Here is a 72,089-nt window from a genome sequence, read left to right on the forward strand (position 1 = left end):
CTGTCGACTGTTTAGTCTGGTGGTGGTGTAATGGTGTTGGGAATGGGTTTTTTTGGCACACTTTAGGCCCCATAATACCAACTTAGAATTGTTTAAATGCCACAGTCTACCCAAATATTGTTGCTGACTTTGTGTATTCCTTTTGGCCACAGTCTCCAGCAGGGTTATGCACCATGCCACAAAGCACACGTCATCTCAAGCTGGTTCTACAAATATGAAAGTGGAGCAGTTTGCACAACAGTGGCCCACATTGCCAGCAGAGAGGTGCAGGAAGCTTATCCATGGCTACAAGAAGTGGTTGATTACAGTTATTTTGACCAAAGGATCTACTACCAAATAGTAAGTGAGGTGCCAATAATTTTGTTAATGCAATTTGTTTCCCTTTATTTTCTGATTTAAATTGACAGCATTAATTACAGAATCAAACACAAAGAGTTCTCTAAAGTTAACAGAGAAAGATTGATGGAGACCAACTTTCAAATTACGTTTAAGTTATGTGTAAATTGTGAGTAACAGGAAAAAGGTGCCAATAATACTAGTAGTAAGTACTCTCTCCCTTTGCAGAATAAAGTGCTTGCTTATATGCATTGTGTTAGGGTTCAAAAAAGTCCCAAAAGAACCTTCTTGTTGTCAGTGGAGCAGCTCCGGCACTAACTCTATGTGTACCACTGTGGAACGCATCTAACTTCCGGGTACGTTCAGAATCGGCAGTAATGCACTCTAAGCTGTAGAGCAATGAGCCCTCCCACACAGGGGAACGCAGGTGTAATCACCATCGGCATTCACTGTGACTGCATTTCGGCACTGACGGCGATAAATATATCGGTACCCAGCGGGACCCTGGAGCCTTGAGAAGTTTTCTCAATCCCACAGGGACCATTCGTCTGCACTGACTGGCGATGGGCTTGTTTGTGGAAAGTGGCCTGGAGCTGCAGCCCCATTAGGCCCATTATTAAACCAATCCTACTCCCAGTATTAACCTCTTACAAGCTTTTTCAGCCATTGCCAGCTCTCAGCTGATCAGGACTTCCTGTAGAGAAAGGAAGAGGGAATGAAGCGCCAGCTCCCTCACCTATATTCTAGAACTGAATCCTACCCGATCCTTACCCATAATCCACCTGACTTCAATTTAAAAACAGTATCATTGCAATATCAACAACATACATATTTACAGTGAGTAACACATAAGACATTATCTCTGGACACCCCCGTGGGTAAACACTTCTGTGGACTAGGACACAGTATGACAGATTTAAAAGTCTTAATACTGAAAGGTCTTTTTAAAAATGACAGGGAGAGAAAAGCATGGGAATTCAAATTGATAAGAACATTCCAGTCATTAACTGAAGGACTCAATATAACACCTGGATGTAAGACCCACTACATGGACACAATTCACACCCCACAGCAGAGTAACTCCAGATATCTGAACTCCTAAGACTTTTACTCTTCCATCCGTAACGAAAACCTTCATTTTATTACTTTAGCTTATCTTAATTATGTTTTCCCAGCCTTCCTGTACAGATTTCTTGATATAATAGCTCTTAAATGTTTTGCCTTTTCCTCAGTCATTAATTTGTAAACTTGCCTGATGAAGGGGCCTCTGTGCCTTAAAGCTAGCAAATATAATCTTTTTTTTTTTTTAATAAAGGTATCACTCCTATTATACTTTTGTCTTTTTTGACACACAAGTATTTAACATCACATAGATTTTTCTGGCTAACACTGTACTGCAATAATAATAATAAAAAAAATATTTTTTTGCTACACATTTTAACACATAGTGAAAAAGTTATCTATATAGGAATGTCTATGCTGTCCCATTATCCCCATGTAATGAGACAGAGCACTTGCATTTTGGGAATTTGGGGAACACTAACAGGGCTATAAAAAGTACATGTTGTTATACTCCACATTTTGTGAGAAATGAGGGACAGACTGGTTAAGGTGATATGAAACCTGTTTCATCACACACACTCATCAGCCTACATAAACTTCACAACCACAAATCACCCTCCGTTGTCCCCTTTCTCACCCTGCTCCTTCTTATGGCTGCTGGTGACACCTCACCTAACCCTAAGCCCCATACAATCCCCACCAGCTGCTCACTCCACCCCAAACCTTTCCACCCTCCCCGTACTTCTAATCCTGCCAACATTATCCCCATATCTCCACTACCCTCTCTTCCCTTCTCCTGTGCACACCGGGAGCAAAATGTATCAATCTGCGATTTTTTCCAAAGATTTCAAATTGCTGCAAATTGCTCGAGAACACCAACGATTTTATGAGCAAAGTCGCCATATATATTAACCTGCGATTATGAAATGCCAAAATCCAATCACCAGCGATGTATGTCTATTTTATAACACCTATCCCTCCAGTGGTTTAGTCTAACTCGCTGGAGAATCAACAGAAAGAGAAACAAGTATGTACTTTAAATGGTGTCCCCATCTGTAAATATTAAAGTTGCAACATCAGGAAAAAATTATTAATGCACGATTGGTAATGAAATAGTATGCCACTATAATATAATATGATTTAAAAATTTACATGCAATCATTAGTGAAATTTGGACCTCTAATTTATTGATAAAATAATTTGGCCCCTATAAGATAATTAAAAATAATTTTTGCTCCTCTAAACAAGAAATCATGATTACCCTCTGTGATGCCTGTTACTTATCTGCTTCTGTTTCCTCCATGTTCTGCAGAATGTGAAAGAAACTGGCCTATGCCAAATGACGAAATATAATAACATGTGAAAGAGTAGACAAACTTGTCTTAATCCGCAAACTTTCAATTTTCAGAAGTTCGTGAAGATAATGAAAATGAAGCCGCACAAGAAGAAAAACGGCTGAATGAGATAGCTCATAAAATTAGACTAATGAGATGGTTTTATGTTGCGGCAATAATTTAATTCTATTTCCAAAACTTGTTTATTATTTACATAAAAACTTTGATTCACTGTGTTGATAACTGTTTCCTGAGCTATGTGTTGCTCCATTTGTAACAAAAATGAAAAACCGTTTAAAGTTAAAAGAAAAATGTGTAAATTCGTAATTGCTCCCTGAAAAAATGACACCTTTTTGATTTCATAAAGATACCAAATATGAGCAAACTAAGTCATACATAATACAATTTATGTTCCTAAAGTAGCAATATGATTTTACATCTGTACAGGAGGTAAGAAAGTACTGCATATATTTCCATTTTTCATATTTTCATTTTTACCATTAGTTTTTCGTCTCACCCCTTTCAATCATTTGATTGAATCTTTTTACATCAGGAATGTCAGGTTAACACTGAGCAATGCCTTTTACCCTCATGGTTCATATAGGAAAATTTCAAGTTTGAGTTTTTGTGGTGCTTTAAGAATATTTTTGGTAGTTTGTGACAGGAAAGATTTGATTACATTTTTACATGTAGTGAATGTAAGATTTACGAGAAATTATTTTATATATGTAACACAAGACTTTATTGTATTTATCATGTTTTATCTAAAAGGTATTACATACAAATATATTATGCTCTTATGAAACATTGTATGCATGTATTGTCACTATCTATATTGTAACTATCAAATAATCCAATTATTATAGAGATTCTGCAGTTTAGATATTAGTTGTCACATTCCTAGTTGATATTGTAGACAAAGCCTAGATTAAAATGATATATATGACCACTTAGAAATATTTATTAATCTTTATTTATATAGCATATTATGTAGCTAAATACGAAAAAATATTTAATCATTCAAATCAGTCCTCTGTCCCAGTGGAGCTGACAATCTGTACTCTGTAAAATAATAGACTGAAATAAATTATGTATTGTTCCTTTGATTGCTACAATGTTAAGTAATATATCTTTATAATGTAAGCATTAATGTACCACGTATAGTTTACATTTTATTCTTAAAATACTACTGCCACCTACTGTCTAATATTAGTATTGATTATAATTGGTTGTATGAAACTTGAGAATGCATTTTCAGACTGTAGACTAGGGAATTCACTGAAATCTCTTTAGTGGATGAGGTGACATTGTGCTCCAGTCTTCTCGATATAAAGATTATCTTGAAAATTATGCATGTTTCAACCTACAGGTGTGCTGGCTGAATTTGGATCCTCATGCTGATTCAAAGTTGTTTGTATGATAACTTATTTTATCTAAGCTAAGTAAACATAATTTTTCTATTTCATATGTTGTGTAAGTTGTAATGGGCTCGAATGTCTTGATTGTAAGTTTAATAACCTGAAAAATAGCCTGTCTTCAAAGAATCCGGTCATTTATCAAATCATATGCATTAGTGGTGTTATACTGATCTCAAACTAGATCAATCGACCTTGAAGTTTACAGTGGCAAGCTGCAGCAAATTATCTTATAATGCAATAATGTAACGCATCAGACCTCATTCATATCCTGGGCTTCATTAGCTAAACCATATTCTAAAGATCTCTGCAGGGCAGCTATGCATAAATGTGTTATACCATACTTGCCAACCTTTTCAGAGTTCTTTCCGGGAGATCGCAGGCAGGGGGGCGGTGAATTGCATCATTTTGGCCCCGCTGCCCGCTACAAAATGCTTTTTTTTTGTCGCGGGGGGTGGGGCCAAAATGACGTGATTTACTGCGTCATTTTGACAGCAAGAGGCCGTTTGCGGGATATTTGCCTGCTCTCCAGGTAGTCAGGGAGATCTACCTGAATTTCGGGAGTCTCCCGGACATTCCAGGAGAGTTGGCAAGTATGTGTTATACCAATAGTGTTGTTGCCCTTACACATGATGATGATGATGATAATGAATATTAAGTAGACCTTCATATAAAATGCTAATTAGCAGATTCAGGTATATTTTGTCATTCCCCAATTTTTTTTTTTTAATTAACTAATAAATTCCCGCAGGAAAATAAAATTAAGGTACAAATGTATACATTTTTCACATTGTGATGATTTTATGAAAATTTTGGTTACAAATTTTAAAGTGTGCTAGACTAAATTACAAATGCAGTGAATCAAAACATACAGTACATGTAATGTCCTTGCTATGGCATGACTGAGTTATGATTGCGTTAAAGTCTGCTCTCTATTTCTGTCTATCTAGTTGGATTGGATTTTAAGCTGTTTTCATTTAGTGTGTTCTTCAATCTGCAGCTTGATTTCTGCATTTGTAAAATCACTCTCTCTGATTCTAGTCTGTTGGTGAATCCTGTGAACCTGGGAAGCCTGGACTGAATTCCACTGTGTTCAGAATAATTGTTCTCCAGCATAGAAGAGTAATGTTTGTGGCACTGACATATCTATATGGTCATGCTCAGTAAATATAAGGTACTGATTATTGTGTCATTGCACATGACATTGGTGATTGTGCTTGGGTGTGCCTTTTGCTGGGAATGGGCTTTTTGGTTTTGGGCGTAGTTCTCTTTACACTGGAACATCAGGGCATAAGAGAAGACCTGAGCCATTATGGGGTTCACTCTTGCAAGTACTCATCAGTGTAGTGCATATAAAACAAATTAGGGAGAGTTTCTAGCAACCCCCTATAGAGAACTATGCAAGCCATTCCACTTCTGGAGAACTGACTTGGTTATTTAAATCACAGCTGTTTGAGTCAATGCTTTGCACATTGGGCATTCACAGCAGAAATGCAGTGGCTTATTTGCATATGTCTGCCCAGGGAGTCACTTCACACTCTCACAAATGTTTCTCATTAATTCATTTGAGCTAACTCTATGGTACTTCACGTACCGAGCAGAAAACTCATTATCTGAATATTCAGTGGGAAAAGCACTTCCGCAATATCTCAGAAGTCTGTGCTCTGGAAATGGAGTAGCTTAGTTGCCTATTTATCCTAGAGAGTTGTTTCAAATGTCCCCTAAGTTTTATTTGTTTTAGTGAGACTAGCCCTTTATGAATAATTTAGCAACCTTGTTATACTTTCAATGGGTATAGAGAGCAAAAAATTTATTGTAAGAAGCAGGTTTTTGGAGCAATATGTAATATAGTTGAAAAGAGGGGAGAAACATATTTCCTGCAATATTGGACTTATTACCACTACTATTACTCACACAATTTATTTTCTTTATAGATTTCTTTTTATATGCACTGTACCCTCATTCATTTGTGTAGGTGTACCTACAACTTAGAGCCATGAGCAGTCCTCAGTGGTCCCTTCTGCTCTCTTCAAGCCTCCCTTTATAGCACAACCTCATCTTCTCTAATTTCTGATATGACAATAAAATAATTGGACCCGCAGTGGAAAAGAGGAGTGGTGCTTGCGAAGGTGGGAGGCAGGAGTTTTTAGGCACATAGAATGGTAGAAGGTGTTACATGAAAGAATAATCAACTACTGTCTTTATCAGGCACTGTCACAGAATATGCAAAAAGTTTTCCTGTACACATTTTACATATATGTATTTCTTTGTGACCCCATTATATAAAACGTATGGGAAAGCTTTAAAATGGGAATACAGTGATTTAAGATGGGACATGAACAGTCTATATCCAGTTCTCATATGTCATGTCTCTGAGGTCTCAATGAGCGGTTACAGGTCAAACAGATGCCCGCTGAAATAAAAAAGAAACAGGTCAGTATCTTATGATCTCCACATTTACAACCAGCAATCCCAAAACTTACCAGATAACCTTTTGTAGTAGGTGAAGAGAAAAACACACAGTACCATGCAAAGAAAAAATATCCATCGTAGAATCTCCCAGGCTCTGTTGTGTCCAGGTCCACTCCTGCCATAAAAAGGACCAAAGAGAATGGTTATATTATTGGTAGTTCAGATGGGCAGCACAGTGGCCTAGTGGTTAGCACTTCTGCCTCACAGCACTGGGGTCATGAGTTCAATTCCCGACCATGGCCTTATCTGTGTGGAGTTTGTATGTTCTCCCTGTGTTTGCGTGGGTCTCCGCTGGGTGCTCCGGTTTCCTCCCACACTCCTAAAACATACTGGTAGGTTAATTGGCTGCTATCAAAATTGACCCTTGTCTCCCTCTCTGTCTGTGTGTGTGTCTATATTAGGGAATTTAGACTGTAAGCTCCAATGGGGCAGGGACTGATGTGAATAAGTTGCGGAATTAGTGGCGCTATATAAAGGATGATGATGATGATCTCTAACAAATATTTCAGAACCTGAAGGTTATTATATGTATGATATAATCCTATATGATCAAATTCCCACTGAAGTTTCCTTTACCACAATGCACGGTTTTCATGGTAGTGAGCCACCCAGCCCATTCTAACTCCCACTGATACATTACACAGCTTTGAATGAAGTCAATACACTGTGCTGTGTTGTGTATCCTTTAAAATGTAGATAGTTCAGCAAATCAATATTTACAGTTAAAATTGATCTGTCACTTTAAGTAATTGGACATTTCCCGATTTAGGAATTAAATCAGCAAAACAATATGGTTAAAGTTAACATTTTTTCATTTTGTTAAAACTTACATTTTTGATCAAGTAATGGAAAGGGTGAAGTGTTTGAAAGTGAACACATCTCCTTTGCAAATGGATATTGAATGTTTCTAGTAGTTTTGGGAGCCAAGTCATGAAATATTTTACAGCTTTCCTCCATTCAGGCTACATAACTGCAACATTTTATGGTGGGCAAGATGTAAACTTCCACCTTTTTCATTGTTAAAATGGGCATGAATTAAAATTCAGTTTTAATAGTACAAAAGACTACATACATACAGTTATTTTTGCAAAAACAATGGAACGATTAACAATGTCATTTATGTATTAAATTTTAATTTCTGATAGCATTGTACATTTGAGGATATTCCTGCCATGAAATAAGGTGTCATCATCTCAGGTAGCAGAAACTAATTGGCTGCAGGGAATCACAAGGCTGTAACTATGCCGCCCTCTAGTATACATTCCCCTGCTGTCAGTCACTGCAACACCTGCTCCACCAATGCTAACCAGAGGGAGTAGGTGGTGATTGATCAGTGAATGACTGGAGGAAGTATTTGGGCTACTCACTGACTTATCACCGTCCCTTTTCTCAGTATTGGAGGAGCTGTAGTGGTGGTATATGACAGCAGGGGAATCTATTAGATAGAGTAATATATTAGAGGGTAGTCATTCATTATTTGTTCCATCCGTATCACCAGTGCATACCTCCTGTAGTATATGTGGACTACTTTATAGTTCAGTGGAGGTAGACGTTAGGAGTGTGTTCTAAGAAATTCATTTATATCATGAACCCAAATGTCATCTTTTACATAATGCGCATGAGCTCAGAAGTAAATGGTTCAGCAGCCGCAGTTCCTAATCTATTCAAATAGTCAGCGTGTTTATGCACAGCAACATATGCTACAACTGACAACGAGGATAAAATCGCATTGCACAGAATGTCGTATCAGCTTAGAGTGAGGCCAAGAACACGTCAGTTAAATAAGCCATTATTCAAGTGTACAGTGAAGGAGGCAGTCCCCCTTCCAATTTTCATTTAAATGTCAAGATACACTCGCCCGGTGTAACCCATAGATAGCACTATAGGGGATTGGGCCACATATGTAGAAATTGTGGAACTTTATTGTGATGAAAATAATGTTAGTGGCAAAAAGAAATTGTCAGTCCTTCAGAGTTTAATGGGGGCATAAGACATGTATGTTGTTGTGCAGTATACTAATACCAGTAAAACCCACCAGAAAACTATTCATTAAAAATGTAGGAAATATTTAATAAAAGAAGTCAATTTAAAGGAAAAAATATGTTTGCGTATGTAGCAGAGTTGAGAAATGTGATTTTGCTAAGCTGAAGTCATCTTGTTGCCTTACAGCCATTTTGTTCTCTTAAAGCTTAAAGACAGATTAGATACAGCTAGTTTGTAGGAGTTATTCATTGTTTGCAAGAAACTGCCCATGACCTTGAATATAGTAGAACAGGAGATAAACCAACTCCCCCCTGGGGAGTATTCCTGTGTGAAAATGAGAGACTGTAGCAACATCTGTGTAATGGGAGCATGAGTGGTTAAAACCTTTTGGAGCGTAGTTTTCTGTAATACGTGATTTTGTGCTATATAGATATGGACTTGTAACTAATAAAGCATCATCATCATCATCAACATTTATTTATATAGCGCCAGCAAATTCCGTAGCGCTTTACAATTGGGAACAAACATTGATAAGACAATACTGGATAATACATACAGACAGAGAGGTAAGAGAACCCTGCTCGAAAGCTTACAATCTATGGGCAGAGCTAATTGTACACGCAAACCATGCAGTGTATTTAATTCTCTCCAGCTGATGAGCTCATAACTGATAAACTGACACTTACAGGTTAACAATCTGATTTAGATTCAACAGAGTTGAGTTATCTGAACACTGTCAATTTGGAATGAGTATCTCATTTGCAATAAGAGACAGGCTGTTGTGTGGTATGCACAGTGGAAGTATTCAAAATAGATTATTAATTGAACCACAGTTAACATTAGACCATGCACTGTCTATTGCAATTTTAATGGAGACAGTGGCAAGGGATGCCTAAGAATTACAACAAAAATGGCTTGAAAGTATAATACAGGAAATGTCTTTTAAACAGAGAATATCTTGTAAAACAACAAACTCACAACGCACAAAATAAAACAGGAACATAAAGTGACTGAAAATGAGTCAGGATCAACTAACAGTCAGGAAACAGAAAAAGATTTATCATGGCTTGAATTGCGCAATATAGTGGCCGCAGACTGCTAAGCAGTGTGGATTACCCCTGAATTGGCAGGAATTAAGTTAAAAATAGAACTGGACACAGGACCTACCCTTTCAGTTATTACATCAAATGAGTATTACAAGTTATTAGCTAAACTTCCATTACGAAAAACCTCTGTATTGCTGAAGACATATGAAAAATGGAAAAAAAGTGCCTCCTAGAGAAACTTACAGTTGATGTGAAATACAAAGAGACAATGCACAAATTATATCTGTATATATTACAAAATGGTGGACAGGCATTGTTTAGTCATGAATGGGTAACATAAATTTAAGTTGACTGGCACTCTATTCAAACATTAAAGGTGTCAACGTCTAAAGAATCAAATAGTGACACTATTAAGAGAACAGAACTGAAGAACCATAGGTAAAGTGGGAAGTGTTCGCATATGCAGAGACTTTAAATTTAGCACATAAATACTTACAAATGGAAGTTGAAGAGATGTCAAATAAATAAATAAATCTGTCATGCATCCTGCTGGATACTCAGATCTGCTAGGTGTTAGTGTATCAGGAACCCATCACTTCTTATCAAGTTGGCATGTGATGCTTTACCTTGATTCAATACGGCTAAAGGAAGCCATATTTTTAATAAAGGACAAGTTCATATTTACCTACCATAGAGTAGCCTGGCGTGGAAGGCACAAGGATGCCACAAGTGCATTGTCCTAGGGTTGCGAACCCTTAATCAGGTCCTTATTGGACCACAAATGAGCCCTTGATCTACCCACATAATTATTTTTATTATCGTGGATTTGTAAGGCACCACAGTGCTCCGTAACGTTGTACAGTAGGGAAAACTACGCTCATAAAACAGGGACATACAAGGTAGATAAAAGAAATTCAGGCATGAAAACAGAGGGTATGGAGGACCCTGCTCATTGAAGAGCTTACATTAAAAGTGGAAGATGGCACAGCTGAAACAAGAGGAGAAAGTGTGTCTCAGAGTGGTGTGATGGTGCATTAGTGTGACTAGGATCATCGGGGATAAGGTGAGCTCTAAAAAAGAGATGGATTTTCAGAGAGCTTCTAAAAGTTTGAATGTTGTGGGAAAGCCTGATTGGACGTGGGAGCGAATTCCAGCGTGAGTTAAAGGTGTTTACCAGAGAAAAGACAAGACGTAGGTCAGATAAATCTAAGAGGATAGGAAGAAGAATATTTTAATATGAGATTTGAGATGTATAAAGGGGTGGTGTTGTTGAGGGTTTTGTAGGTAACAGTGACTGATTCTGGAGGACCCAGGGAGCCAGTGTACAGATTTGCGGTGCAGCAGATGTGCAGTGGTGAAAGGGGATCATCAGTCTTGCTTCAGCATGTAGGATGGATTAAAATAGGGATACGTAAATTTTGGGAATGCCAAATAACAGGAGGTGGCAGAAGTCAAGACAGGAGATGATGAGAGAATGGATAAGAGTTTTGGCAGCATGTTGGTTAACAAAAAAAAGTATTCTGGCAATGTTTTTAAGGTGTCGACAGGACTGGGAGAGAGTCTGGATGTGAGAAATAAAGCAGAGGGCGTAGTCATGTGTGTCAAGGTAACGGGCTTAGGAGACTGAAGAAAATGTGGTTTATTGATAGTGAGGGAGATTTGAGGAGAGGTGGTGACTCTGGCAAGAGGGAAGATAATACGTTCTGTTTTGGACATGTTGAGCTTTAGGTAGTGTTGGGACATCCATGTGGAGATAACAGAAATACACTTGGTTACAAGAGATAGCACAGAAAGGGAGAGGTCTGGGGAAGAGAGATAGATTTGGGTGTCATCACCATAGAGGTGGTTCTGGAGTCCAAATGAGTAAATTAGTTCCCCATAAGAAAAGGTTTACACTGAAAAAAGTAAAGGGCAAAGAACAGAGACCTGTGGGACCCCAACAGATAGCGGGAGTGGAGGGGAGGATGTGCCAGAGGTAGAAACACTAAAGGAGCTGTTTGATAGGAAGGAAGAGAACCGGGAAAGAACTTGACCAATGGTGGGAAGTGTGTGTAGGAAAGAAAGTGATCAACAGTGTCAAAAACAGCAGGTAGGTCCAGGAGAATGATTATGCAGAAATGAACGCAGTAAGTAGATTAATGATCACTTTTGCAAGAGCAGTTTTAGTGGAATGTTGGGGACGGAAGTCTGGTTGCAGGGAGAAAAAATGGTGTTAGTGGAGAGAAAATGAGACGGGTGGTTGAACACTAATCACTCAAGTAGTTTGGAGGCAAACAGTAGAAGAGAAATTGGACGGTAGTTGGAGAGAAAGGTTGAATCGAGTAATGGTTTCTTTAGAATTGGTGGTTTCTTTAGAATTTAGAATTTGAAAGAGGAATTTGAAAGAGGATGCAAATGTGCCAGTGGAGAGAGACAGGTTGAAGAAGTGAGGTAGGGGTGACAATGCAGTGTGGGTGGGGGAGAGGGAGCATCGAATTTTGGAGGGAATAGGGTCAAGGGGACAGGTTGTAAGGAACGACATTTCCTCAAGTGGCACTCTGCAGTGCGAGAACACTTTTGCAGGTAGCAGGTCTGTTTGATGTGCCATGGCTGGGATTTGGATCGTCGGGAACTGTATGTGGTAGCTGGATCTGTAATGTATAGGGCTAAAGTCAGTGTTTTGTTGTAGAAAGAGGCAGCCTGATTAGAGCAGAACAATGCAGTCATAGGAAAGTTGTTGTTTTAGTCAAAATGAGAAGTGGATTGGGTTAATTGTACGTGTGCATTTGGGTGCAGAGGCAGGACATGAGGTCAGATGAGGCTAAAGGAAAGGAGGTTGTGGTCAGAGAGTGCGAAGGCTAAATTGGAGAAACTAGAGATGGAGCAGTAGCAGGAGAAGGCAAGATTAAGGTAGTGGCCATCACAGTGGGTGGGACATGAGGTCCACTGGGAGAGACCAAAGGAGAAAGTAAGTGAAAGAAGTTTAATGGCAGAAGAGACAGTGGGATTATCAATATAACTGTTGAAATTGCTTAGTATGAGAGTAGGGAGTTTAAAGGATAGAAAATGAGTGAGCGAGGCCACAATGTTTTCAAGGATTTCGGAAACTGGACCTGGGGGGTAAAATATGACAGCAACATGAGAGTAGAGAGGATAAAATAGACGAATAGTGTGAACTTCAAAGGAAGAGAATGAGACAGAGGGTTCAGAGGGTATGACTTGGAAGTTGCAGCTTGGAGAAAGTAGAATGCTTACTTCACCACCTTATCTGTTTCTGGGTCTGGGAGTGTGGCTGAGGGAGAGTCCCCCAAAGGAGAGCACTGAAGGATGTCAGAGGAGGTGAGCCAAGTTTCAATAATGGCAAGGATGTTGAGGGATTTAGAAATGGATAGATCATGAATGGATGCAAGTTTGTTATAAACAGATCTGGTGTTCCATAGTGCACAGGAGAAGGGAAGAGAGGGTAGTGGAGATATGTGGATAAGGTTGACTGGATTGAAAGTACGGGGTGGGTGGAAAAGTTTGGGATACAGTGAAAAGCGTGAGCAGATAGTGGGGATGGTAAACATTGCCTATAGGTTAGATGAGATGTCAGCAGCAGCCATGAGAAGAAGCAGGGTGAGACTGAGGATGATTTGTGGATGCAAGGTGTATTTCAGTTTATGTAGGCTGGTGAGTGTGGTGGGTGAAGGAGACAAAACAGTTAATTTGTACAGACTAGCAAAGAGGGAAGTAGTGATGGAGAAATAGGGTGATAATGAGAGAATTGGAGTCTGAAGGGAAACGGGGTGAAAGTGAATAGGAGAAAGAGGAGTATAAATTGAGTAGGTGCATGATGGGTTGCTGTCAGAGATGTGGATGAATGTGTATTAGCTAGGGTAGGTAATAGGAAAGTTTGAAGGAACAGTTAATCTAAATTGTGCAGGTCAATGGAAGAGGTGAAATATAGCTCAGTGCTACTGTGACATTTGCCAACAGTATTCAGAGATATCCTTTATATTTGTGAGTGTGACGATTAGGTAGTATATCTAATGACTGATTGTTATTTTCTGTTGAATTCATGCATGACAATGTATATTGTATGTAACCTTGTAATGTAATCTCAACGTGTGCTTTGCTAAATTACATGAGTTTGAACCTATGCAAGTGTCAATAATCTTTTGAAATTATCCAGAGTTAGATGAGCATCTCCGAGGAGTTTTTTTTGTATGCAGATGATATCTACCTGAACAGCCAAGCCGAAGGAGCAGAGGTTAGAATTCAGGTCATGTGAACATTCCAGATCTCAGGACATCCCTAGCTCACTTCGAAAGCCCTGTGACATTTGAGAGATCAATCTGTGCTTATTGACGGCTAATCTCCAAAGTTGGGGGGTGAGAGCTATGTGGAAAAGAGTTTAAAATCTTCTGCCTTAGATAATAACGTGTGCATTAGTGGCGCCATATAAATAGATGATGCTGATGATGAATTGCATTTAGTTTAAAGAATATCTCACATCCTGGGGCAAATGTATCAAGCTGAGAGTTTTTCGGCGGGTTTGAAAAGCCAATCAGATTTTAGCTATCATTTATTTAGTACATTCTACAAAATGATAGCTAGAATCTGATTGGTTGGTCTAGGCAACATCTCCACTTTTCAAACCCGCCGGAAAACTCTCAGCTTGATACATTTACTCCCCTGATGTTAATCTTTGAATAAAAGGACTTTTTGGGCTTGGTTGAGGAAGGGGACTGGTTTACCCCTGCCAGGCTGTGCCAGGCTGTATACCATCTGTACTTCTGGAGATCCCTAGTACCTTAAACTAGTGGATTTAACTGCCCTTATAAGGGCTACTTGAGCTAATAAAACTTCATTGCTTCACGACTGCTTTGACGACTACTTACCTGCTGTAATTCCTGTGACCTGCAGATTATCTGTTATCCAGCTGTTCTGAGTTTGGGACCCAGCATTCCAGTACCAATGCTTTGCCCGTTACCTGCAGCTCAGGCCAGTGTGATAGGCCAGGGGGAACCATTCACAGTAATCCTGATCTGAAGGCAAGAAAGAGGTCAGGGGTACCAGCCCAGGTGTACCAGCAAAGTTATCCAGAACGCAGTTCTGGACACCGCAAAGGAGTCCAGTGGTAGCAGCAGCATAAGCCCCTCCTACTTCGGTTAGAGAGTGTATTTGGGATAAAAAAAAGGGGACGGTGGCAAGGCAAGCCCAGCCTTTCCCCAACACAACAGACAGGGTGGCATAGGCAATCCATTCTGACACAATATATACAGTGCACCCGGTATATGACAGCACTTCACTTTTTCCACATTTTGTTATGTTACAGCCTTATTCCAATATGGAATAAACTCATTTTTCCCTCAAAATTCTACACACAATACCCCATAATGACAACGTGAAAAATGTTTTTGGGAGATTTTTGCAAATGTATTAAAAATAAAAAACTAAGAAATCACATGTACATAAGTACTCACAGCCTTTGCCATGAACCTCAAAATTGAGCTCAGGTGCATCCTGTTTCCACTAATCATTCTTGAGATGTTCCTACAGCTTAATTGGCTAGTGGCCAGACGGAAGCCACTCCTTAGTAAAGAGCACATGGCAGGCCGCCTGAAGTTTGCCAAAATGCACCTGAAGGACTCTCAGACCATGAGAAACAAAATTCTCTGGTCTGATGAGACAAAGATTGAACTCTTTGGCGTGAATCTCAGGCATCATGTTAGGAGGAAACCAGGCACCGCTCATCACCAGGCCAATACCATCCCTACAGTGAAGCATGGTTGTGGCAGCATCATGCTGTGTGGATGTTTTTCAGCGGTAGGAACTGGGAGAATAGTCAGCATAGAGGCAAATATGAATGCAGCAATGTACAGAGACATCCTGCATAAAAATGTGCTACAGAGCGCTCTTGACCTCAGACTGGGGCGGCAGTTCATCTTTTAGCAGGACAACGACCCTAAGCACACAGCCAAGATATCAAAGGAGTGGCTTCAGGACAACTCTGTGAATGTTCTTGAGTGGCCCAGCCAGAGCCCAGACTTGAATCCGATCGAACATCTCTGGAGAGATCTGAAAATGGCTGTGCACCGACGCTTCCCATCCAACCTGATGGAGCTTGAGAGGTGCTGCAAAGAGGAATGGACGAAACTGCCCAAAGATAGGCGTGCCAAGCTTGTGGCACACCTATTCAAAAAGACTTGAGGCTGTAATTGCTGCCAAAGTTGCATCAACAAAGTTTTGCGCAAAGGCTGTGAATACTTATGTACATGTGATTTCTTAGTTTTTTATTTTTAATAAATATGCAAAATTCTCCCAAAAACTTTTTCACATTGTCATTATGGGGTATTCTGTGTAGAATTTTAAGGGGAAAAAGGAATTTATTCCATTTTGGAGTAAGGCTGTAACATAACAAAATGTGGAAAAAGTGAAGCGCGGTGAATACTTTCCGGATGTACTGTATTGCAGAATATATTTTAAATAGTGATGTTCTTAAGTTATATGTGACCATTTTGTTCCAAGTCAAAGAAATGTATTTTTGACACAAAACTTGCAAAATCCCTTTCAGAGTCTGTGTGGATGAGGAGAGCGGGACAGCGTGAGGATCCAGAGTGGAGGGGCAGCATGTGGTGGAGGAGTGGAGGGCAGCATGTGATGAAGGAGAGGGCACCCTGTGAGGAAGGAGGGTTCACAACCAAACTAATTTGCCAAAAATGTAAAATCTTATTACAAAGAATACATATTCTTCATTTATATTATTCATAAAGCAATTCATGGTTGCTGTTTAATGTATTTATTTGTATTACTCTCTTTATTAAATTGTATTATATGATTTGTATTAAAAGAAAAAACATTATTAAATGAACAAATAATTTATAAAGGAGGAGGGCGCAAATTTATTTTTTGCAGGGGGGCGCCTGATATGCTAGCACCGGCCTGTACTAGTGCAAACACCCTAGCCGAGGAAAGAGGGTGTTACACTATAATATCTCATACATATGACTTAGGCCATTTATGGAATGAGAGCTACTTTCTGTAGCGATTTCTGTCAGAAAGGAACTGTATACAATACTGCAGCATGTGTGGTTCAATACTGCAGTGCAAGATGCCTGATAATAGTCCAATCTAAATTGTTTGGATGTTTATTGAACATTATTGATAAATACAAGTTGGAGATGACCGGCCTTTGTGTACAGTCATCTTCTGACCCAACCAGCAGGCCACCAGTGATGCTGAAATCTATTCAACTGCGTGGATCGAAGGGCATACAGGGTAGTTCTTGTCCATATAGGCTACCAACATGCAGGGGCGGGCTGGGCAGGGGGGCAGATGTTCCCTGGGCCGGAAGATAGAATTCTATTTTGGGCCGTCTGGTGGTCCAGTGGTAATGCGATGGAGACAGCCTTTGTGGTCTGTGCAGGGGCTGCAGAATATTGTACTACAGCTTGTAGTACAATATTCTGTGAATGGATGCCCCCGCAGTGAGTTCTACACGATGTGACAGCCCCTGCACAGACCGCAAAGGCTGTCTCTATCGCATCTCAGTAGCAGGCAGCTTCCAGCACAGGGTCATGTGACCGCAGTGGTCACATGGTAGGAAGTGTAGGCGGGGCTGATGGAACTCTATAGTCAGTGTGCAGGAGCTGCAGCATTTCTCTCTGCCCCTGGAGCCACTCGTGTAGAAAAAGGTAAGAGGAAGGGGGGAGTTAGTGATTGATTCTGCAGGGTATAGGGGGACATGTGTAGCTAAAGGTGCTGGGGCAGAGGGGGGGCATGTGTGGCTAAAGGTGCTGGGGGCAGAGGGGGGGCATGTGTGGCTAAAGGTGCTGGGGCAGAGGGGGGCCATGTGTGGCTAAAGGTGCTGGGGCAGAGCGGGGGCATTTGTGGTTAAAGGTGCTGGGGGCAGGGGGCATTTGTTGCTAAAGGTGCTGAAGCAGAGGTGGGCATGTGTGGCTGAAGGTGCTGGAGGCGGGGGGGAATGTGTGGCTAAAGGTGCTGGGGCAGAGGGGGGAATGTGTAGCTAAAGGTGCTGGGGCAGAGGGGGGAATGTGTGGCTAAAGGTGCTGGGGCAGAGGGGGGAATGTGTGGCTAAAGGTGCTGGGGGCAGAGGGAGGGAATGTGTGGCTAAAGGTACTGGGGCAGAGGGAGGGCATGTGTGGCTAAAGGTGCTGGGGGCAGAGGGGGGGGGGCATGTGTGGCTAAAGGTGCTGGGGGCAGAGGGGGGCATGTGTGGCTAAAGGTGCTGGGGGCAGAGGGGGGCATGTGTGGCTAAAGGTGCTGGGGGCAGAGAGAGGCATTTGTGGCTAAAGGTGCTGGAGGCAGGGGGGGCATGTGTGGCTAAAGGTGCTGAAGGCAGGGGGGGGCATGTGTGGCTAATGGTGCTGGGCAGAAGAGGGGGCCTAATTATAAAACGTGGGTGATATATTGATTTAACGCCAGGGATTGTAGAAGTTTTCTAAATTTCATGTACCCATTTTTTTTTTACCAAATAGGACCTCCAAGGATCCAAAGCTAAAGTAACCAGCAGCCACAAGTTGTGACAGTGACAAGACAGGTAGGAGAGAGCAGGACAGTCTGCCAACTGTCCTGAATCTGGTGAGACAGTCCCAAACTTGGGTGACTGTTTCGCTTAGGACAGTTGGAAGGTATGTCCCGCTTCACCGTGTACTGCTTGTGAAGGCAGAACTGTGTGCACCTAACAGTAGTGCACACAGTATTGCCTGTGTATTTGTATAAAATGAAAACCATGCTACATCATAGGGGGTTACCCAGTCCAATATGCCCAGGCCCCCCAGAGCCTTAATCCAGCTCTGGGCATGGGCATAAAAATGTATATATGGATTAAGCAACACTACAATAGCCTCTTTTTATATAGATAAATATATATTGTACCAAAAACCACCCTTTAAGGATGGGCCGCTGCTGTGCGCGTGCCCCCGGGCTGAAATCTGCCAGTCCTTCCCTGCCAACATGTATGATCAATTGCATATTCACCCTGCCACTCAGACCTCTAGCCAAGCAGCAGGATCAGTCTATTTGTTCCCAAAAAGTTTACAAGACATTTGGGGCTAAAAAATATTATTCTCACTTACTTGGGATTCACTGTAGCAGAAATGTTTTCCAGGTCCCTTAGATGGGTTATCCCACCAATTAGATTGATGTATTTTCTGTCTGCTAAGATAAAAGAATTGTTTCAAATTGAATTCTTTATATGCGGCGGTTTATAATTTGTATAGGGTATTCACCTGTGTTTACTGGTGGCAAGTGCGCAGATGGCCTTGTGTTCTCTAGTATAGAAGGAGTGGTGGGCACCAAAGTGTCAGGAAGCATCTCTTCTGATAGAAACAGACTATTTTAAAACACCATTAAGTGTTTAAAGATCACATAGTGTTGCAGAGGAGGCACTCAGTTTGTACATAGTAGTTTTCATGTTTTTTTTGCATATTAATATTTATGCACTTCCATATTATAAAAATGTAAAGTAAAAACAAATGTATAATTAGCTTTCATGAACCTTTTGCCTGGCCCACTGTCGTCCCTGATGCTGAGTGGTAAGAGTACTGAGCAGAACAAAAGTGGGTGCAGCAAGTGGGACATACAAGGTATGTATACATATTATAAAGCACATTCAGCTTCGTTTTTTCTTTTTTAACTATTGGCTTAATTAGGGCTGGATTATTTCCATGTATTTATCCTATACCGATGGGATGTTGTGGTCATTGGAACCACGGAGTGCTATGGCAGCAAGGGGAGTTGTGAATGGTACAACAGAGTGGCCATGAGGTACAAAAAATGTAAATGTAAATGTAAATCTGTCATATTGATAACGATAACATTGTCCACTTACTATCTTACCATTGTCTAAAGTTACGAGCAGCAAGACTTCATTCAGTATGTTTTGACCACCGGATTCACGGCATTGATAGATACCACTGTCCCAAAGCTCCAGCTGTGTCAGTCTCATTATTAGCACCCTCTTTTGTTTGTTATTGAAGACAAGGACTTTTGACTTGTAGTCTACATTGCTGTTTCCATCTGAATGAGCCACCCATTCAAACGTATCGTGATCCATTTGCTTGACCCAGGTCTTGGACCATGTCTGGTTCTGATTATATTCACAAGGCAATTCCACAGTGTCATGAACCTTATATTTGATCACATGTAATTTGGAAGGTAACCCTGCAGAAACACAAATATTTGCATAAATATGCATAGAAATGATAAAGAAATAAAAAATATACTTTCCTGATACTTAAAGGAGAACTTCTCCAAAAACATAAACATTGGTTTTTGTTGGCGCTTGTCAGTTAATACAAAGAAACACAATTTTACTTACCATCAATGGCTGTAATGGTCCTATGTCATGTTTATTTATCTTCTTAGCCCTCATGAACTTTCTATTGGTATGAAATGAAAGTTAACTTTTAAGGGGCATCAATTTCCACTTGAACTGTCTAAATCAGGCAGAGAGTTAAGAGGAGAATTGAGTGTAGTATGGAACCATTATAGCCTTTAGGGTCCTTGACGGTTCCAGTGAATCACAGATTCACAGTAAATACAATTACATTTTTATGTAGAGATGTGCCCCGCTGCCGTGCCCTGGAAGAGGGGGAAGACAGAAGAGAAGAAAATCTACTCACCGGTCCTGCGTTCCAGCGGTGAGTACTTCTCTTTCTTTTCTGCAGGTCCCAGCAGCAGAGGGCAAGTGAGCCAATTAGGGCTCACCTCCCCCTGCTGGGCAATCAGCGGCCAGATAGGTGAGCCAAACCAGGCTCACCTCTTGAATTATTGGCGCCGCGGCAAGCCAATCAGCGCTCACGGCGACACTGAGTGACATCAGCGCGCCGGAGGCCATCTTGAGAACAGCCTGTCGGCGGAGCAGAGAGAAGAGGATGTCGTGGGACGTCCGGTATCAAGAAGACAGAAGACGCCGGCAGAAGTGGCAGGGTGCCCTTGTAAGGGCAAGGAGCTACCCTGCCACTAGAAGACAGCACTGGAATTGTTGGCAGGCAGCCCTTGTAGGGGCTAGGAGGGCCCCCGCCCAGAAGACAGCTTCGCCCAACAGGAAAAGAGGCCCCGCTGGCTGGAAGGTCTGCAAGACCCGGAGAAAAAGGCGTCGGGGACAAGCTGAGTATCCTGCACAGAGCAGGTAAGTATACCCTGTGCAGTTAGGTAGGGCAAAAGGCCTGTGGGCACTGTCGGGCACAAGGCCCTGGCACAGATAGGTAGGGAATTATAAGGGCACAAGGCCCTAGTTAGTCGGGTTCTGAGCCCATAGTCAGAAGGGGCACAAGGCCCTAGTTAGTCGGGCTTAAAGCCCATAGTTAGAAAGGGCATAAGTGTTACAACTCTGTCTGTTGTATGTACCTAGCAGCAGTGCCTCATACCACCAGAGGTGCTGCTGTTCTGTTCCTGAACTCTTCTACTAGCCTGAAGGAGTTAATCTCCTTGCATTATGCCTGATTAGAACTGCACCTGTCGCACTGCTTTAAGTACCTGCCTCTAGCTGTGCTCTGTGCAGTTCATCCGTTTGTTCCTGGATGCTGCTAACCTGCTCCTAGGCTGTTTGGTATATACCTGCTGGACTGAACTTCTGTGTATGACCCCTGTATTAAAGTAATTTTATCGTTTTCAAATAAGCATTGCGATTGTATTGTGTTTCTAACGCACAAAGTGATTTATTTTAGCAGAGGTAAATAGTCAACAATTCAATACATTATTATATTATGATACAGTACAGTACAGCCAATACCAAAAGATACATACATACCGCTGCGCTTAGCTGCGCTAACCACGGGCATCCCTGGACAGTGATTCACCTTTGAATACTGTGATCAGTGAAGACTGAGGTTGTTGGGGGTGCAGCTATGATTATATATACAGTACAGTGTTACAGAGTGAACAATAGAGATGACGTAGCTTGTTTCTATAGGTCCAGACGTTGGGTGGGTCCAGGGTAAACAGGTCATAGGCTGATTCAATCTAAGGAATCCAAAGGTGGGGTCGTCTCTCCAGGGGATGTGAGCATTTCATAGCCAGCATCATACAAAGGTTTATTCCCTAATATCAATAACTAAAGTAAGCAATGTGCGATCTCTTCGCCGACTGCACCGGACAGCTGCTGATGAATAGGGTTTTAATATGATACTAGACATGCCACCTTTCCTATTATCTGAACCATATATATCACTGAAGTGCACATATAATCATATTATATAAACTAATAATAAACCAAATACTGTCTGCTCATAAATTACTGTGTAATGGATCCAATATGAATATGAATTATATAAATAACTAAATGTTGTCATGCGAGTGTGTGGGTGCGTATTTTACCGTGCGATCGCCGTATGCCACGTGTAGCGTGGCATACTGAGTGCAATCGGGCAATAAAACAATATTAACCAATATTCTTTCGTTCATCCAATTATACGACTTCGACACCTGCCTGTACCTTGGATCTTGCCTGAGACCCCGAATCGTTTGCCTGTACCCTGGACCATGCTGTTTTGCCTGTTGCCCTGACCTTTTGGACAGACTTCTGGACCTCGCTATTTTGCTTGATCTCTGCCTAGCTATTTGGATTTGTTTGTCTGATGACTGCTTGATCCCTGGACTCTGTCTGCTTTTCTGGACAGCCTTGTGCCTTCTGGACTGGGGTAAAACTTATAATACCTGTTCCTGCCATTTTTACTATACAGTCTCCTTAGGAACCTGTTCATATCAGTGGATCAGAGTAATCTTTGTTTGTGTATTTACCTAAATAAAGACACTTTGCTTTACACTTCTGTTGCTCTTCGTGAATGCACTGGGATTAATAACAATAAGTATATAGTTAGGGGGCACAATGCCATGTAGTTAAAGAGAGCACAAGCCCCATTAGACAGAGGCAGGGCACAAGGCCCTTGGAGTTAGAGTGGGCCTGAGAGCCCTGAGTTAGAATAGGGTGCAAGTCCCAGAGGTGTAGTGTGGCACAAGAGAGAGTGAGTCTCAGGCAATAGACCTGAGGTAACACTTGAGCAGAAGGCGCCTGTTATTGTTCTACATAACTGGCTGGTTAGGTAATGGTAAGTGTCTTCCATTGTCAGCCTTCCATAGACAGTAGCAAGATGTATTGAGCCTGTGTGGTGAAATATAGCGTTGTGTATACGGTGTTTGGTTGTGCTGTGTATGTTTCCTTACAGGTGGAAGACATCAGGCCCCCATGAAAGGTAGGCTTTTGTTTCCTGCCTGTAATCCTGTTATTCTCTGTGTCTGTGGGGACAAGGAGTAGTTAGAGTATACACATAGTGAGGGATAGGACACATAGTAGTCTTTGCGTCCCGTAGGTCCCTGGGGTTACAAGGAATTCCTGAGGCAGTGATTGGGCACCTCACTGGCAGTGCAGCACAGCCCTTTTGAGTTCCAGGGTACGTCCCATGGTTCCAATTGGGTGTCTCAGTCTGAACTCCAGCAGGGTTCCTGACGGTTCCAAGCGGAAGCCACTACCCCGGTGGCGCATTGCTCCAGTGAGCCCCGGTCATGCAGATGGCAACTGGTCCTTGGGATTCTGTGAGTGACCCCGTAGTGAGAAGATAGTCTTCTCGGTATGACCTGGGTGAGGGACAGGGTCAGCCCCGTAGTAGTAGGTGGACACCGGCTGGTATTCCCGGTAGAGGGAAGAGGTTTAGGGAGTACACTACACTCAGTACTTAGAGAAGTTGCATTACCCGACCATTAGCTGTTGTAGGTTCAGGGTGCCTTTTGTTAGCTAGTACTAGTTGTGTGGGTGGTACATTTAGCCTCACCTGTAGAGGGAGGACATGTTGTGTTCTGTCTTCCACAGGTGACGGAGAGAAGCAGGAGAGTAGGGACTGGAAGTTGGAGTGCCCCGGGTGAGTATCGCTCTCAATTCCTACTTCTGGTTAAGCCTTCACAGAGTAGAGTATTTCGGGCAGGATTCCTGCTCCCTTGGCAAGAACAAAACAAGGGGGTAAATGTATCAAGCTAAGAGTTTTCCGGCGGTTTTGAAAAGTGGAGATGTTGCCTATAGCAACCAATCAGATTCTAGTTATCATTTTGTAGAATGTACTAAATAAATGATAGCTAGAATCTGATTGGTTTTTCAAACCTGCCGGAAAACTATCAGCTTGATACATTTACCCCAAGGTGTTGGCAAGCGGGGTTGACTGAGTGTCTCTGCTCCTTGCCGTAGCCTCGGACAGTCCCTTTCTGTTAGACCCCTGCCTCACTTCTGTTTCTTTCTTAGAGGACTTGGAGTGATCTGATGGAGAGCGGCTGGGTGAACCCATAGTGGATGGTGGGGTGGTCATCGTTTGTAAGGTAAGACATCTGTGTGCGTCTGTCCTGTTCCCCTGCAGGCGTTACATTTATATGTCATGTTCCCAAGTGAGCTTTAATAAATATGTTATGATAATCAACCATACATATTGAATTGATTACTCAAAGATGACTGACTGAAGGGATTTAAATATCCAGGAACATTTTCCTTAATAATATTCCTCCAATGATTTCAATAATTCCAACCATACTTGTAGCTGGAATAAACAAATACCTACCTGTAATATTCATTTAAATAGACTATTGAGACCCGGATTACTGGGAGTTAAATGGTGGGGGTGAGCCTTAGGAAATGATTCATGAGTCATTGTGGTCCACCCCCTGCTGTAATAGGGTTGAATTTGTGATAACAGTTTAAGGGGCGGGGCCAAATTACCCAATTCCCCGAGCTCCGCCCCCACACAAGCACATTTCCCCGGAACTCCAGGAGGCCAACTTGACAAAGTTGGCAAGTATGCTTATAGCCAGGGTACTGCTCAGGAGAGCAAAAGATTAAATAAAAGTTACAACAAACAATAATGATTACGAAACTGCAAAACATGTCGGTATGCACAAGGTACTCATTAGAGCTTACAGTCTCAATTCCTGAACACACAAAGACAGACCCTAAGGATAATTCTCTCAGCAGCCAATTACCAATATGTTTTTGGAGTGTGGGATGAAACTGAAGTACCCGGAGGAAACCCAAGCAAATAAAGGGAGTACATACAAAAGCCACACAGATAAGGCCATGGTCTGGAATCAAACTCATGACCCCAGCGCTGTGAGGCAGAGGTACAAACCACTGAGCCAACCTGATTGTTTGGTGCATTTGATGGTGCAAACCCACACCCTAATTTTGGGATGTGTCCCTGAAAAATCAATGTATATCTACTTTTGCAGGTTGGACTGGAAATACGCTCAGTGGAAACAAATTGATAATGTCATTTCAAAATTCAACCTACTTCATCCTACTACCATTTTGGGACCATCCCTTCATTTCTTTCATTCTCCAGTCTTATGCATTTTAAAATAATCATGAGAGTGAGCGGACATCGGGGTATTTTCTCCGGAATAATGCACCCTGCACACTATTACCGTTACTACAGTATTAGTGCGCATTATTACTGTTAGTACAGTAATTTTAACGCTGATTTTTGCTTGCAGCCCTGTGAGGCGTAAGCAAAATTCTGTGTTTAAATTACAGTAGTTAAGGTAATACTGTGCGGGCCTAGAATAACGCGGCCCAATTGAATCCCCACCCATTGAATCTAATTTAAATAGTACTACAAAATAAAATCTCTTTTTTGCATGTAGGTGCAAAAGAAGATGCATTTATACCCCTAGCCTGCCCTGAGCAAGGAATACCCCAAACTGTCCAGCTCCCCCCATCATACCATGAAATATTTTGAACCCCCAGATGATGCCACCTTGGCCTGCACTATGCCCGGAGCTTGGCTCGGACGTTGCATCGTGAGCTCGCTATTGGCATACCCTTACTGTACATTGACTATGGCCAAATGCCCCTTTCCCGCCCCGTTCCTTCCCTGAAATTATATGCTGTAGTAAGTGTCTTTTGTGCTCGAAGATTAATTGAACATGGCTGCTTTCTGTTTGCACAGACTGTTTTTGCGGATCATATGAACAAAATCGCCATTTACATCCCATGTTGAATCAGGCCCAAGATGTCACAAAATTGCATTTACACTGCATGTTAACATTTTTGGGCAGTGGTGGATTAAGATGATTTTGTACTCTTCCCTTGTCAAATATTCCCCCACTTTACCCTTGTCACATATGAATACCACCCTTGTCACTTATGCCCACAGATTCTCCCCTTGTCACATTTGAGCCATCGCCTCTCTCCCATTGTCATTATGCCCTGCCCATTCTCTTATTGTCACTTATATTCCACCACTCCTCTCCCCTATTCCATATGCTCCCCTCCATCAACTACCATACTTCCATATCCCTCTGACCCCCCCATAGGTTCCTACCTATTGTGCTGTCCACTGGAGGAGGGCTAATGACTAATGCCTCTACACTGAAGCTCACTGTGGGAGCAGGAGAATTATGGCAGGTAGAGCCCCAGTCCCGGGGTCTAACAATGCTTCTACCACACAATATTTTCCTTTGCTGCTGGTAACCTATGGGCCCAGCGGTGGGCTGGAAAATTTTGGCCTGACATGGCCGGTTTAAGGTGGGGGGGGGGGGGGGGGCGGCACTCTCTCCATTATCTCACCTGTCAGTTGCTGTCAAATGCGGCTGCAGGGGTCCCCTTCGCTCCGTGTGCGCATAGAGATCGTTACGATCTCTAAATCTGTGCCAGTAGTACAGCAGCACCTGCTGGAGGAGCTGCTGTACTGTCTAAAATGGCCGAAATGGAGCTGCTGCGCATGCTCAGCAGCAGCAGCTCCTCCACATATTTATAGTGTTAAACATAAAATAAATCATATATAAATAAATATATCAAGAAGACCTCTCATAGCATAGCATATATATATATGTATATGTAATCTAATTAAAGTTTTAATATAAGTGGCAGGCTTCGATAATTACTTTAACGATGATTAATAAAATAGAGCATCCTATAACATAGTTGCTGCGTGATATATATATATATATATATATATATATATATATATATACATACATAGCTACACACATATATACACAGACATTTATAGTCAACATTGGTGTTATGTTATCAATGGTTTTTTTTATGTTAGTTTTAATGTGCAGTATCATTGCTAGTTTTAGTGTGCGTTATCAATGGTATTTTTAATTATGCAGTATCATTGCTAGTTTTAATGTGCGGTTTCAATGCTAGTTTTAATGTGTGGTGTCAAAACCCATTTTAATGTGGGGTTTTATGATTGTTTGAATGTACAGTATTTACAATGATTTTTTTTGTGCAGACAACCTAGGCGAGCCCTGTGGATGAACTATGTGTCGTAATGCAGGATGTGTCAATACTAATAGCCTTATACCCAGTGGCGTTATATTACATGCGTTTTATACAGAGGTGCCTGTACAATTTACAAGTACTTGTACTAATATTATATATATATATTTATATATATATATATATATATTTATTTATATATATATATATATATATATATATATATGTATACATATGTATTTGTTATTGTATATATATATGTGTGTGTGTGTGTGTGTGTGTGTATGGATAGATACATATAATATATAAAACATTTAATTTTTTCACTATTATGTTTGGATACATGATAAATAAATATTCCTTTTATGATAGCATTTGTCAGATTGTCTTTTTAATATTCACCACCTACTTGTAACGCTCTCTCGTCATGATGACACTGTACTCTTAATTTCAGATTTTAGGGGCCCCCCTGTTTTAAGTGGCCCGGTCTCCCCAAAGCCTTAATCAAGCTCTGGCCTGGGGGGGCAAGATATGATTCAGCAGCCTATTTTAAAGGAGAAAAAATGCAGGTGGCCCCACTGGGACCCAGCCCAACGTAGCCCACTATGGGACCAGGGTAGGGGCAGATGCCCCTGTGTGGGCCCACTTATTGCTCTGAGCACTCAGCGGTCGTCTCACTTGCTCCTATTATAATCTACCACTGATTTCGGAAATTTTAATGCATTTTCTGCACATTAGCAGCCACTTAGAGAATTGATGGGAGCACAAACCTCAATACGGCTAACATTGCAGCATAAGTTAATGTACCTAAATAAGCTTCAAAGACTGTTGTGTTTTAGACTTTCTGGTTATCATATTTGTCCCAGACCATTATGTTACTCTAAACTTACAAAAATTAAAATGAGCAAACGTCCTTTTTTTAATAGTAGGAAACATTAAAGCATCTTATGTGGAAGCTTTTGAGTATAAGGAAAAAATCATTATACACCATAAAAACTTAATTTTATCCACCCGAAAAGGGCCCTGAAATCAAACTGCCGAAGGGCAAGCAACACAAAAATCACACATTTTACTTATAATACCGCAATAAACGTAGAACAACTTGGAATTGCCTGGACTTGAGCAAACAATCCAATTTAAACAGAGGCATCATCGATTTTGGGCATATGAAAAGAAATTCACTTGCTTTTATTAACCCTTTGTGCTAAACATTGATAAAATATTGGTAGATAACAATATAAGGTTCAGGGCACAAATTATGTGTGCCTAAAGCTAGAATTTATTCTGTTTTGTGTACATTGATGCAAATAAACATGTTCCGGCCGGAACAGACACATACATAAACAATAAAATGTGCACTATGCAGAGCACAGTATGAGATGAATTGCACTAAGCAATACAATAAACAGTATGCTGGGTGGACAAAGAAGTGCCCAAATGTTAATAGGCAAACTGATCAGGGGTATGAGATATGACTAAACAGTCTGTAGAAAACTAGTATAACAAAATTGGAAAAAGAAAAAGAAAAAGAAAAAAAAGAGTCCAAACACACATGAGTTGGGGTCATAGCCCATAAAATGAAAAAGTAAGTGGCTGTTCAATGTACTGCCGATATACCTTATTAATGTGTAGGGTGAAACATCAGAAGCAGTTGCTGTACATGCGATGCAAGTTTCCAAAGCACTTACTTCTTTTCTTCCAACTGGAGTCGTGGTCCAATCGGGGGTAACGTGGATAGGGAAACTCTCCTTATACCCAAAGTCAAGAAGGACTCTAACGAGCAATTACAATCTGCTTTTATAACTAAATTCAGCTCCAACACCAAGGAACTAGAATCAATTGTCCGGAAGCATTGGCACGTACTATTGATGGATGAATCTCTCAAAGATATTCTTACAAAAAATCCGAAGATGATAGTCAAATGCTGTATCCCCATAAGTAAAAAGGAACAACAGGAAAGTTGGTTGAAAGAAAAAGGTGAAGGTTTTTATTTTTGCAATAGATGCCAAGCCTGCACACTCAACAAGCATAGGAGACTCAAACCCATCACCAGTTTTCATTCCAATGTTACAGGGGAGGTCTATAAATTTAAAAGCAAAATCACGTGCGACACAATAGGTTTCATGTATCTTCTAGAATGCCCATGCGGACTCCAGTACATTGGACGCACAGTCCGCAAACTACATATAGGATTTTCGGAGCACTTGCGCAATATTAGAAATCAGTCTATGAACCACAGTGTATCTGACCATTTTTTAAAACATCACAACCATGATCCTTTCACTCTCAAATTTCTGGGCATCAGTAAGGTCCATAAACCATGGAGAGGGGGCGATTATATTGCCCTCATTTCCAAAGAAGAGGCAAGGTGGATCTTTTACCTTAAAACCTTAACCCAAAAGGGTTGAACGTTGATTTTGATTTAGGCTATTTTCTAAATTCTTAGACTCCTCCATTATTTACCCTTTAATTATCTCTCTTTTTTTTTATCCCTGTAGACTTTGTCATGTTATTTCATGTCATGTCATTACTTTGCAGCCAGATATAAGCAGAAACATGTCAAACTGTCTCTATTACTTTTTTTTATTTTTATTTTCATTTTTTCCTTTGGGAATGTTTAGTATTAAAAGAATTCCTCCTTTCATTATTGTATTCATAATATTCTCCAATCAAAACCACATTTCCTTTTATCTATATGGATGTACTTGTTCTTGTTGCTAATCAGCTGAGCAAATATCCAATTTATCCATTATCCAATCATCTGTGTTTGACAGCCCTGGCTAAACCCTATATAATCTATCCAGGATGAACAGCTAACATTAATCCCTGAGGAAGCCGAATGGTTAATTACTACAGGTGAAACGCATAGGTTTACTATCTTTTTTGCACCATCTAACACATCTACAATCAAGTTCATGACTTGTTTTCTTCCTAGCATGCTAGAAGTTTTTAACAATTTACACGATACACTCGGCAGCAACAAGGCGGGACCAACCGGTGTTTGTATCTCTGGAGCGCGTATGCGCCACCTCCGAATTAGAACACTGTCTACACGGGACTTCTGTTGATTTCTACTATCTTCTTGGTGATAAGGAAGGTGTACCCGCGATTATAGGAGGAAGACATTACCCCCGATTGGACCACGACTCCAGATGGAAGTGTGGAGGGATGCTCCGGCGACGAGGTGACCGAGAAGGAGACGCCGGAAGAAGCTGCTCACCAGTCCAGCGTTGAGTATCCTTCTCTCTTCACAGGGTCCGGGGGCAGCGGGCGACTGAGCCAATCACGGCTCACTTCCCGCTGCTGGCCAATCAGCGGCCGGATTGGCGAGCCAATCCTGGCTCGACTCCAGCCATTCAAACTACTGGCGCCGCCGCCGCGAGCCAATCAGGGCGCCTTGTGCCCTCCTAACAACTAAGGGCCTTGTGCCCCACTAACTAAGGGCCTTGTGCCCTCCTAACAACTAGGGCCTTGTGCCCTCTAAAGACTAGGGCCTTGTGCCCTTTAAAGACTAGGGCCTTGTGCCCTTTTGAACACCTACTATGGCCGCCCCTACCTGCGCCACAGGCCTAGTGCCTGAAGGTGCCCCCGGGCCTTGTGCCCGACCTAAAAAAGTAATTGATACTCACCTGCTCCACGCAGGAAACTCCGCTTGTCCCGCCATCTTGATCAAAGTCTTCTGGCGGCAGGGTAGCTCACAGCCCTTACAAGGGCTCCCTGTCGCTTCAGCCGCTGGAGCTCTGGACGCGACGTCCTCCTTCTTCTCCTCCGCTGCCGGACTCGCCTCATGTCGGCGCCCGGCGGCTTATAAAGCCGTCAGCGCGCTGACGTCATCAGCCGTCGCAGCGAGCCCTGATTGGCTCGTGGCGGCGGCACCAGTAGTTTGAATGGCCGGAGGCGAGCCAGGATTGGCTCGCCAATCCGGCCGCTGATTGGCCAGCAGCGGGAAGTGACCCGCTGCCCCCGGACCCTGTGAAGAGAGAAGGATACTCACCGCTGGACTGGTGAGCAGCTTCTTCCGGCATCTCCTTCTTGGTCACCTCGTCGCCGGAGCATCCCTCCACAGAAGAAAAGAAGTAAGTGCTTTGGAAACTTGCATCGCATGTACAGCAACTGCATCTGATGTTTGAACCTACACATTAATAAGGTATATCGGCAGTATCGTACATTGAACAGCCACTTACTTTTCATTTTATGGGCTATGGCCCCAACTCATGTGTGTTTGGACTCTTTTTTTTCTTTTTCTTTTTCTAATTTTGTTATACTAGTTTTCCACAGACTGTTTAGTCGTATCTCATACCCCTGATCAGTTTGCCTATTAACATTTGGGCACTTCTTTGTCCACCCAGCATACTGTTTATTGTATTGCTTAGTGCAATCATCTCATACTGTGCTCTGCATTGTGCACATTTTATTGTTTATGTATGGGTCTGTTCCGGCCGGAACATGTTTATTTGCATCAATGTACACAAAACAGAATAAATTCTAGCTTTAGGCACACGTCATTTGCGCCCTGAACATTATTTTGTTATCTACCATTATTTGGGAGGGTGGGGTTTTCCCTCCATATACCACGGGTTCAATTTTGTGGCTGCATCTCCACATACAAGGAAGCGCGGCCCTTCCCACTACCATTTTTTCAGTCTATTGACAAAATATTAACAATTTATATTCATACAATAACGATAAGCATAGAAACAACTAGGACATTTTTCTCTTATAGCCTTAAAGGCCTATTATTATTATTATTATTATTATTATTATTAATAATTTATCTTTTTTTTATATGATCCATAACACATTGCATAATACATGAAAAGCAAGAGAGTACAAAGATCAGACATACTGTTTAAAGATATTACATACACACACAAACACACACATAACTTTGTAATGCAGATCAAGTTATTTATTTGAATAAAGATATGAGTTTTAAGGGCACTCTTGAAGCTTGAATATTGGGAGAGTAGAGTCCAACCTGATAGGGTGTGGGAGACTGTTCCAAAGCTGGGGAGCAACCCGGGCAGTCCTAGAGACGTAATTGGGAAGAGGTAATTTGTGTGGTGGTGCGTGGGCAGTCACTGGCAGATCCGAGGGAGTGGTAAGGAGTGTGGGTAGAGATGAGGTTGGAGTTTTAGGGAAGAAGGATTGGTTGAGATCTTTGAATGTGAGGGTAAGGAGTTTACATTTAATTCTGTAGGCCACGGGGAATAGAGCGACTGACAGACGGGGACTGCAGAAAGAGAGTGGAGGGAAAGAAAAATAAGGTGAGCAGCAGTGTTAAGGATAGACTTGACTGGGGCAAGATGGGAGTTGGGAAGACCAGAGTAGTGACCAGTAGTGAATAAGAGTTTTGGTGGCTTTCATGATAAGAGAGGGACAGATCTTGGCTATATTCCAGTAGGAATTGGAGAGGGAGTGAATGTGAAATATGAGGTGTCAAGGATGACCTGCAGCCAGTGGATTTGAGGGACAGGAAATAGGAGAATAGGGTAGTGTTATCAACAAAAAGAGAAGTGGGGGTGGGGTGAGGGAGCCAACCGTGGTGGTGGGCAAGATGATTATTTTCATTTTAGAGATACTGAATTTAAAAAAGTACTGGGACATTCAAGATGAGATGGCCGAGAGACAACAGGAGACACAAGACATAATGAAAGGGTTGAGGTCAGTGGAGAAATGATAGAGTTCTGTGTAATCAGCATACGCTTGCTACTAGAGATGGGAGGTAATGCCAGGTCACACATGGACAGAGGGTCCCTGCACTGGCTTGGCGTGCAGTATGAGTCCTCTTACCTCTGCCAGACAGTGTCACTGAAGAGCTGATCATCGTTCACTTACCCGGGTGAAATTTTCATGTTAAATTGCACAAAAGAAGGTCTTCTATCACTGGTCTGGATAATTATACCAATATGTATTATAAAACATTTGGTTCACTCTCTGACCATGATAGAACATGTATGTATGTAATATTTTATTTGATTCAACAAACAGGTCAAACTTTTAGGCAACATGTACAAATCCCAAAACTTGAATTTAGGTCAGAGATTCATACCTTTTTCCACCAGATTATGTTACTGAATTAAATATGGTACTTATGTCCTATTGCATACTTTTCAGTTGTGTGCTTATTTAAACACAACTTTCATAAAATTAGGTACGTATACAAGGTCATTTTAAAACAAGATTAGTAAGTAGCTAGTAAAACACAATAGTTTGTTACTTGGTATTACATAATGCCTTTTCAAAAAGAGGATCAAGATAATCCAACATAAATGGACATAAATCCCAAACTGTGGGACCCTGAACCACTGATCTCTCTCAATGTTTATTTACACTCACCATAGACCACCTGTAGGAGAACATTCTGTAGGACCTCATAGTCTTGTCCTGTCCATACTCTCCACTTGTACAGACCAGTATCCCACAGTTGTAAATTGATCATAGTCACATTAACAAAACCATGCAGTGCCACGTTTTGTGAGATAGTCGCTCGATGTTTGTAACTATTACGGGTGACCTGATTTGTTTCCACAATATTGTCACACTCTTTCATGGACACCTGTTGGCACCAGCTGCTTGCCAGATTCCTGTACTGATATGTATCGTAGTAACAAATGATGTTCATAGAACCCATAACTGCAGCCTGGACCTCACGTATATTAGGATATGAGGAACCTGGAGATAAGGATCAATATTATTAGAAAGTGTTGCATTGCCATATACTAAAAATATAAACTGTAAATATGTCCTTCTAGGGTCACCTAACAATGTTACAGTGATAGACTTTGCCTTTATATACAGTATGTAATAAAACTTTAAAACAAATTTACTGTATATTGTAAAACATGTTAATAACAAGTGAATAAGTCATCTGTAAAACTCACATTGTATCAATGTGTAGAAGAGAAGGTGGAGAGCCATGGGTTCCCATATTGCTTGATAGAGGACTGACTTGTACACCATCGTTTTTGTGCCTTGCCAGAAAGGACTGTACAATCTTTGTGACACTGTCTATAATTTATGAAAAATATGTCTTCATCATTCTTCCCAAACCTTGATCATAGGAAGTTTTGGAAGTAGCTGATAACCACAGAGAGGAAATAGTTTGTCATAATGGATACTCCAGTGCACAAAATAGGTCTGATATAGCACAACCGCATTGAATTCATTTACATATGCTGAAATATAAAGTATTTTACCCATTTAAGGTCTATATACCTTGATCAGTATCAATTAGGTGGCTAGCGGAGATCTTATTGAAATGTAACGTATTTTCTCAGGAGACTAATAAAAGAAATAAAATATATTTTTTCCACTGGTACAAGTTATGATTCTTTATATTCTTTATATTGGGCATGTAAAGATTACATCTTTGTTAGGACACAGGATAGTTTTGTTTCCTCCAGTCTAGATATAATCATTTTCTTGACACTTACCTGAATTTAGCCTGTTTGCAATATTCAAAGATGGACTAAAGATTATACCATCTAACAATATAAATAAAACCTCCAAAAATGAATTTCCTTAATTTACCAAGCAAGGTCGTCTACGGAATCTTATACAGTCAGTTTCTTTTCTAATAAAGTATTTCTCTGTGGAGTGTTCGGCTTCCTGGTTGTACCCTTCTTTCAGTAGGAAATAATGGGTATTCACTAGGGATGAGCGCACTCGGATTTATGAAATCCGAGCCCACCCGAACGTTGCGGATCCGAGTCGGATCCGAGACAGATCCGGGTATTGGCGCCAAATTCAAAAGTGAAACTAAGGCTCTGACTCATAATCCCGTTGTCGGATCTCGCGATACTCAGATCCTATAAATTCCCCGCTAGTTGCCGCCATCTTCACTCGGGCATTGATCAGGGTAGAGGGAGGGTGTGTTAGGTGGTCCTCTGTGCTGTTTAGTTCTGTGCTGTTTAGTTCTGTGCTGTTTAGTTCTGTGCTGTTTAGTTCTGTGCTGTTTAGTTCTGTGCTGTTTAGTGCTGTGCTGTGCAGTGCTGTGCTGTGCTGTGCTGTGCTGTGTTCTGCAGTATCAGTCCAGTGGTGCTGTGTGCTGTGCTCTGTCCTTCTGAGGTCAGTGGTGCTGCTGGGTCCTGTGCTGTGTCCTGTTCAGTCCAGTGGTGCTGTGTCCTGTGCTCTGTGCTTCTAAGGGCATAGTTATTTCCCCATTATTCCCAAGTTTTTAAAAAATAAAAAAAAAGTAAAAAAAAATAAAAAATTAGAAATTAAAAAAAATATATATAATTATAACCAAATGTGCAAAACCAATCCAGCAGTATAAGTCCATTGGTACTGCAATATTACCAAGTTCACACATTCTGCAGTATCAGTCCAGTGGTGCTGTGTCCTGTGCTCTGTCCTGCTGAGTTCCGTAGTGCTGCTGGGTCCTGTGCCGTGTCCTGTTCAGTCCAGTGGTGCTGTGTCCTGTGCTCTGTGCTTCTAAGGGCATAGTTATTTCCCCATTATTCCCAAGTTTTTAAAAAATAAAAAAAAGTAAAAAAAAATAAAAAAGTAAAAAATTAATAAATAAATATAATAATTATAACCAAATTTGCAAAACCAATCCAGCAGTATAAGTCCATTGGTACTGCAATATTACCAAGTTCACACATTCTGCAGTATCTTGTGCTACATATAATGGAGACCAAAAATTTGGAGGATAAAGTAGGGAAAGATCAAGACCCACTTCCTCCTAATGCTGAAGCTGCTGCCACTAGTCATGACATAGACGATGAAATGCCATCAACGTCGTCTTCCAAGCCCGATGCCCAATCTCGTAGTACCGGGCATGTAAAATCCAAAAAGCCCAAGTTAAGAAAAAGTAGCAAAAAGAGAAACTTTAAATCATCTGAGGAGAAACGTAAAGTTGCCAATATGCCATTTACGACACGGAGTGGCAAGGAACGGCTTAGGCCCTGGCCCGTGTTCATGACTAGTGGTTCAGCTTCACCCACGGATCTTAGCCCTCCTCCTCCTCCCCCCCCCTACAAAAAATTGAAGAGAGTTATGCTGTCAGCAACAAAACAGCAAACAACTCTGCCTTCTAAAGAGAAATTATCACAAATCCCCAAGGCGAGTCCAAGGGTGTTGGTGGTTGTCAAGCCTGACCTTCCCATCACTGTACGGGAAGAGGTGGCTCGGGAGGAGGCTATTGATGATGTAGCTGGCGCTGTGGAGGAACTTGATGATGAGGATGGTGATGTGGTTATTGTAAATGAGGCACCAGGGGGGGAAAAAGCTGATGTCCATGATGAAAAAGCCCATCGTCATGCCTGGTCAGAAGACCAAAAAATGCACCTCTTCGGTCTGGAGTTATTTTTATCCAAATCCAGACAACCAATGTATGGCCATATGTAGCTTATGTAAAGCTCAAATAAGCAGGGGTAAGGATCTTGCCCACCTAGGAACATCCTCCCTTATACGTCACCTGAATAACCTTCATAGTTCAGTGGTTAGTTCAGGAACTGGGGCTAGGACCCTCATCGGTACAGGGACACCTAAATCCCGTGGTCCAGTTGGATACACACCAGCAACACCCTCCTCGTCAACTTCCTCCACACTCTCCATCAGATTCAGTCCTGCAGCCCAAGTCAGCAGCCAGACTGAGTCCTCCTCAATACGGGATTCATCCGAGGAATCCTGCAGCGGTACGCCTACTACTGCCACTGCTGCTGTTGCTGCTGTTAGTCGGTCATCTTCCCAGAGGGGAAGTCGTAAGACCGCTAAGTCTTTCACAAAACAATTGACCGTCCAACAGTCGTTTGCCATGACCACAAAATACGATAGTAGTCACCCTATTGCAAAGCGTATAACTGCGGCTGTAACTGCAATGTTGGTGTTAGACGTGCGCCCGGTGTCCGCCATCAGTGGAGTGGGATTTAGAGGGTTGATGGAGGTATTGTTGCCCCGGCACCAAATTTACTACCGGGGCCACTCCACTGTGCAGTCCATATTTAGGTGTATCAGATATTAAACAACGGTGACAGTTGATGCCCAATTTTTTAATTATATTGTGGCCTCGGTACAAAATTGTGTACCGGGGCCACCACACTACGCAGTCCAGATACTTGTTTGGTGGAATTCAGACCAGTTGAGGGTTTTATTATTATATTGTGTGGACCACTCTATCTATACCACACTACAACTCTATACCACTCTATTTCATACTTTAATTCTATTTCATACTTTAATTCTATTTCATACTTTAATTCTATTTCATACTTTAATTCTATTACTAATTAATTACCATAAAGAGGAACAAAATAAACCAATTTTACCAAAAGTATAATATGACTTAGACTTACAAACACTACACTTGAAAGATCGTGCCTTTAAATGAAAAAGTCAGTCTTCATTGCACGACTATGTGCAACAGGGACAGTTTTTTGGGTTTACAAAGTCAAACAATAACACTTTGACCCTGTCTGTCTGGGATCTCAATGACGAATTGTCTGTACCATGTTTGGAGGAGGTATTGTGGCCCCGGTATCAAATTGGGTACCGGGGCCACCCCACTATGCAGTCCAGATACTTGTTTGGTGGAATTCAGACACGTGGAGGCTTTTTTAATTATATTGTGGCCTCGGTACCAAATTGTGTACCGGGGCCACCACACTACGCATTCAAGATAGATAGATGCGTATTGCGTATCATAGATAAAGTACATTCAGTGGTGTGGGGCAAATTGAAAAATATTCAAAATGCACTGACATTATCAAAAACAAGAGGTTGTCACACGCTAAAACTCCAACATGTATATGATGGAGAGGATGGAGGAGCAGCCGTATGTGTAGTGTAATGCAGATCTGTTGAAGGTTTTTTATATATTTTATTGTGGTGCCCAGTGCCCACTCCTCTACGCAGTCCAGGTACAATTATTGGTGCGAATCATAAAAGTTCAGGGTTTTTAAGATATTGTGGTGACCCACTCCTCTACGCAGTCCAGGTACAATTATTGGTGCGAATCATAAAAGTTCAGGGTTTTTAAGATATTGTGGTGACCCACTCCTCTACGCAGTCCAGGTACAATTATTGGTGCGAATCATAAAAGTTCAGGGTTTTTAATATATTGTGGTGACCCACTCCTCTACGCAGTCCAGGTACAATTATTGGTGTGATTCATAAAAGTTCAGGGTTTTTAATTTATATTGTGGTGACCCACTCCTCTACGCAGTCCAGGTACAATTATTGGTGCGAATCATAAAAGTTCAGGGTTTTTAATATATTGTGGTGACCCACTCCTCTACGCAGTCCAGGTACATTTATTGGTGCGAATCATAAAAGTTCAGGGTTTTTAAGATATATTGTGGTGACCCACTCCTCTACGCAGTCCAGGTACATTTATTGGTGCGAATCATAAAAGTTCAGGGTTTTTAATATATATTGTGGTGACCCACTCCTCTACGCAGTCCAGAAAGATACCTTGTTGCAACGTTTTGGACTAATAACTATATTGTGAGGTGTTCAGAATACACTGTAAATTAGTGGAAATGCTTGTTATTGAATGTTATTGAGGTTAATAATAGCCTAGGAGTGAAAATAAGCCCAAAAACTTGATTTTTAAACTTTTTATGTTTTTTTCAAAAAAAATCCGAATCCAATACCTTAAATCCGAACCGAGACCTTTCGTCAAGTGTTTTGCGAGACAAATCCGAACCTCAAAAATAACGAAAATCCGGATCCAAAACACAAAACACGAGACCTCAAAAGTCGCCGGTGCACATCCCTAGTATTCACCCTTCAAACTGTTCTACTGCATTTGCCCAAAGTAAGTAATTAACAAACATGTCTCCAGAGCGAACCAGATTTCAGTTTCAAACAAATGTTTATCTATGTACCTACCTATGTAGTTCTACTTTCTGATTCTGTGAAACAGTGGTGTTGGGGTACAATTCTGAAAGCATTGATAATGGGATGTTATTGGGATGGGATGATATTGGGATGTTATTGGGATGGGATGTTATTGAGATGGGATGATATTGGGATATTAATGCTGTAGGATTGTTGTGAATCTATTATTAATGTTGGTGTATCAGTATGAATCGATGTGGGGGACCAGCATAGATGCATTAATGATGTACTTCTGAACTTAGATAGGAACGCCTTCACTCTGTCTAACTTCTCCACTCATCTGGCGCAAACTTCTCGCAAACCCATGTCCCTTGGTGAAAATATAAGAGCATTTGTGGTGATTGAGCCACAAGGTCTTCAAAGCTGGCCCTGCACTGCACAGCGGACATTTCACACTTCGTAAATTACATCCTATATTTACACTTAGGGTAGACATCTCAGAGACATACTTCCCAGCATTTGAGAGAAAGATGCTGGCAGGTGTGACGACAAGATAGTCCCCTGAATTCAGGCCTGTCTCACCCCGGGAAAACTGGGAGGTATGACAGTTGTGATACAGTCTGCAGTTTCAGTTAATCATCGAACACAGATGCAATTGGTCAATATAATTTTTTTAGCAATTGTCAGTAAGCTTAGCAGCGGGATAGAACACCCATAAAGGTCATAGATTGTAAGCTTGCGAGCAGGGTCTTCTCACCTCTTTGTCTGTTTAACCCAGTTTGTTTATTAGTTTACTATGTTTGTATAATATAATATGTTGGCGCTATATAAATAAATGATGATGATAAAACAATAACTAATATGAATAATCTCTCCTCTGTGACCCTTGTCAAAATGACTTTATTTGCAAAATATTATTTCAATATGTTCAAGACCAGTGTTGTTAATCGCTTTGCTAATCTATTTCAGAAAGAGTTGTTTAGATGGTTATCAATATATCTATCAGAATGCTTCCACAACATTTTCTGACCATCATCATCATCATCATCATCATTTATTTATATAGCGCCACTAATTCCGCAGCGCTGTACAGAGAACTCATTCACATCAGTCCCTGCCCCATTGGAGCTTACAGTCTAAATTCCCTAATATAGGCACACACTCACACACATAGACATATACATACAGACAGACAGGTAGAGACTAGGGTCAATTTTTTGATAGCAGCCAATTAACCTACCAGTATGTTTTTGGAGTGTGGGAGGAAACCGGAGCACCCGGAGGAAACCCACGCAAACACAGGGTATGTGCATGTGGAGGGTATTTATTGATGTCATGGGTTGCCAATAAAGCAATTTTGGGGAGTGATTAGGAGAAAAAGGGCATATTTGTTAAATGTGAATGCTATTGAGTGTTTATTAGTTGCTCGGCTTTCCAGGAGGTGCATTGTATCTATCTCTTTTCCAATCAGGGTTCAAACATTTCATTATCTGGCAAAGGAGCACTTGAGCTTAAGTCACCAGCAGGTAGCGAAAGCTGCAGGCACAGGAGGAAGCAGGATCGGCAGAACATGTTAAGCATGGCAGAGGGGAGCTGCACATACCAGGGCGCCCTGCCAGCCCACTCGTGCCATAAAAAAAATGCAGCATGGGTGCCTTCTCCCCTACTTCTGTGTCCCTGCTCTGAATAGTTCTTCACAAGGCATCACTGTGCATGTACAAATTGTCAGCATGTGAAGCTATGCAAATGCCAGTGCCAGCCCTGGGCAGGAGAGAGATTGTCTGCCAACTATCTCAATAGTGGTCCAACTGTCTGGCACACTCAGGACTTTTTCTAACTATAGGGAAATATGGGATTTTTGTCCCTCTTCACACTGATCTGCTTGAAGCGAGGGAAAAAATAGGTGCATGTGGCTCCCCCTTCCACTTTTGTAGTGATTTTATTCCACTTTCCAGATGGCTTTGTGACAAAGTGTTTTAATTGCACTATGGGTTGCATAAGTCTAGGTATATCATAAATTCTACCTATGATGGGTTATATCCAGGGGTGCCAAAACGGGGGGTACAAATTACCAGGACCTGGGCCTACCTGGAGGGCCCTGAACCCGCACCCTGGTAATTCATTTTTTTAAATTACTTTTTTTTCATGGAGGGACGGGGGCTGTCCCAGCAGCCTGCAGACCAAGGAGGAGGAATTCCAGCTCTGCCTGCAGCAATTATACACTGAGGAGTGCCAGCACAGATAAGGTAAGTATGCTGGGCTGGGGAGGGGGGGGGGGGGGTTGTGATGTGTCTATGGGGATTGTGATGTGTCTGGGGTGGGGTTGTGATGTTTCTGGGGTGGGTTTGAAATGAATCTGGGGGGTTTATGATGTGTTTGTGGGGGTGGCATACACTTACAATTGTGTTTCATTATCTGATCATTTTTAAATATATAGATATATGTGATTATTTTATCATACATATTTTGCTTGCTATATAATTATATACTCATGTACCTATACATTTTCCAAACAGGTCCCAACATTCCAGGATCTATACAAGAATCCAGTACCGCGTTGTGAAAGCTGCAATAACAGGTAGGTGACAGCAACACCATTTTAATTCATAATATGTCATGTCTAAAGAGGTGCAGCCCATGTTGGTCACGCCCACATCACTATGTGGCCACACCCCTTCGACAGCACCGCCACGCATTCCAGCACACATCCCTTCTCCTACCATGTGTGGAGGGGAAATCTGCTGTACCGGGGCCCCAAATTCCTTTTGGCGGCCCTGGTTACATCTGACTGCAGATATCTAATTTGACTGCACTGACCTTACGGTTGTCAATGGTATTATTTACAAAGGCAATAGAATTATTATACCTGCATGACTAAGAAAAATTATGCTGTGCAAGATACATGAAGGCCACTTAGGAGAAGAGAAATGTAAACGGAGGGCGTGTGAAGTGATGTATTGGGCAAGAATGAACCAGGACATAGCACAGACAACAGCTACATGTGAACTGTGTCTTATGTACAGACCAAAGCAACAAGTCGAGCCACTGAGTCCTCATGCAGTGCCAGAGAGACCATACCAGAAGGTAGGCGCAGATTTGTTTGATTGTATTGGAAAAACGCACATTGTCGTGACCGATTATTATTCTAATTACCCTGAGGTGCAGACTCTACCTACAACTACTAGTAAAGCCGTAATCAGTTGCATGAAGTCAATCTTTTGCAAGGCATGGTGTTCCTATGGAAGTGTTCACTGACAATGGACTTCAGTTTTCAAGCGCTGAATTTAGACAATTTGCTGAAGAGTGGGAATTTGTCCATGCAACATCGAGTCCCCACTATCCACAGTCAAATGGGTTGGTGGAAAGTTCAGTAAAAACTGTAAAGAGTCTAATGAAAAAAGCACAAGACGGCAAAGAAGATTTCTACAAAAGTCTTTTAATCTACCGCAGTACACCTCTACAGAATGGACTCTCTCCTGCACAAATGCTGATGGGAAGGAGGATTAGAGCAAATCTTCCGATAAGTGATGAACTGCTTAATACGCATAACTCAGCATTGGTGAGACTGAGTAAGGTACGTCAACAGGAGAAACAGAAACTGTACCATGATAGGCGAGCAAAAAGCTTATCTGATCTAAGATCAGGTGACCAAGTCCGTCTCCGAGATCATGAGAAAGGCATTTGGATGCAGAAAGGTATTGTGCAAGCACAAGTAGCACCAAGATCTTATATTGTACGTACAGATCGTGGAACAGAAGTAAGAAGAAATCGGGTCGATTTAAGATCTCAACCCAACCATAGTGATGGCAACACGACTGAAGAATACCCTTCATCTGACATGTATGATGGACTTGATAATGGTGAACAAACCATGATGGAAGAAAGGTCCAACATGGTTGACGAAACACAGACTTTGTGTGAAAGACCCATAAGAGAAATACGCAGACCTGAGAGACTCATTGAAACGTGTTAGATGATGTTCTTAATGTTATATCGTTGAATTGTTATACTGAAGGATACAGGGCTTATCTTTAAAGAAAAGAAGATGTGATGTTATTGCATTAGATATGCTTAATGTTTGGAGACACTCCCTTATATGTTTAAGCTTGAATCTTTAGTGATGGTCCCTAAGACCATGGGGAATGCTGGGAAGTGGGTGTGGGCAGTGTGCAATGTACCTGGAGTCTGCAAATGGCTGAATAAAGAGCTCAGCAGTGCCCACCCATGCTTCAGTGTCCTGATGAACTGATTTACAACTATATTAACAAAACAGTGGTAATATACTAAGGCATGCCTGCTCAACCTGTGGCTCTCTAGCTGTTGTGAAACTAAAACTCCTAGCATGTCCTGCAAGCTATTAGCTGGCTAGCTAATGGCAAAGCATGCTGGGGCTTGTAGTTTTACAGCACCTTGAGAGCCACAGGTTAGCCAGGCCTGTACTTAAGTCTATCACACGGAATAATTAACATCATGGCTCATGGTGGAGGCACTGGAAAACCAGTTATTAATTTGAAAGCTGTGCAGAGGTTACATGATCATTGAATCAAGTGTGAAGGGTTTATATGTCAAATAGGTTTAGACCTGTGATAAAACCACTATAACTGATGCATTTTTACCCTCCTTTCTGAACAGTGCACATGTGCAGTCAATGACATTGCTTCCGTCAATCCTGGCCTCTTTACATACTAAAGCTGGCATTTAAGGATATGTTTAAAAAAATATAAAAGACAGATCCCATATAAAGCCACACAGGCTATTTTGCATAACCATGACCATGTAACATTTTAGGCATCAGGCTGCAAGCTTCATGGATGATGTTTCTCCTGGCACAAATCGCTGGCAAAATTTTTGCTGATTGGAGAAAAAAAATATATATTTTGACTTTTAAAAATCTTAATTGTTCCTGGTATTGTCCATGTAGTCTTCCCATTTCAAACATTTCACATTTTAATTTCATTTTCTCAAGTTATTCTTAGTGGATTAGAGTACTAGGACTATGATGGAAGGTATGTATACATACATACATACATACATACATAAAACTAATAAAACTAATGTTATTAGGTGCCACAAGGAGTAAGTTACTTGCTACAAAAAAGATTTAGGGGTATGTTTACTAAACTTTGGATTTGAACAAGTGGAGATGTTGCCTATAACAACCAATCAGATTCTAGTTATCATTTATTTAGTATATTCTACAAAATGACAGCTAGAATCTGATTGGTTGCTATAGACAACATCTCCACTTTTTCAAACCTGCAGTTTAGTAAATATACTCCTTAGACTGAATGACAAGTAGAGAAATGGCAAATTAAGTTTAACATATATAAATGCTAGCTATACTAACATGTTTAAGACCATTCAGCTATTCATACATGTTTTTGTATTATTTTTTATTTATATTATTTATTAGCTTTTACAACCTCTGGTAATGATCTTCCTCTTTCTTGTGTGCTACATTGAATCCATTAAAGGATGATCGTTGTTGTATTTGTGTGGAGCTTTGTTTATTTTTGTCTTTGTCTACATCTGCATGTTGTGGTTGTGAGTCAGACACATTGTGGTGCTGATTCAACATTTTTAAAGTGGGAAAGATCACGAGGAGGCAAGATAGATACCATGTAACTTGCTGGTCATTCAGCTGCTTGCCACAGTCAGCGGTTAAATGCTCTTATCCATCAAACTACAGAGCAGCTGTACCATTTTGCAATATGCAACATCAGGAAATGATACATTTCATATTGTTTGTTACACAATTTAGTGAGCTCAGACAACTAATAGACTATATTATTATACACCAACACCTCCAGTTCATCATGTCATATAACATGTTTCTGCTGCCTCTTACATTCAGAACAAACAGTGTAAATTAATGCATTTCTGTTAAGTCACTTATATTATGTACATATTTGGTTACATCGCACATTAATACTGTCCTATTTCATCTGTAAACAACCAGTTATAATGCAAATATGTTGGTCATTGCTGTCAATATGTCTGGGTTAGATGTCCCATGGAAACATAATTAATATACTGTGGACAAGTAGTAGTTTCCTCTCTGGCACAGGGGAGAAAACATTCATCAGCCTGAGTTCCAGCAGATAACAGCTCCCCAGATGAAGGAATGGCACATGAGTCTTCATTCACACTGTAAGAGAGAGACGGATAAAAGAAAAATGAGAATTCGGACAGACACAAAGCTCCACTAAAAAATGTTGTAAAACTCTGGATTTTAAAGAGCTTAATAAATATTGGCAAGTCTTTTGTGTAACATTGTCAAAAGTGTCCTCTACTGATATATTCACTAGTGGCAATACAGGCCACTAATTGCTTACATATTGAATAGGTTACAGTACCAGCAAGGGCTTGTAACACTTAGGTGAAATAAAAATCCAAAGTTCCTATGTTTTGCCTCCATTTCTTACTTTCTTGTCTGTTGGCTTTTCCACCAGCTACAGATCAGTCCCATCATCAGTAATTTGCATAACAAGAGGCTGCTCCCAAGAATGACCAACGTTAAAGGGATCTGTGATTCAGATTGCAACCTTTAAATATGGAACACATATAACAAGAATGAATTGCAGGTAATGCCATGAAGATTCAATCTCAAAGATACAATACATTAAGTTGCAAATAAAAATGAAATCTTGAAAATGTTTCTTACCCAGAGATGCTGTACTGCACTTTTTCCAATTCTGAAATATTTCCATGTAAGTGACCTTCAAGCACCTGCACTTGGATCCTCTGTAGAATGCTGACATCCCCAAAAGTGGCTGTCTTGCACTGGTACATACCAGTATCGTTTTTTTGCAAGTTAGTTATGTTGATTGTGAAAATATAGTCTTGCTTATTGTCAGAGATGTCAGTGTTCCCATTTGTTCTCTTCACAAATGACTGCCAATATCTATGAGCACTGACGACAGGCTGACAAAAACCAACATGATCCTCTTTGCACCATATTTTTTTCCCCCAGCGTTCGGCATTTTGGTACGGGCAAACAATTGTCAGTGTTTCCCCTAGGTGTCCAGAATACACAGTGGTATCCTTTGCCAGGCACAAGTCTGATACACCTGATAAATAATAAAAATATGTACATTTTATGAATATTGCAAGAAATTGACTGAGTTGCGAGTTTTAGTTCTCTGACTGAGACACAAAAGGAATATAAAATGATACATCAAACAAACATGATAGCACTAACAGATCATCAAATCAACTTAAATGTGTCACTATACTGTTGCAGAAGATGGAAGAAAAAAGATAATTTATGTATGTGTGGTAGCTACATCTTGCCGTGATATTGCATTAAGGTGTAATAAATCATCTAATGTGGAATGTTCCTACAGTAGATAATAGACAAACAAAGAATATCTGACCATAGGACCAAATTAAGTGCATCATGGCCATCCTAAGCAAAGAGCTGAAAATTCACTTTACTTGCGCAAAATTAAGCAACATTTGCAGTCTTCTACTGAATAAGTCAAAGGCAAGAGTTCACATACCATTGCTACAGCCTGGGCTGGTTACAGCTAAAGCAGGGTGACAATGAGTGCAGTTCCCCTGCAGCAGGGACAAGCAGCACCAGGCTATGCCAGGCTGGGCTGGACACAATATAATAGTAGAGTCCCCCTATCAAGCCCAGCCTGTTCAGTATGGGGAGGAATTCCCCATGGAAATCGGGCCTGCAAAAAGCATACACCCCTTCCCCCAAGGAACCAGCTCCTTGGGGGAACACACACCTTGAATGATTTAGTATTGCAATTAAAATAAACACTCCTCCAAATACCTTGTTTAAGTTAATTCATTTGTAGTGCTCATTGTTCTCTTATGGTTTTCTATTTTATTCCACTTGAACTACTTAAGGGCTGAAGAAAAAAGATTCCCAATGCACTTATGAGAGTAATAAGGAGCTAAATTACGGATTTTGGGGCTTATTTTTTTTGTTATAATATCACAACATTCAGTGTGTGTCTTCTTATGTATATTAGGTAGTTTTATGGTTGCCAGGGAATTTTGGTGCTTGTAGTTCCCAAAGCTCCTAGCACCAGCATGCCAGTGGCTACAAGAACATGCGGTAGCCACTAGCATGCTGGTGCTTGTAGTTCTACAAGTGTCAGCATGCCCAAGCAGTCTAATTATGATCATCATAAAAAATAAAAATACGAGATAAGAGAATATTTTTATACATTCATATCTTTGTATTTGTCTAGTGTAAATCACAGCAGATCTAAAGGTAAAATGGGAAAAAAAAGGATTAGAGTAAATATTACTTTTATGAACTCCTCTGGAATAAATCTACGTATCAATAACCTCTACATTTTGTGCTGTTGGTTTGCGAATAGCTACAATTTGCACCCACCACCCCTTAATTACTTTGAACCTGCTGTTCAACCTTCTGTTCAATATGCTATTGTCAGCATAAGAATGTGGTTGTTGCTGGGCAATGGGAGGAATCATTACACCTGACCCACCCAAAATCACCTAGCTGCAAAACAGGCTAGGGGTGTCTGTTAAAAATGTTTACCTGTAGGCCAGGGTTTCCCAAACCCAGACCCTTGTTGGAGCACAGGTGTATTCATTACTGACTGACACATTGTAACAGATCCACAGGTGGTCCTAATTATGTCACATGTGATCCAGAAAACCTGTACTGTTAGGGAGCCCTGAGGACTGCTGTAGGTGGAAAATGGACAAAGCTGGACTTTTTTTTTGCTACTCTCAAAGTAGCGGTTTTCCAATTGTACCCATTATACCCAAATCTGTAAAAATAAAAATCAATTCCCCAACACACAAAGAAGCAGAACTCAAAGATTACTGTATATATTTGTGTATAACATAAACCTGTAAACAGAAATCAATTGCCCAAGACATTAAGAAGCGAAAGTATGAGACTATAAATGTAACGTGTGTGTGTGCATATATATATATATATATATATATATATATATACATACACACACATTTATATATGTATGGGTATTTTTTCATTTTCAGTAACCTGTGTTGAAATAACTGATGTTGGAAACATACTTAGCAGCTACTTAAATAACAAATAAAATAACAACTTACTACCCAAGCTTACAACTCTGGAAAACTTTGAATGACCAAAGTGGACAATGGACAGCTGCCGCCATGACACAGAGTTCATTCAATCCGCATTATTAATATATTCATATGGAACACCTCATTCTTTCTTTCTGGCATAGCACAGGTTGCTGCAAGTTACTACAAGTGGGAACTAAATAGCTCACTTTAGGTGTTAGGTGAATTGTTGTATGTTGAGAATGATTATAAATATTTTGATGATGCTTACCCTTTATACTCTGAACACATTATTTAACAATTGCATTGAATAATATACACCTGTTCTTATCTTCTATGGAGACTTTTCTTAAAAACAGGAAGCCTACATTTTTTTACAGCACAAATAAAGTTCCACCTTCCCCACACCATATTACTATACAATACAAACACTGTTAAATATTTAAGTTTGCTCAGACTTCCCTTAGCTATAGTTCAGTCACTTTACTGGAATAGTTGCATTATATATCTGGTACTAGAAAGGAGAGCACTTACCCAGTAGAATGATGAAGTAGATGAGTGTAAAGCAAGTGTCCATTCCTGCAAAATGTGGTGAGACAAGGAAAGCCACAAGACCAACTCCTTCTGAAGCCTCACAGAAAATGAATGAAGAGGAACCAAGGCAATGTGGGCTACAGATTGTGCAATGGGTTGACCTAGATTTTACTATAGCTGATAGTATAGTTAATGTCACAGAGTGTGCTATGTCTTGCTTGAGGAAGAAGATATGCCATGGTGGCATATTGTGATATGTTAGGCAATTTCCTCATCCAGTGTACAGGAAGATTTTAAGGTAATTTACTTATGGTTACTTTCACATAATATACTAAATCAATTCTACAAACATAGTACTGTACTTGCATAAATGTCGGCATTAACAATATAACTGGGACAAACTGTACTCCCAACAGATTAACTACTCTGTTTCACTGGGCAATCATTCCACCTCTTTTCTCAGAAATATATAACCTGTAAATATTACCTATTGAGGACACTGGATGACCAGAGTTAAGCAGACTTGCCAACTCTCCCGCATTTTGCGGGAGACTCCCGCATTTTGCGAGAGTCTCCCGGGCTCCCGGGCGAGTGTGGCAATCCCCCGCATCTGGATAATTCTGCCCACTTCCTAGTGAAGTGGGCAGAATTAAGTCCCAAACGCCGCGATTCCCGGTGAATCGCGGCGTTTGGCCCCGCCCCCCGCTGTCAAATGACGCATTTTGCGTCATCACGTCATGGGGGCAGGTCCAAAATGACGTCACTTGGAGCCCCCCCCCGTCACGCCCACCTCCTCTGCAGGCTCCCGGATTTCACCAACAGAAAGTTGGTAAGTATGGAGTTAAGAAACCGTGGACTAAGTAAAGTAATGGCTCCCAACAATGTACTTTAACATCAACTATTTAATTCACTGTTGTTAATTCAATTGGAAAGTCACTGCTAAAAACTGAAGCAGAGCTTTGGGTGGATGTTATAAGGTTGTAGGAAGCAGTAAGTGGAGGTAAACTCGATATGAAGATACATCATTTTCATGTTCCATAAATCCCCCCCCAAACACAATCATATGTTTGGTTATAAACTGAAGTTAAAAGTTTTAATATTTTATAATATGGAGTTGTCTTTGCCACAATTTTAAAGACATTTTTTCTTCATTCCCCATCTAATGTTATCAGATTTCCTGACTGTGTCCCAAGAATCATGTTGGTTGACCGGGTTTGACAGTGTTTGAGCCAGTATGCACTTGTTCAAGCCGTATTGCACGTGTGCAAGCCAGCTTGAGCACATTCAAGTTAATTTTGAGGAATTTGAGGGGGTTGGTTTTATTGTGAACCCCGAACAGGAGCAAAAACTTTGAATACAGTAGTGTTCAATTTTAAAAAATATGTTAAAATAATTTTATATTAAATCAAAATGTTATTTTGATTATGTTATTCATAAAATAAAAAAACACAGATTTTGATAGTGTTGAATGGCAAATATAAACAATGAACCTTGAAAAGGAGCTTTTTATGTAATTAGCAAACCATGTATGTCGAACTTGAACAACAAATTTTAAACCGCAAGCATGAATCATGCACGCTGGCGCTATTCAATAAACAATGAATCATTTTATAAAGTGTAGTTATTTGGACACACAAACTTAGCAGACTCTTGAATTTGGAAATACCTAGCGCCACATAACTGGAGTGACTTTCAGACATGCTTGAAACAATGAGTGTTAATTAGAACTAGAGATGGTCACTGACCCCCGTGTTTTGGTTTTGGATTCAGTTTTGGATCTGGATTACCGTCGTGTTTTGGTTTTGGTTTTGGTTTTGCAAAACTGCCATTGCGTGTTTTGGTTTTGGTTTTGGTTTTGTTTGGTTTTGTTTTGCTATTTTTTTTGAAAATCCATGTTTTTGGGCCTAAATTAACCCAATTTAGTGCTCCAACTGTTTTAGAGACAAGTAATCTAATTGTTGAGGTAATAAATCATCCAAAAAAACAGTTTAATTCTTCGTTGGTAGGCCTATTCTACACACAAAACAGATTGTCTTCCTCTCCATCTATGCATATTGGCAATGCAGCCATCGTCTTTGAATGTATATTACACCCTACACTTATAGTTAAATATGTAAAGAAACGGAAAAAGCCAGTTTGGTTTCTGTCTCTCAAGGCCCCCCTCCACTTGTATAAAATACCAAAAAATTCAGCCATTATAGACTGTACAATATTAATTGACATGGAGAAAGACAGTTTGGTTTCTGTCTCTCTAGGCCCCCCTCCACTTGTATAAAATACTAAAAAATTCAGCCATTATAGACTGTACAATATTAATTGACATGGAGAAAGACAGTTTGGTTTCTGTCTCTCTAGGCCCCCCTCCACTTGTATAAAATACAAAAAAATCCAGCCATTATAGACTGTACAATATTAATTGACATGGAGAAAGACAGTTTGGTTTCTGTCTCTCTAGGCCCCCCTCCACTTATATAAAATACAAAAAAATCCAGCCGTTATAGACTGTACAATATTAATTGACATGGAGAAAGCCAGTTTGGTTTCTGTCTCTCTAGGCCCCCCTCCACTTGTATAAAATACTAATAAATTCAGCCGTTATATACTGTACAATATAAATTGAAATGGACAAAGGCAGTTTGGTATCTGTCTGCATCAGATCCTCTCTCCACTAGGAGTAAAATAGAAAACTATTCAGCCGTTATATAATCTAGAATATAAATAGAAATTGAGAAAGGCAATTTGGTATCTGTCTGCATCATAATCATCAACATCATCATTAGCGCCCTCGTCGCCTACACAAATCTCCCCCTCATCCTCTTCTAATTCCAAAGTGGCATCCTCAATTTGGGTATCACCGGCTACACTCGGGCTATTAAGGCACACATCAGCAGAATGCTCACGATTAGACATCCCACTGTTGGATGGACTCTCCACAGGGATTGTTGTCATTTGTGAATCAGAGCAAATATTCTCCTGCAATGCCTCACTGTTATCTTGCAGCTCGGCTTTGACGCGTAACAGTAGTTGTGCACCAATTGTAGGCTGGGTAACTTTTTGGGATCTGCCACTAATAGCCAAAGGTGAAGGCCTCATTCTCTCTTTGCCACTGCGTGTGTAGAATGGCATGCTTGCAATTTTTTTTTTATCGTCACTTAACTTTTGCTCAGTTACACTTCTTTTTCGCTTCAATACAGTAAATTTTTTTTTGGTTTTTGTTTTTTGCACTAATTTGAAAACACTCTGTTGTTTGACATCGCCTTGGCCAGATGACGTACTGGGAACACTAACATCAGGACTGGTGACAGAACGTGGTTGCTCATTCAGATCATATGTGGACTGCTTTGAATCCATTCTGAGCGCAAACCACTGGGGAGTGCTAAAAATTATTTAGTAGATACTGCTGACAGATATGACTTTTGACAGCCAGAAATATTAATGCACAATTAGGGAGGACACCCCAAAAGCACTGAGGAGTGCTAAAAATTATTTAGTAGATACTGCTGACAGATATGACTTTTGACAGCCAGAAATATTAATGCACAATTAGGGAGGACACCCCAAAAGCACTGAGGAGTGCTAAAAATTATTTAGTAGATACTGCTGACAGATATGACTTTTGACAGCCAGAAATATTAATGCACAATTAAGGAGGACACCCCAAAAGCACTAAGGAGTGCTAAAAATTATTTAGTAGATACTGCTGACAGTTATGACTTTTGACAGCCAGAAATATTAATGCACAATTAGGGAGGACACCCCAAAAGCACTGAGGAGTGCTAAAAATTATTTAGTAGATACTGCTGACAGATATGACTTTTGACAGCCAGAAATATTAATGCACAATTAGGGAGGACACCCCAAAAGCACTGAGGAGTGCTAAAAATTATTTAGTAGATACTGCTGACAGATATGACTTTTGACAGCCAGAAATATTAATGCACAATTAGGGAGGACACCCCAAAAGCACTGAGGAGTGCTAAAAATTATTTAGTAGATACTGCTGACAGATATGACTTTTGACAGCCAGAAATATTAATGCACAATTAGGGAGGACACCCCAAAAGCACTGAGGAGTGCTAAAAATTGTTTAGTAGATACTGCTGACAGATATGACTTTTGACAGCCAGAAATATTTATGCACAATTATGGGGGACACCCCAAAAGCGCTGGGGAGTGCCAAATATGAAGAAAAAATAATAAACCTCTATCCTCCTCTCTGCACTAGCGATTTTGGTTAGAGCAATTGCAAGAACAATATTGTATTCTCTGTCCCTGCTCTAATTAGCCTATGACTACACCCTGCTCTCTCCCTCTGTCAAATGGCGATGGATTGCTGTGGAGGCGTGTATTTATAAAGTTGAAGTATCGCGAGAACCGAGCTCCGAGATCCGACGACGTCACAATGACGTTCGGCCTCGATTTGGATTCGGAATGGGCGGGAGAGTACCGAGCTGCTCAGCTCGGTACTCGGATACCCAAAGTTCGGGTGGGTTCAGTTCTCGGAGAACCGGACCCGCCCATCTCTAATTAGAACGAAACAACCATCTGTGATAGATTAGAAATTGAAATATATCAGCAAACTTTTGACAACTTATGGGGGATCTATATGTTTATATGTGTAAAGCAAACTAGCATAATACTGGGAAAACATGACATTTTTTTGTTAGATATATACAAGGCTTCTTTCTATATATTGACATTCAAAATTATTAATATAAGTAAAGGAAGAAACAGAGAAATCTAATGTAATACCCCCCAAGAATTGTCGCTGTTGTGGATCGTGATTGCCCCTCATTGTAGCAAAAGGAAAACTACATTTCTCAAGAGCCTTTGGAGCAGCTCAGAATTATAAGTAAACAGTGGTGTGGGCAGATCTCCATAGAGTTTACAGTGTCACGATCTTTTCAGCCGATGGTTATAATAGATGAAGAGCACAGATCTGAAGGTAAATTGTGTAAAACGTGTATAGTGTGTAGACATGAATCGGCATACTAATTGGGTCTTTCAAACATTGGTAAAATTGTTAATATTGCATCAGTAGAATTTTTCTGTAGTGTGTACTGAGTCTTAGTAGTGAAGAACTGATGAGTAATTGCTCAGAGGAATAATTGCTGATGTCAAGAGAGTGCATTGGTAATAAATAAGTTAATCCAGTGGCAAAGACAGGTCATATATATAGGAATGAGTGACAGACTTACATGAATATTTGAGGAGATACACTTCCTCCAGATTTTGCAAAATCTATGTGGCATATTAGAAATTTACTTCACAAAAAGCATATTGCTTTGGTTTCAGGATCTCTACAAATTTTCCCTGAAGGAAATGTTTGTTGAAACATTTTTATACACAGCCTATAAAATGTATAGTGTTCATTTACCTTTCAAAACCCCCAAGCTCACAAAATTTAGACTTTACGGCGGGTATTCAACTGTTAGCGAGTTTTTTTTCCCCCCGCCGTGTAAAAAAAAAATATCTCCCGCAGGTTTTTGACGGCAATAGCGACCATTTTGAGTTAGCGCAGCGGGAAAACTCGTGCAATTCAATTGAAAAATAGGGAACACTGCCCCCGCGCTTTAAAAATTGTGTTTGCGAGATTTTAGGGAACTGAAGGGGAGTTTTAACGTGGTCATGTATAACACAAAAAAAAGGTTTTGCATACATTTCCATACATTAAATTGCATTACACATTGATAATATCTACATTACAGTACTTTCTTTAGCATATTTTTTATTGAACTATTTTTTACCATACAATCATCTATACCATGTCAAAACACATTACTACAATCATATTTGTACTAAAAACATACATAAATATAATTAATTAGTGACTTTATTTAATTTATTTTGTATGCTATCTGGCTGCTGACTGCGATGCTCTCCTACCAAAACAAATCTAGGATCAAAAGGGTATCACAACCCGCCACCTAACTTCCTAACGACTGCCCTAAGCTTCCAAATAATTTGGTCTATAAAAATCCATATGTGTTCTTCTGTCAGGTGTACCCCGTCTGCTCTAAAAGGTGTGGCAAAGCCATTGACAGACGGGGTGCTCTATAAAAGGTCTGCCTATGTTCTACAAAGCTCTCCCTATGGCCTTTGTCACGGCTCTGAGGGTGTTTTGCAGATCCCTTGCCTCTACTATAGAGGATGGTGGAGGCAGAACACAATAATATTCTCAGGATAAGTTCACGGCTAGCAGTGTGCTGGGGGAAAAAATGTTGTGTGTATGTTCCTTGCAGGATAACCCCACCCTTTCAAGCACCTGTTATGGCCTATAAATTGATTTGAGCAGCTTCCACTTCTGTATTTGTCTGAGAGGCATGTTGGTGTCAGTAGCTGAGAGGGGGTACTGGCACTAAATTGCTGTTTGGAGGCTTCTGGGGTACCTCTTTGGTAAGTTGGCTCTCAATTTAAAAACACATATGTATGGCCCAAATATATGGGACTCTCATTGTTTAGAGTAGGACCATCCTATTAGCAAAAGCGCCTTGGCGTGGCGGATGGCTTAAACATACATTTGCAAATGTGTGCAACAAAGACTTTTGCATTTTTATTTACAGTAGAAATGGCAGATCTGTTGCTGGCTATAGCAGTGTCACTCACCGGACTGTGAGTGCTTCTTCCCGGACATTTAGGAACCGTGGCCGTCCTCCATCCTGAGGGACTGCGCATGCGCAGCCCTTTCTAAACCTTCAGTGTATGTTCCTTTAACTTAATTGGCAGATCAGGCAACACTCCCTATATTAAGCACCTGTGGTCAACACCACGTTCCCTGATCTTGGAGTCTCATTCCCCATGAGTCTCTGAAGGTGTTCCTGTGTTCCTCGTTTATTCAGCCCTGCTGATTCCTGTGGTTTCCAAACCACTTCTACCTCTGTGGTTTCCAAACCACTTCTACCACTGTGGTTCCCATACCACTTCTACCCTTCTGTGTATCATCGTGACTGTGAGCTGATTCCTATCCGCTGCCTCCGTGCACTACAGTCTTCTAACCACTTCAACTCTACCATATATTATTGGGACTGTTAGCTGATTCCTATCCGCTGCCTCCGTGCACTACAGTCTTCCATCCACATCCACTCACCTGTTCATCATCGTGACTGTTAGCTGATTCCTATCCGCTGCCTCCGTGCACTACAGTCTTCAACCTGCAACTCGTCTGTGTTTCATCATCGTGACTGTTAGCTGATTCCTATCCGCTGCCTCCGTGCACTACAGTCTTCAACCTGCAACTCGTCTGTGTTTCATCATCGTGACTGTTAGCTGATTCCTATCCGCTGCCTCCGTGCACTACAGTCTTCAATTCATGTCAACTCTCCCGTGTTTCCTCGAGACTGCTGCCACTATTGCTATCCGCTACTCTCCGTGATCAACAGTTCCAGTTCAACTCTGCTCTCCCGTGTCCCATCGTTACTGCACCTGCTGGTTGCTATTGGCTACCTCCGTGTTTCCGCAGAGACCTGCTGCTGCTACTCCTCAGCGCTACTCATCCATCTACTGCTGATCCGCTCTCCACGCTTTCCTGTGTTCCCGCTGGTCTCTACCCGCCTGTCAGCATTGGATTCGTGTCTCTCTACTTACCTCTCGGCTAGACCATCGCCATTCTCCAGGTTCCTCCAGGAGTCCAGTTCCACGCTCTACTGATTCCTGTATATTTGTTTCCCTGCTGGTCTACCTACCTGTGCGCTGCACCTACTAGACCACCGCTTCACCCATCCAGGGACTTTGCATCCTGCCGGCCTCCTGCCGTTCAGGTATCTCTGCACTCCTGTCTGACTGCCTGCTTCTGAACCACGGTATGCATACTTCTCATTGACTGTGCTAGTGTATTGCATATCTTGCTGGACTGTGTTGGTTCTCCTCTGGAGTTTGCTATCCGCTGAGTCTATTGCCATCATTGACTGTGTTATCTCGTGCTGGATTACTTCAAGAGACTTTCTATTATGGCAGTCCTGTTCAGTCATATATATATATATATTGTGCATATTACTGTGGATCAAAGTTAAGGTGCCCGTGTATATCTTGTGTTGCAGTCTCTCCCCGTGCACCTCCTCACATATATATTCAGTGGTACAACTTGCTAGTGGCAGACCACTGATCCCTGTTTCCAGTATCACCTGTTCCAGTATCCTCTCACATAGCAGTGGTACAACTTGCTAAACGCAGACCACTGACTCCCCGGATACCTCCACTTGGATTTCATTCCTTCACTCTGACAGCGGTACAACTTGCTATCCGCAGACCGCTGACTCTCATCACCTCCTCGTTTCTGTTGGACATTCCTCCTCACTATAGCAGTGGTACAACTTGCTACCGCAGACCACTGACTACCTTCACGTGTCCTTTGTCCATACAGTTCCTCGTGTATTATTACCATCATATTGCCAGTGCTGCTAGTCATAGACTTTCCTGAGCATCTCATCATCTGCTATTTCCTGTTCCGTGATCACCCTGCTACCAGAGTACCATATTACCACCTATACTGCTCTGGTAAGCCTATCACCTGGTGATCCCTGGGTAAAGACTCCTAGTGCCCGTGACAGTAAGATCAGGCCATGACAGACCCAGATACGGAACCTACCGCTAAAGAGATGCTGCAGCATCTGGTCAGCCGTGTGGAGCAACAGGATGCTCGCCAACAGCTGTTACTTCAATGTTACCAATCGTTAACCTCCCAAGGAACATCTGGACAGACTGTTACAGCTAATATTGAAGCTCCTGTGCTTTCCTCCGTTTCCCCAGTGCCATCCCAGGTGTCTACAGCTCCCACGCTTCACCTGCCTACTCCGTCAAAATATGACGGGGACCCCAAAACTTGTAGGGGTTTCCTTAACCAATGTTCAGTCCATTTTGAGCTCCAGCCTCAAATATTTTCTACCCATCGTTCCAGAGTGGCCTATCTTATCTCATTGTTTTCTGGACAAGCCCTGGCTTGGGCCTCCCCTCTGTGGGAAAGAAACGATCCAATTCTACAAGATAGTGCCAAATTCATTTCCACGTTCCGAAGTGTGTTCGATGAACCAGGTCGTGTGACCTCCGCTGCTTCCAGCATTCTTCGTTTGCGACAAGGCTCCCATACAGTAGGCCAGTATGTCATTCAATTTAGGATCTTAGCCTCTGAACTTCAGTGGAACACTGAAGCATTAGTTGCCGCCTTCTGGCAGGGGCTCTCCGATAAAATTAAAGATGCACTGACTACCCAAGAGCTTCCTTCGTCACTAGAAGATTTGATCTCTCTTTGCCATCGTGTAGATATGAGATTTCGTGAAAGAGAGTCTGAGAAAACAACGGCTGTTAAAGCACCTCTTCGTTCAACCCCTCAATTTCGTCCAGCTTCACCCTCTGTGATTCCCATGGAGATAGGACGTTCCAAATTATCTTCAGAGGAGAGGAAACGAAGAGTAAAGAATAGACTCTGTATCTATTGTGCTGATTCCACGCATATGCTCAGCTCTTGCCCTAAGAGATCGGGAAATGCCAGGCCCTAACTAGTTCTGGAGAGGTGAAGTTAGGGTCCCTGGAGTCCTCTCCATCGTCTATGAAATCTAAAGTCTGCGCTTTTGATGTTACGATTTCCTTTGCTACCAAATCCTTTGAGTCACAGGCATTGATTGATTCCGGAGCAGCAGGAAATTTCATTTCTAAATCACTAGTGAATCAATGGTCCCTACCAGTGATTACTTTAAAAACACCCATTACTGTGACGGCTATAGATGGATCACGTCTCATCAATGGTCTCATCACCCAGAGTACGTCTCCAGTAACTCTTCAGATTGGTGTACTACACCATGAAGAAATTTCGTTTTTAATTCTTCCAGTTACGACAAGTCCGATTGTCTTAGGCCTTCCATGGCTTCAGTGTCACTCTCCCCAGATTGACTGGCGCATCCCTCAAGTTACGTCTTGGGGGTCTGAATGTCACCATCGTTGCCTTTCCCAAGTTATTCCTCTTAAAGTACAGCAATCTTCCATCTCATCTTCCTTCCTGGGACTCCCTCCTCAGTATGCTTCATTTGCCGATGTGTTTGATAAAGCTCAGTCTGAACGTCTTCCTCCTCATCGTTCTTGGGATTGTCCGATCGACCTTCTACCTGGCAAGACTCCTCCCAGGGGTCGGGTCTATCCTCTCTCGTTACCTGAGACTCAAGCCACATCTGAGTACATACAGGAGAATCTCCAGCGTGGGTTTATTCGACCTTCCACCTCTCCCGCTGGAGCTGGGTTCTTCTTCGTCAAAAAGAAGGATGGATCATTACGCCCTTGCATAGATTTTCGTGGACTCAACGCCATTACTATCAAGAATCGATATCCCATTCCGCTGATCACTGAGCTATTCGATCGCATCAAGGGAGCTCGGATATTTACTAAGTTGGATCTTCGTGGTGCCTACAATTTAATTAGAATCCGTTCCGGTGACGAATGGAAGACCGCGTTCAACACCAGAGATGGGCATTACGAATATTTAGTAATGCCCTTCGGGCTGTGTAATGCCCCCGCTGTTTTCCAAGGCTTCATCAATGAGATCTTTCGGGACTTATTATATGTATGTGTCGTTGTCTACCTGGACGACATATTGATCTTTTCACAGGACCTGCCTTCTCATCACCAACATGTGGCAGAGGTCCTCTCCAGACTACGGAAAAATTCATTGTTCTGTAAATTGGAAAAATGTTCATTCGAGTTACCCCAGATTCCATTCTTGGGGTATATAGTTTCCGGAGTTGGCCTGAAGATGGATCCAGACAAAGTAAATGCTGTATTACATTGGCCCCAGCCAACTACTCTTCGCGCCATCCAGCGTTTTTTAGGTTTTGCCAATTACTATAGACGCTTCATTCAAGACTTTTCATCCATTGCATCTCCTATTGTGGCCCTGACTCGGAAAGGGGCTAATACTAAGCAATGGTCATCTGAGGCTCTCCAAGCCTTTCAAATTCTCAAAGAGTCCTTCTCGTCTGCTCCCATTCTTCGACAGCCTGATGTGACACTCCCCTTCTTCCTAGAAGTAGATGCCTCTAATGTGGGCTTAGGAGCCATTCTCTCCCAATGCTCGGAGCAACAAAAATTACATCCTTGTGCCTTCTACTCTCGGGGTCTTCTGCCCGCAGAGAAAAATTATACTATCGGGGACAAGGAGTTGCTGGCCATCAAAGCTGCATTAGAGGAATGGAGATACTTGTTGGAAGGAGCTCGCCATCCGGTGACGATCTTCACGGATCATAAGAACTTGTCATATTTGCAATCTGCCCAATGCTTGAACCCTCGTCAAGCAAGATGGTCTCTTTTCTTTTCCCGTTTTGAATTAATTATAACCTTCAAACCAGCCGCTAAGAACAAGAAAGCTGACGCTCTATCTCGAGCTTTTGTGACGTCCTCTGATGTAGAAGAGGTTCCCAACCATGCTATTCTAGACCCCAAATGTATTTCTCTGGCTGCTTCATCCACCAAAATGCTACCATTTGGGAAGACCCTCGTGCCTCCTACTCTGAGGAGGAAAATCCTTTCGTGGTTCCATGCCTCTCGTTTTTCTGGACACGCCGGTGAACACAAGACCTTTGAGATTCTCTCTCGAAGTTACTGGTGGCCTTCAATGAGGAGAGACGTCAAAGAGTTTATTGCTTCCTGTGATTTATGTTCTCAGTTCAAATCCTCCCGCAGAACTCCAGCAGGGTTGCTGCGACCACTACCCATTCCGTCCAAGCCTTGGACCCATATTAGTATGGATTTCGTTACTGATTTGCCACCAAGTAAGAATCACAATACTATTTGGGTAGTGGTAGACAGATTTTCGAAGATGGCTCATTTCGTCCCTCTGTCCGGTTTACCTTCCTCGTCTACTCTGGCTGAACATTTCATTAAAGAAATCTTCCGCATCCATGGATGTCCGTCTGAGATTGTGTCAGATAGAGGAGTACAATTCGTTTCCAGATTCTGGCGGGCCCGTTGTAAAACCTTGGGCATACGATTAGCACTCTCATCTTCTTACCATCCGCAATCTAACGGACAAACGGAACGAGTCAATCAAGATCTTGAGACTTTTATAAGGATGTTCTCTTCAGCCAACCAAGACAACTGGGTAGAATTGCTTCCTTGGGCTGAATTCGCCCATAACAACATGTACCATGAGTCATCATCCAAAACTCCATTCTTTGTAGTCTACGGTCACCATCCGTCTTTTCCGGAATTTCCTGCCCTCCCGCCCACCCAAGTTCCTGCTGTGGAGACTACTTGTCAGACCTTCAAAAATATCTGGTCTCAGGTCAAAACCTGTTTAAAGAAGACATCTAACAAATATAAGTCTTTCGCAGATAAGAAGAGGCGGGCTATTCCACCACTAAAAATTGGAGATCGTGTCTGGTTATCTACCAAAAATATTCGTTTGAAGGTTCCATCTATGAAATTCGCCCCTCGTTTTATTGGTCCATATAGGATCATTCAAGTTATCAATCCAGTATGTGTTAAACTTCTTCTTCCTAAGAATCTTCGGATTTCCAATGCCTTCCATGTGTCCTTGCTCAAACCTCTCAACATCAACCATTTCTCGACTCCTTCCTCAGCACCGCAGCCAGTTCAAGTTCATCAGGAGGAGGATTTCGAGATTACTGAGGTATTGGATGCAAAAATTTCGCGAGCAGTTCTCCGTTTCCTCGTTCATTGGAAGGGCTTTGGTCCTGAAGAGCGCTCATGGATCAAAGCTGAAGATCTTAGTGCTCCTGCCCTTCTGAAGAAGTTTTATTCCAAAAATCCGGACAAGCCCGGTTCCAGGCGTTCTGTGCCCACCTTTAAAAGGGGGGGTACTGTCACTCACCGGACTGTGAGTGCTTCTTCCCGGACATTTAGGAACCGTGGCCGTCCTCCATCCTGAGGGACTGCGCATGCGCAGCCCTTTCTAAACCTTCAGTGTATGTTCCTTTAACTTAATTGGCAGATCAGGCAACACTCCCTATATTAAGCACCTGTGGTCAACACCACGTTCCCTGATCTTGGAGTCTCATTCCCCATGAGTCTCTGAAGGTGTTCCTGTGTTCCTCGTTTATTCAGCCCTGCTGATTCCTGTGGTTTCCAAACCACTTCTACCTCTGTGGTTTCCAAACCACTTCTACCACTGTGGTTCCCATACCACTTCTACCCTTCTGTGTATCATCGTGACTGTGAGCTGATTCCTATCCGCTGCCTCTGTGCACTACAGTCTTCTAACCACTTCAACTCTACCATATATTATTGGGACTGTTAGCTGATTCCTATCCGCTGCCTCCGTGCACTACAGTCTTCCATCCACATCCACTCACCTGTTCATCATCGTGACTGTTAGCTGATTCCTATCCGCTGCCTCCGTGCACTACAGTCTTCAACCTGCAACTCGTCTGTGTTTCATCATCGTGACTGTTAGCTGATTCCTATCCGCTGCCTCCGTGCACTACAGTCTTCAACCTGCAACTCGTCTGTGTTTCATCATCGTGACTGTTAGCTGATTCCTATCCGCTGCCTCCGTGCACTACAGTCTTCAATTCATGTCAACTCTCCCGTGTTTCCTCGAGACTGCTGCCACTATTGCTATCCGCTACTCTCCGTGATCAACAGTTCCAGTTCAACTCTGCTCTCCCGTGTCCCATCGTTACTGCACCTGCTGGTTGCTATTGGCTACCTCCGTGTTTCCGCAGAGACCTGCTGCTGCTACTCCTCAGCGCTACTCATCCATCTACTGCTGATCCACTCTCCACGCTTTCCTGTGTTCCCGCTGGTCTCTACCCGCCTGTCAGCATTGGATTCGTGTCTCTCTACTTACCTCTCGGCTAGACCATCGCCATTCTCCAGGTTCCTCCAGGAGTCCAGTTCCACGCTCTACTGATTCCTGTATATTTGTTTCCCTGCTGGTCTACCTACCTGTGCGCTGCACCTACTAGACCACCGCTTCACCCATCCAGGGACTTTGCATCCTGCCGGCCTCCTGCCGTTCAGGTATCTCTGCACTCCTGTCTGACTGCCTGCTTCTGAACCACGGTATGCATACTTCTCATTGACTGTGCTGGTGTATTGCATATCTTGCTGGACTGTGTTGGTTCTCCTCTGGAGTTTGCTATCCGCTGAGTCTATTGCCATCATTGACTGTGTTATCTCGTGCTGGATTACTTCAAGAGACTTTCTATTATGGCAGTGCTGTTCAGTCATATATATATATATATTGTGCATATTACTGTGGATCAAAGTTAAGGTGCCCGTGTATATCTTGTGTTGCAGTCTCTCCCCGTGCACCTCCTCACATATATATTCAGTGGTACAACTTGCTAGTGGCAGACCACTGATCCCTGTTTCCAGTATCACCTGTTCCAGTATCCTCTCACATAGCAGTGGTACAACTTGCTAAACGCAGACCACTGACTCCCCGGATACCTCCACTTGGATTTCATTCCTTCACTCTGACAGCGGTACAACTTGCTATCCGCAGACCGCTGACTCTCATCACCTCCTCGTTTCTGTTGGACATTCCTCCTCACTATAGCAGTGGTACAACTTGCTACCGCAGACCACTGACTACCTTCACGTGTCCTTTGTCCATACAGTTCCTCGTGTATTATTACCATCATATTGCCAGTGCTGCTAGTCATAGACTTTCCTGAGCATCTCATCATCTGCTATTTCCTGTTCCGTGATCACCCTGCTACCAGAGTACCATATTACCACCTATACTGCTCTGGTAAGCCTATCACCTGGTGATCCCTGGGTAAAGACTCCTAGTGCCCGTGACAAGCAGTGTGCTGGGGGAAAAAATGTTGTGTGTATGTTCCTTGCAGGATAACCCCACCCTTTCAAGCACCTGTTATGGCCTATAAATTGATTTGAGCAGCTTCCACTTCTGTATTTGTCTGAGAGGCATGTTGGTGTCAGTAGCTGAGAGGGGGTACTGGCACTGAATTGCTGTTTGGAGGCTTCTGGGGTACCTCTTTGGTAAGTTGGCTCTCAATTTAAAAACACATATGTATGGCCCAAATATATGGGACTCTCATTGTTTAGAGTAGGACCATCCTATTAGCAAAAGCGCCTTGGCGTGGCGGATGGCTTAAACATACATTTGCAAATGTGTGCAACAAAGACTTTTGCATTTTTATTTACAGTAGAAATGGCAGATCTGTTGCTGGCTATAGCAGTGTGCTGGGGGAAAAAATGTTGTGTGTATGTTCCTTGCAGGATAACCCCACCCTTTCAAGCACCTGTTATGGCCTATAAATTGATTTGAGCAGCTTCCACTTCTGTATTTGTCTGAGAGGCATGTTGGTGTCAGTAGCTGAGAGGGGGTACTGGCACTGAATTGCTGTTTGGAGGCTTCTGGGGTACCTCTTTGGTAAGTTGGCTCTCAATTTAAAAACACATATGTATGGCCCAAATATATGGGACTCTCATTGTTTAGAGTAGGACCATCCTATTAGCAAAAGCGCCTTGGCGTGGCGGATGGCTTAAACATACATTTGCAAATGTGTGCAACAAAGACTTTTGCATTTTTATTTACAGTAGAAATGGCAGATCTGTTGCTGGCTATAGCAGTGTGCTGGGGGAAAAAATGTTGTGTGTATGTTCCTTGCAGGATAACCCCACCCTTTCAAGCACCTGTTATGGCCTATAAATTGATTTGAGCAGCTTCCACTTCTGTATTTGTCTGAGAGGCATGTTGGTGTCAGTAGCTGAGAGGGGGTACTGGCACTGAATTGCTGTTTGGAGGCTTCTGGGGTACCTCTTTGGTAAGTTGGCTCTCAATTTAAAAACACATATGTATGGCCCAAATATATGGGACTCTCATTGTTTAGAGTAGGACCATCCTATTAGCAAAAGCGCCTTGGCGTGGCGGATGGCTTAAACATACATTTGCAAATGTGTGCAACAAAGACTTTTGCATTTTTATTTACAGTAGAAATGGCAGATCTGTTGCTGGCTATAGCAGTGTGCTGGGGGAAAAAATGTTGTGTGTATGTTCCTTGCAGGATAACCCCACACTTTCAAGCACCTGTTATGGCCTATAAATTGATTTGAGCAGCTTCCACTTCTGTATAAGTTCACGGCTTACAAGCATCAATAATAACACAGGAGAAAGTAGTAGTGCTGCAACGTATTATATTGAATGTTGGTACAACAGGAATGGAAGGAATAAGATATATATATTGGCAAAGATGAATACACGGCAATTCGTTGTAATGCAGACATTAATCACATATGCTACTTCATAGTCGGTAACCCTTGGCAACAGCATGAGATGAGATGATATACAGTTCACCGCAATGATGATAAACAAGAACACTAGGATCCAATAGAGAACCACACAGCAGATGAATGTGAATCACTGGTACAGCTTACAGTCCAAACAGAGTAGTATATAGAACTTAGCTGACCCGAGAGTAGAGATGACTCAACATAGCAGGTGGTACTGGAAATACTGTGATTCTTAGTAGTAGAACAGCAAGTGTTAAACATCACCCAAGGACTTGGATGAACACTGACACGTGCAGTAGAATGTTGCCAAGAAGTAGCAGAGACGTGAGTAGTATCTGAACCATGCGTGGAACTACAGGTAGCAGGATTCGTTGTAACTGCAATGGTAAGTTCGCTGTAGTATGAAGCAAATGAACAGAGACACGTAACTTGAGCCCAAGTACTAGCCACCGGCACAACAAGTAGTTCACAATAACAGTCCAGTAAACAGGTAACAGCAGAGTAAGGATAACCCGTGTCAGACTTGGAACTACAGGTGACAGGTAACTTGATAGTAGCTCTAACAGCGAGATGCAGCGACCTTAGCCAGCCAGCAGTAAAGTTGAACCAATAGATAAGGCGCAGGTTTAGCAACAACTCACAATACTTGTTCAGCGTGCAGATGAATAGCGGAGAGGAGTTCCAACTTGCAGGTGAACAGCGATGAGGAGTTTGCAGCTTGCAGATGAACAGCAGTGAGGAGTTTGCAGCTTGCAGGTGAACAGTCGGGTTGGATGATTTGGAAGGGTGTCCTGCCTGGAAATGTACCCATCGTTGCCATACCGAACGGTATGATTTTCTAGTAGTTGGGGCCAGGGATGTTTCAGCAAGGACCCTTACGCAGGCTCTACCATCTGCCAAAGATAAGGAGGACACGTTAAACCTACAAGCTGCGCATGCAGTGCCAGGGCCCTAATGCGTTGTCCACTCCAGGAACATGGCAGGCACGAAAATTGATATCGTAATCTAGGCAATGAATAACCAGATCTGAGTAAATTCACTGCGGGGAAGGACAAAGTACTCTGATGGTTGATTGCCTAGACTATGCCAAGGTTATCGCACCAAAAAGCCACATTCCAGCCGTGGAGACAGGGAGTCCAAAGTTCCATGGCCACTATAATTGGGAAAAGTTCTAGGGTCAATAGATTGTGCACCAGTCCATTAATTCACCACAACTGTGGCCAAGGGGAAGCACACCATTTCCCTTGAAAGAAAGCACCGAAACCTTTCATACTTGATGCGTCTGTGTGCAGGTCCAAAGCTATGGTAGATATTTGAGGGGCAGGCCAGATCCTGCTACCGTTAAAAGATTTTTACTTTAACGTAGCCACACTATCAAATCTCCCCTAATCTCCAATCAAATATGTGTATGGGGGCGTGAAAAACCAACTGTGGCCAGTTGGAGCTTCCAACAAGAAACTCTGCCCATTGGTATTACTCTGCACGAGAAGTTAAGGGAGCCTAGTAAGCCTTGAATGCATCGCAAGGAACTTGAAGGGGAAGATAATATCTCTGAGATTAAGTTTTCAAGCTTTCTGATCTTATTATGGGGCAGTATCTATTTCAATGCCAAGGAAAGACAGTTTGGTAATGGGCCCTTCTGTTTTATCCTGAGCAACAGGATCTCCGTAGTGGAAAAGCAACAGTGCAGCGAACAGGGTATCCGCGCAAATATTATAAAAGAGAGGGCCAACAAACAGGAAATCATCTAGGTAGTGTGCTATTCCATGATTGCCTGTTCCTGCTGTAATGCATCAGTGAAGAAAGGAGCTGAAAGCCACGAAGAAAGCACAAGAGGCTGAACATCCCATGGGAAGGCACCTATTTATGAATTATCCGTTGTTTATTTTAAAGTCTATAAATAAAAGTCTATATAAAACATGAGGGGTGGAGTGGGAGTAGTCGAAAGGCGTATTCGATATCTAATTTTGCCATTAGTGCTCCTGCCCTGCAATTTCTAATAATGGACAAAGCTTTGTCAAATGATTGATAAGTAACGTGCTGACTAATGGGTCGATGGCATTGTTTACTGAACTTCCAGGGGGGTGGGATAAATGCTGTATTAGCTGGAATTTACCGAACATTTTCTTGTGAACAACGTTTACGGTAGAAATCACTAAATTTGGGAGGGGGTGGTAAAGGACCTAGCATGCTGCCTAGGCAAACTTCCTTGCAAGCTTTCTGATCAAATATGTGTGAGTGTAGGTGATTGTAAATTTTTATTAGACCCTGTGGAAATTGTTCCTGTAATGGGAAGCCGAAAACCACCCCACAACCCTTTGCATAGGAAAGAAGCCTTGATACCATTGGGATACAAACGAAGCCACCTGTTTAAAACTGGGATGATGACAGGGGAAAATATTTTACGCATTGCCTCCTTTGTTATCGTGCCCTCTGTCTGCACCTCTGAGATTCTTGGGGCAATCTTTAAAGGTGTGTGTTCTTCTACAACTGGCAGATGAGGGAAGTAGAGGGAGGGGGAACATGGGACATGGAAGGAGCAGAGACTGAGAATTGAAGCCAGTGGAGCAAAGATGGAGAGGAGACTGGGAGCATGGGGGAGTACAGAGTTTTAGGGTGAGGAGGTGGGAGGGGGATTAAGGGGTGAATGGCATAGCAGGGACAAGAAGAGGCAGGGGCATATGATAAATGAGAGAAAGGAGAGTGAGAAAGAAAGGTGACATGTAGGTTAAGGAGGAGTGGAAAAGTGACATTAAGACAATGGTAAATAAGGTAACTGAAAGGAGAGGTAATGAAACAAATGCTGTGGTGAAGAAGCAAATGGCTAAAAACAGTGGTAAAAATGAAAACGGCAATAATGACTATGGAAAATCAATTAAATGAAAGCAATGAAAAAAAAGCAGTGCCAATGGCAAATCAATGGCCATGCAGGTCTGGAAGCAATTGGGAGATGAAACTGGAGGGAGCTGATGGAAGCGAACAGTAAAGTCAGTGAATGGGTTAAAGGTAACAGAGGTCCGGTGCTGAGGAAAGGCTACTGGTTTCAGTTGGCAGGGTTGGAAGTTCAATGGAGTAGAAAGGCATCCGGCTCCATGAGGTGGGAGTAAATGTCCACTGCAGAGTTTGGGTGCAGAGAAGGAAGCTGGAAGTAGTGGAGCAGGCTGGAGGAAGAGAAGAGGCATGGCAGCTACCAAATTAAGTAGAGAAGGTACCAGGGTCATCCGGTAAATCGGAAAGGGTAAAAACAAGTCAAAGGGAGGAGAAGGATGGCAAAGCTTCTGGTGCAGGGTATAGGGAGAGGTGGATTTGGGAAAGAGGCTAGAGCAGAGGTCTGGAGTAGTAAGTGCCTAAATTAGAGTAGGCCATTCAGAAGTTATAGTCTAAGATTGAAGAGATGATGAATACAGAGCAGGGAGATGGAGAGCAGGAAGGTTGGCGGTTCTAGGCTGCGACCTCAATTGGAGACAGTCACCAGAGAAGGAAGGATTGGAGCAGTAATCAATGAGCAATGCAGTTGGTTGCTGGTCATGTTCAAATAGCTGGTTAGCTAGTGAATAGCTAGTGATTTAAAGGTAGTATAGCTAATTTGGGCACTCCCGTGTGTATTGTCATATCCAAATAGGATTGCACTTAAATACAATCATACATATACCAAACAGAAACAGAAAAATGTAATAATATACTGCACATACGCTAAGCTTAAACAGCAACTGATGGTGAGACGGGGAGATTTAACAACATAAAAGCAGCCCCTGATTCAGGAACAGACACATTCTTTGCCAACAGACATCAGTATTGACGGACTGTTCCTGGATCCAGGGCTGCGCACCGCATGTAATTTGTATTTTTTTGTCTTCTAAATTCTGCTATTACATCTCTTTTGTGCTTTGGAATCACATTAATCGCATTGGACAATATTTATTGATAGCGACAAAACGAACATAACATAATACCGTAAACACTTGTTACTTTACATCTCATTATAGCCATGCCAGACAAGGGTTAAAATACTTGAGATGATGTCTCACCCAGGGGCTAAGACACTTGACAACAAACAGTATTCAGGCTATACAGGACATGTTACTGATGCAGAACCAGCAACAGATTTGTGCTTTCTTAGGGATGTGGGGGTACTTTATATATCCTGGATCCCAGGATTTTCTATTCTGGCTTTACCATGGCAGGGGTTAGTCTCATCCTCAAGACCAGCGCTTGTCTCACATACTGAAGAGTCAGAGCAAGCATTCTTTAACATTAAAGAGAGTCTGCCTAAAGCATCTTCTCTGGAGATGCACGATCATGAAGAACCTTTGAGTTGTGTTGTATGGAAGCAGATGGTTGTGCAGCAGGAGTCTGCCCTCCTAAATTTTGCCTAAATTACATATGTTACCTAAGCAAGGTGTACAAAATGTGCCTCCATATTGTTACGATACTTACCATTCCACGCTCCCCCGCCCAGGCCCGGTGCTCCCATTAGGCAAGGTTAGGCAGTTGCCTAGGGCGCCGGGCTCTGGAGGGCGCCAAAGAATTAAAATAACTTTAAAACTGTGCAGCGACCGCTGACCATACCTTCCACGGCCGCTGCACAGCTTCAGATAAATCCACGGGGAGGGGGCAGGGGCTATAGATCACCACCGCCGCCCTCCTCTCCAACAGCTGATGGGGCGCTCCGTCTCCTCCCCTCCACTCACTGACTGTCAGGTTTGACATCATCATCACTGCCCAACAGTGTCAGTGAGTGGAGGGGAGGAGACGGAGCAGAGAGGAGCAGCGTTATGGTGACAAGATAAGGTAAGGAAAGATGGTGGGGGGCGTGGATTTTGAAAGTTTGCCTGGGGGGGCGGATTTTGAAAGTGTGCCTAGGGCGCCAAGGACCCTAGCCCCCGCCTCTCCTTCCGGGTTCAGCGATCACGTGACCGCTACCTAGGGCGGTCACATGATCACCACCAGGGCAGGGAATTCAAATGGGACTCTGCATAAAAACCTAGCTCTGACACTTGGAGAGTGTCAGAGCAACTTACCAGTTCCTGGCTCCTGATTCCTGTGTCCTTCCTTGTTCCTGCTTCGTGTGTGTTGACTCCCAGTGTACCGACCCGGCTTGTTCACTCTTCTGGATTCCGTTGTCCTCTGTGTACCGACCCGGCTAGCTGACCTCGCTTCTGTTCTTGTGACCCGTGTACCGACCCGGTTTGATTGACTCCGAGACCGCTTCCTGATTCTGTCTGCATTGCCTGCCCGTGTACCGACCCGGTTGATTGACTCCGAGACCGCTTCCTGATTCTGTCTGCATTGCCTGCCTGTGTACCGACCCGGCCTGTCCGACTACTCTCATCTTGCTCCTGCTCTGCTGTACTACACCTTGGGGTAAACATGAGGACCGCGACCTGCGACTCCTGGCAGAAAAGCCCATCCCGCCTTGCGGCGGTTCTTGGTGAATACCGGGGAGATCGTTAGACTCCGCACCTCAGGTAAGCCAGCGTTAATCAAGGTTAGTAGAGAATCCAGTAAATCCGTTACACATATGCACAAGGAGTGGAAGGAGAGGAGAGTCTAGCTGGGGCTGAATTTGACACATGATTGTACACATGATTGTACAGAAAATCAGACTTTTTGCCGAAAGACCTGTCATAAGTGACACCCCCTTACAAAATATGAACATTTTTATGTTTTATGTTTCTCATACACAGATGGACATATACTATTACAAATGATGAAAGTATTATAGAAACTGAACCCCTTCATCCACCTCACTTAGCCAAGTAGGTGAACTTGTGAGATTTAAGAAGGCATGTGAGTTGGCAGAAGGTAAATCAGTTAACATAAACACTGACTTTAAGTACTTTCTAGGATAGTACATAAATTTGGGGTGACCTAGGAACTGTCATGATAATAGCAGGACATAAGTAGCACAGTCACAACACAGAAAAGGACTTTTGACAGTGATAAAAAGACTCAATATCAATGGGTAATAAGGATGCATGTGTTAGAAGAAAACATGCCTAACAAGGGCACTCTGTAACGATCATTTTATTTAAAATATACCTTTTATTTATGTAATCTAAAATATGTTGTTCCAAGAATAAGCCTAAATATAGTAGGCAGCGAAATATTAAAAAGAGAAAGTATTGAAAATTAAAGATTTAAAATAAAGATGTTAATAAAATGGCAAATTATGCCATGCCTGCTGTGTGTTTTATTATTTGAGGATATATTCCATTAATTAACAATTCTCACGTGTTATCCAAGTCAGTCAGTATCTAGATTGGGATTATTTATCATCTAGGTTTATATTCAACACCTTCGTCACTGTTTATAATATATTGTTACATATATTCAAGATTTATTCATCAATAGTTGCCATACACAATGATATTGACAATATAACTATATGTTTGTTTCAGAGGATTAGTTGATAAGAATCAATTAGGTTATTTAGTGCAGTAATTGGTAGATTGTCATTTATTTCATGACAATCATATTAGTCTGGTATCATTCATATAATGGAACTGCTAAGGATTGTTATCATCAGTTGATACTATGTTCTCAGAAGCGTTGTAGTCTGAGAGACTCCAATCCTCTTATTTCATATGTCGTTTAACCTATATAAGGTATTATTGAATATGTAATCAGATTAATAACATGGTGTGATCTAAATTCCTTTAATGATAATCCCCTGACTAGTTGGATTCTCTGTCCAATACATCCCTGTTATAACGGGATTAATACCCCTTGATAATTGGACCTGTGCTGTCTCAAGGCATATGGCTCAATACATCCCCACTATAACGGGATTAGTATCTCTCCGGTAATTAGGTTATTATAATTATGAGGCATATAGTAGCTACGTGAGGCATCTAAACAACACAGCGAGGAGAACGCCGACGCGCGTTTCGCTACTCGCTTTAACTTAGGCAAAAAGCGGGATTAGTATCTCTCCGGTAATTAGGTTATTATAATTATGAGGCATATAGTAGCTACGTGAGGCATCTAAACAACACAGCGAGTAGCAAAACGCGCGTCGGCGTTCGCCTCTTAACCTGTCAGCTCTTGAGATACTTTATGACAAGCAACCTCACTTGATGGTAAATTCCCAAGATGAGTCAAAATGTAATGATGAAGAGACTGTTAAAAATCTTCTAAAATCTTAAAGAGAAGAAATAGTGAGACAGCAACAAAGGAAGTTTGAAACACTGTCTCCTGATATGCTACACACTAACTGTCATGATGTTGGACTGGGAGAAAATGTTATGAACTGTAATTTCCTACACTGTAGTTCTTTAACAGACAGATGAGAAAGCCCATTCCAAGTGTTGATGACCAGCACCACATCTCTGAAAGTAGCAGAAAGAGACACTTGGATCTGTTTCATCCACTGCAGAGAAGTCAACAATCCGGAGAATGTTTAAAGTAAAGCCGAGGATGACACTCGTAAATCTGTTCAGGGAGACCTAAGATTGCACTTAATAACACCTGAGTCAAGGGCTTTGCAAAGACTGTATTCCCATCATGAAGGAACGTTTTTTCTGTTTTTCCTTTCAAGTGTTTTTCTCAATGTTATTGTTTTCCAGGACATTCTATTTTTGCAATGGTGATCAGGCAATGGAGACTGTTTCAGGTAGTGATACTGATGTGAAGATGAAGAATAATTTGTTAACACAATCAGTCCAGCCAATTACACTAT

At 41.9% G+C, this 72,089-nt stretch overlaps 2 protein-coding genes across 6 annotated transcripts; both read right to left on the reverse strand.

Moving 5' to 3' along the window:
• Nucleotides 1–5,916: 5,916 nt before the first annotated feature.
• Nucleotides 5,917–33,911, reverse strand: LOC142138897 (polymeric immunoglobulin receptor-like). Of its 5 annotated transcripts, none has more exons than XM_075195983.1 (7): nucleotides 33,727–33,911; nucleotides 33,182–33,517; nucleotides 19,474–19,797; nucleotides 18,864–18,905; nucleotides 18,711–18,789; nucleotides 6,631–6,734; nucleotides 5,917–6,560 (listed from the first exon to the last, which is right to left on the reverse strand). In XM_075195983.1, exons 1-7 carry the CDS (start codon nucleotides 33,803–33,805, stop codon nucleotides 6,505–6,507), a joined length of 1,020 nt encoding a protein of 339 aa, XP_075052084.1. In that variant the 5' UTR covers nucleotides 33,806–33,911; the 3' UTR covers nucleotides 5,917–6,504. The 5 variants fall into 5 exon arrangements, with proteins under 5 accessions (XP_075052084.1, XP_075052083.1, XP_075052082.1 ...); XM_075195982.1 differs by having other exon boundaries at nucleotides 18,711–18,792; XM_075195981.1 differs by having other exon boundaries at nucleotides 18,711–18,792; nucleotides 18,864–18,950.
• Nucleotides 33,912–44,439: 10,528 nt separating this feature from the next.
• LOC142140354 (triggering receptor expressed on myeloid cells 2-like) lies at nucleotides 44,440–48,324 on the reverse strand. Its single transcript, XM_075198132.1, has 4 exons — nucleotides 48,206–48,324; nucleotides 45,294–45,699; nucleotides 45,055–45,174; nucleotides 44,440–44,777 (listed from the first exon to the last, which is right to left on the reverse strand). The coding sequence occupies exons 1-4, from the start codon at nucleotides 48,246–48,248 to the stop codon at nucleotides 44,618–44,620; spliced, it is 729 nt and encodes a 242-aa protein (XP_075054233.1). The 5' UTR covers nucleotides 48,249–48,324; the 3' UTR covers nucleotides 44,440–44,617.
• Nucleotides 48,325–72,089: the final 23,765 nt, after the last annotated feature.

This window comes from Mixophyes fleayi, chromosome 2 (assembly GCF_038048845.1).
Source record: "Mixophyes fleayi isolate aMixFle1 chromosome 2, aMixFle1.hap1, whole genome shotgun sequence".
Lineage (NCBI taxonomy): Eukaryota > Metazoa > Chordata > Amphibia > Anura > Limnodynastidae > Mixophyes > Mixophyes fleayi.

Bases quoted from the DNA above. Each gene is read 5' to 3' on its own strand.
- LOC142138897 (XM_075195979.1), bottom strand. From the start codon at position 33,805: ATGGTGTACAAGTCAGTCCTCTATCAAGCAATATGGGAACCCATGGCT. The intron at 19,798-33,181 runs GTGAGTGTAAAT...GTGTTTCTGCAG, and splicing joins TCTCCTACAGGTGGTCTATG to GGTTACCTTCCAAATTACAT. The intron at 6,561-6,630 runs GTAAGTTTTGGG...TTTTTATTTCAG, and splicing joins CTACTACAAAAGGTTATCTG to CGGGCATCTGTTTGACCTGT.
- LOC142140354 (XM_075198132.1), bottom strand. From the start codon at position 48,248: ATGGACACTTGCTTTACACTCATCTACTTCATCATTCTACTGG. The intron at 45,700-48,205 runs GTAAGTGCTCTC...ATTATTTATCAG, and splicing joins CTACTTCATCATTCTACTGG to GTGTATCAGACTTGTGCCTG. The intron at 45,175-45,293 runs GTAAGAAACATT...CCATATTTAAAG, and splicing joins GTGCAGTACAGCATCTCTGG to GTTGCAATCTGAATCACAGA.